Consider the following 71860-nt stretch of genomic DNA (forward strand, 5'->3'; position numbering starts at 1 on the left):
CACACACTGAACCTCACACAATAATATTAAGAGATTTCAACACCCTGTTCTCACCAATGGGCAAATCATGGAAATAGAAACTAAACAGAGACACAGTGAAACTAACAGAAGTTATGAACCAAATGGATTTAACAGATATCTGTAGAACATTTCATACTACAACAACAACAACAAAAAAACCTTCTTCTCAGCACCTCATGGTACCTTCTCCAAGACTGACCATATAATTAGTCACAAAACAGGCCTCAACAGATACAAGAAGATTGAAATAATCCCATGCATCCTATCAGATTACCATAGACTAAGGTTGGTCTTCAATAACAGCAAAAACAACAGAAAGCCCACATACACATGAAAACTGAACAACTATCTACTCAATGATAACTTGGCCAGGGAAGAAATAAAGAAAGAAATTGAAGACTTTTTAGAATTTAAGGAAAATGAAGGCACAACATGCCAAAACTAATGGGACACAATGAAAGCTAAGAGGAAAATTCATAGCTCTGGGTGCCTCCAAAAAGAAACTGGAGAGAGCATACACTAGCAGCTTGACAGCACATCTGGAAGCTCTAGAACAAGAAGAATCAAATACACCCAAGAGGAGTAGATGGCAGAAAATAATCAACCAAGTAGAAACAAAAAGGACTATACAAAGAATCAACAAAACCAGGAGCTGGTTCTTTGAGAAAATCAACCTGATAGATAAACCCTTAGCCAGAATAAGCAAAAGGCACAGAGACAGTATCCAAATCAACAAAATCAGAAATGAAAAGGGAGATAACAACAAAAACTGAAGAAATACAAAAAATTCATCAGATCCTGCTACAAAAGCCTATACTCAAAAAACTGGAAAATCTGGATGAAACAGATAATTTTCTAGACAGATACCAGGTACCAAAGTTAAATCAGAATCAGATAACAATCTAAACAGACCCATAACCTCTAAGGAAATAAAAATAGTCATGAAAAGTCTCCCAACCAAAAAATCCCCAGGACCAGAGGTTTTAGTGCAGAATTCTATCAGATCTTCAAAGAAGACCTGATATCAATACCCTTCAAATTATTCCACAAAATGGAAACAGAAACAACAATACTTAATTTGTTCTATGAAGCCACAGTTATGCTGATACATAGACCACACAATGACACAACAAAGAAAGAGAACTTCAGACCAAATTCTCTTATGAATATCGATTCAAAAAATACTCAATAAAATTCTTGCAAACCAAATCCAAGAAAACATGAAAATGATCATTTACCATGATCAAGGAGGTTTCATCCCAGGGATGCAGGGATGATTCAATACACAGAATTCTGTCAATGTAATCCACTATATAAACAAACTCAAAGAAAAAAAAACACATGATCATCTCATTAGATGCTAAGAAAGCATTTGACAAAATTCAATATCCCTTCATGTTAAAAGTCTTGGAAAGATCAGCAATTCAAGGCCCACACCTAAACATGGTAAAAGCAATATACCAGTAATCAACATCAAACTAAATGGAAAGAACTCAAAGCAATACCACTAAAATTAGGGACTAGACAATACTGCCTACTATCTCCCTACCTATTCAATACAGTACTCAAAGTCCTACCCAGAACAATTAGACAACAAAAGGAAGTCAACAGGATACAAATTGGAAAGAAAGAAGTCAAGCTATCACTATTTGAAGATGATATATTAGCATACTTAAGTGACCCCAAAAGTTTCACCAGAGAACTCCTTCAGCTGATAAACAACTTCCTCAAAGTAGCTGGATATAAAATTAACTCAAACAAATCAGTAGCCTTCCTCTACTCAAAGGATAAATGGTCTGAGAAAGAAATTAGGGAAATGACACTCTTCACAATAGTCACATATATTGTATAACATAATGGTGTGACTCTAACCAAGCAAGTGAAAGTGAAGTTCTGAATGACAAGAACTTCAAGCCTCTGAAAAAAGAAATACCATCCAGTGGGAAAAAAGACAGCATTTTCAACATATGGTGCTGATTCAACTGGCAGTCAGCATGTAGAAGAATGCAAATTGATCCATTCTTTTTTTTTTTTACTGGTTATTTTATTTATTTACATTTCAAATGTTATCCCCTTTCCCAGTTTCCCCTCTATCCCCTCTCCCTCCCCCTGCCTCTATGAGGGTGCTCCCCCACCAGCCCTCCCACTCCTGCCTCAGCACTCTAGCACTCCCCTACCCTTGGTCATTGAGTCTCCACAGGGCAAAGGGGTCCCCTCCCAGTGATGCCCAATAAGGCAATCCTGTACGACATATCAAGGTGGAACCATAGGTGGCCCCCATGTGTACTCTTTGGTTGGTGGCTTAGTTCCTCGTAGCTTTGGGGAGAGGTGTTTAGTGGGTTTATAATGTTGTTTCTTCCCATGAGGTTGCAAACCCCTTCAGTGCTTACAATCCTTACCCTAACTTCTCCATTGTGGTCTCTGCTCTCAGTCCAATATTTGGCTTCGTACATCCACATCTGTATTGGTCAGGCTCTGGCAGAGCCTCTCAGGGGACAGCTATACCCAGATCCTGTCAATAAGTGCTTCTTGGCATTAGCAAAAATCTCTGGGTTTAGTGTTTGTAGATGGGAAGGATCCCTAGGTGAGGCAGTCTCTGGATGGCCTTCCCTTCAGTCTCTGTTCCATTCTTTGTCCCTACATTTCTTTGGTGTGATCTTTTTTCTTGAGTTTAATATGGTCTGTGAGTTATGTCGTGGGTATTCCAAGCTTCTGTTTGACTAATATTCACTTATGAGTGAGTACATACCATTTGTGACTGGGTTACCTCACTCAGGATAATATTTTCAATTTCTATCCATTAGCCTGCAAATTTCATGAAGTCATTGTTTTTAATAGCTGAGTAGCATTCCATTGTGTAAATGAGCCACATTTTCTGTGTCTATTCTTCTATTAAGGGACATCTGGGTTGTTTCCAGCTTCTGACTATTATAAATAAGGCTTCTATGAACATAGTGGAGTATGTGTCCTTATTACATCTTGGAGCATCTTCTGGATATATGCCCAGGAGTGGTATAGCTGAGTATTCAGGTAGATCTATGTCCAATTTTCTGAGGAACCACCAGATTGATTTCCAGAGAGGTTGTACCAGCTTGCAATCCCACTAGCAATGGAGGAGTGTTCCTCTTTCTCCACATCCTCACCAGTATCAGCTGTCACCTGCATTTTTTATCTTAGCCATTTTGATTGGTGTGAGGTGGAATCTCAGGGTTGTTTTGATTTGCATTTCCCTGATGACTAAGGATGTTGAACATTTCTTTAAGTGCTTCTCAGCCATTAGAGATTCTCCTCAGTTGAGAATTCTCTGTTTAACTCTGTACCCCATTTTTTAAATAGAGTTATTTGGTTCTCTGGAGTCTAACTTCTTGAGTTCTTTGATTACTTTGAATGTTAGCCCTCTATTGTATATAGGGTTGGTAAAGATCTTTTTCCAGTTGGTAAGTTGCCATTTTGTTCTATTGACAGTGTCCTTCACTGTACAGAAGCTTTGCAATTTTATGAGGCCTATTTGTCAATTCTTGATCTTAGATCATAACCCATTGGTGTTCTGTTCAGGAAATTTTTCCCTGTGCCAATGTGTCCAAGCTTCTTTCCCACTTTCTCTATTAGATTCATTTTATCTTGTTTTATGTGGTGTTCCTTGATCAACTTGGACTTGAGCTTTGTACAAGGAGACAAGAATGGGTCAATTTGCAGACTCATGGAGAGCTAGAAATGATAACTAAATAGTCCTTGAAGTTTTGTATAGATAAACCCAGTCAATATTTGTGCCCTTCCCTCAGCCTTGAGCAGGCTAAATAGACCTGAAGTGTTTGTCACAGTTGGTCTTCTACCAACCTAAGTGGAGTCTTCCACCTTGCCACACCTGCAATTTCCTACAGGAGCAGACAGGCTGCTGAGCTTGCTTTGCAACATAATCCAGCTGAAACAAAGGATGGTGTTGTGGGCTCTCCCTATATAAACTTTGAGCCTTGATCAGAAACTTTGTCTTGGCTTCATCCTTCTCTGGATTCCTGCCCGTCCTCCCATCCCCATCCTTTTTCATTTCCAGCCCTCCTTTCAGGTGCCCATTTCAATCATGGCTGCTGGACAGCTACAAATATTTTATCTCCTGTCTTTGCACCTGTGGTGTATAGCCTTAGCTCCTTCTCTATGACCTTCTGTTAAACCCCTTGGGATGTGCTTTAGATTTGAGATGTCTGTTATCTCAGAAGCAATTAGATTTAATATGCCAATTCTGTTATAAAAGGGGAGTGAACATCTTTATCTGTCATCACCATTCCGAAGCGGTGGTGACTGGCATTGCTGGTTGTTTCTGCAGAATAAACGTGCTTTGTTCTTGTGTACTATCTGAATCTGGGGTCTGCCTTCAGCAATTCTAGAATCTAGCTTCACACTTCTTCCCTGGATATGCCACTGTTATATTAAGACTTCAAGTGTTCTGCCATTCATCAATAGAGTTCTGATAAATTAGCCTAACTCAAAGAAAACACTCCACTATATGATCACAAGTTCAAGATTTTACGTTTCCTTTGGTTGTCTTTTAACCATACACATAAGGTGTTTCCCATGCTAAAGCTGTATGATCAACTATCATATTCACAAGCTCAAATTTTTATGTTTCTTTTTATTGTCCTTTAAATATAAACTTAAAAATGTTTCTCATTCTGCTAAATTTATGTACACTCATTCTTCTGGATAGAGGGGAAAGCCCCTCTTGCCCCTTCTGCTCCACAAAAGGTTTTTGTCTTCCCTAAGCTCAACTTAAAGACTGTTCATGCTGTTAACAAATTTATCTCTTCTGTAAACTTACAAAGATTCTTCTAAGCCTCAGGAAACTCACTCAGATCCACCTCTTGTGGACCAAATCTGGGTAAGTACCCCTGTCAATTACTACCCTAAACCCCTCAACCTGTTGCATAATCCAGAGAGTGGGATTTCTCCCCACACACACACAACCGTTCCCTCCCTGCAACCACTAAGACCTAAGAGTTTCAAATGTACATCCAAGAAAACTCTTTTCTTCCTAAATGTATTTAACTTTATTTTTCTGCCTCTAATATGTATATGTATTTCAGCATCTTGCCAAGTCCAAGTATTTACCTAAAATCTACATCCAGGACAGCTCCAGAGAAGCAGCCCACAGATGATCTGGTCTGCTCGCACCAACACTTCTATTGGGCCTGTACCTTCCTACCCACAGATGGTTCCACAGACCCTAAACAGCAATGAAACAGCCAGCCCTCTCAGGACTTAACCTCGATCCCAATTTTCTTAGGCCCCCCAAGGACAAAACCATCACCCCAAAGTCAGCAGGAAGAAGCTAAAGATCACAACAACCCTATTCCTGCTTCATTATTACCTCTTCCTAGTTTCTCATTTTTTTAATTAAACCAAAATGGAGGAATGTTAGCATTTCCTCGAGGCTCTGCCCAACAGTTACCTAGCAACAGCCAGATAAAACAGCCAAGCTCTTGCTATAAAAGGAATGCTCTCGCATGCTCTCGCTCTCTCTCTCTCTCCATCCCTCCCTCCCTCCCTCTCTCTCCCTCTCTTCCTCCTCCTCCTCCTCCTCCTCCTTCTTCTTCTTCTTCTTCTTCTTCTTCTTTCTCTCTCTCTCTCTCTCTCTCTCTCTCTCTCTCTCTCTCTCTCTCTCTCTCTCTCTCTCTCTCCATCCCTCTTCCCTCTTCTCCCCCCTTTCTATCTTTCCTGTCTCTACCTACTCTCTCCCTCTCTCTCTCTTTTCCTATGTGTCCCTGGCCAGCCTCTCTCCCCTCTTCTTCTCTCTCTCTTTCTGTCCTTCTCTGTCCCCTCTCTTTCTCTGCCTCTACTCCCTTCCCCACACCCCTTCCCAGGTGCCAAATTAACTTCCTTTTATGCCTGTGGTATGGCTGATAACCTTGGGTGGATGCATCAGCACGGGCCCACTAAGGCACCCCTCCCCCTGCATCATAGCACATTTTATAAAGTGCAGCACCAGTGAAAGTTAACAGTTTCTTTCCAGCATGGGGAGATCCTGTCCTGTCCAGTCTCCCCACCCCACCCCATCTCTCCCCCACCACATCTCTCTCTCACACACACATTGGTGTCCTGTCCTGACTTCTCTATAGTTTCTCTATAGTTTGGATGCTGGACTCCAAACTATAATCTGAAATGAACCCTTTCCTCCCCAAGTTGCTTGTGGTTGTAGTGTTTTATTACAGCAATAGGAATCTAATTAAGACACACTATTGTTTTCTTTTAAATAGTTTATTTTTATTTTTATATAAATAAAATTATGTATGCTGTGTGTGCTGGGGTGAGGGGTGCCAGATTTACTGGAGCTGGAGCTACAGATGGTTACAAGCTTCCATGTGGGTGCTGGGAATTGAACTCAGGACCTCTGGAAGAACAGCCAGAGCTCTTAACTGCTGAGCCATATTTCCATTATGCAGCCTACCATTGCTTTTTTTAAAAAGGAAGATTTTTTTATGTGTACCCAGGCACTATTTATGTGTGTGCACATAAGCACATGAGGCTCAGGAGCTGGAGTTAACAGGAAGTTGTGAGGCACTGACCTAAGCCCTGGGAGCTGACCTTGGGTCCTCTTGAAGAACAGTGTGCATCTTAAGCACTAGAAACCTCTCCAGACCCTTTGTTGCATTTTGTATGTGTGCTGCTAGGGACTGGACCCAGATTCAATGCCCGTCAGGCAAAGCACTTGACCACTGAGCTTCTCATCACACTGAGCTGGGTATGATGGCATATGCCTTTAACCCCAGCAAAGACAGGGGGATCTCTATGAGTTCAGGGCCATCCTGATCTACATAGCAAGTTCCAGGCCAGCTAGAGCTGCATAGTGAAACATTGTCTGAAAAAAAGAAAAGGAAAGAAAAGAGAGAGAGAGATTTGCTTTCTTTTTTTAATCTGTATGTCTTCATGTCTCTGCAGAGGCCAGAGGAGGATATTGGATCCCTGGAAGCTGGACTTCGAATAGGTAAGTCTCCATACAAGGGTTCTGGGAACTGAACCTGTGGTATTTGGAAGAGCTGCAAGTGATCTTAATGATTGAGCCATCTCCCCAGACCAGCTCTATTGCTATAAATGAAGTGTGAGCCAGAAGCTAAGATTTGATGGAACCTGTTTGTCCAGAGTCTGATCCAGCTAGGTCATCATGAAGTCCACAACGGTGGCAGGGAATGGCTGGATTCTAAAGTGCAGGTATCAAGGTCACAGAGTATGTGGCCCAGGATGGCATGTCTAACTGGGAAAAGAAGCTTGGCATGCATCAGGCTGATGGGTTGATCTTGCAGTAAAGACTATGGTTTGAATTCAGCAGTTTCTGTTAAACAAAGGGAGAAAGTAAGTTCTATTAAGTGTGCACTCTGGTCTAAGGGATTTGTCATCTGCAGCCCAGATAGCCTGAGGCATTTTACCCCTCCCCTCAGATATCCCTCCTTTTTCATTGCATTACAGTCATACTAGTATCTCTAGGCATAGCCTATGACCCTGCCCACTGCAACAGACAGATTTCAAGGTGGGCCCACAATGCCTCACCTCCTGATCTTAGCACCATTATATAGTTCCCAGGCCTGGTGAAAAGACCTGGATTTTGCATCTAATGAACAGGGCAAAGACCCCAGATGTAGGTGATTGCAAAGATACTGCAATCTATCCCATAAGATTTTTGCTTGTATTTGGCTTTGAATGAAACAAGAAAGGTGGGTGGTGGTGGTGCACACCTTTAATTCCAGCATTCAAGAGGCAGAGGCAGGTGGATCTCTGAGTTTGAGACCAGCCTCACCTACAGAGGGAGTTCCAGGCCAGCCAAGGCTACACAGAGAGACCCTGTCTCAAAAAAAAAAAAAAAAAAAAAAAACAAAACACAACAACAACAATAATAACAACAACAAGGGGGCAGAGAGAGAGAGAGAGAAAGAGAGAGAGAGAATGAGTGTTGCAGAAAGGGACACATAGAAAAAGGTTAAAGGCCATTTGACAATCAGTAAGAAACCAGGATCACACAGGCTTGAAAATGGATCCTCCACAGGCTGGAGAGATAGCTCAGTGGTTGAGAGCACTGACTATTCTTCCAAAGGTCCTGAGTTCAATTCCCAGCAACCACATGGTGGCTCACAACCACCTGTAATGAGATCTGACGCCCTCTTCTGGTGTGTCTGAAGACAGCTACAGTGTACTCACATACATAAAATAATAAGTAAATTTAAAAATCCAGCCTTAAACTTTATATGCCTCAGTACAGGGGAACGACAGGGCCAAGAAGTGGGAGTGGGTGGGTGGGGGAGTAGGTGGGGGGCTTTTGGGATAGCATTGGAAATGTAAATGAAATAAATACCCAATTAAAAATAATAATAATAATAATAATAATAATAATAATAATAAATCCAGCCTTGCAGGAGGCTTATGTGGATGAGGTTGGGCAAGAGAGAGATTCAACAGGATCACGGTGGGGTAAATGGGGTGAACACACAGGTTTGGAAATAAACTAGATAACAAAGGAAATTAAACAGAATTGAAAAGTCTTGTGAGAGCGGTGCATGTGAGTACATGTGAATGCATGTGTGTACATGAGAATGCATGTGTGTACATGTGAATGCATGTGTGTACATGAGAATGCATGTGTGTACATGAGAATGCATGTGTGTACATGAGAATGCATGTGTGTACATGAGAACGCATGTGAGTACATGTGAATGCATGTGTGTACATGTGAATGCATGTGAGTTCATGAGAATGCATGTGTGTACTTGCACACATTTGTACCTGTGTAGGTGTATGTACATGTTTGTGCATGTGTGGGTGCATATGTGTGGAAGCTAACATTCACCTCAGATGTTCCTCAGGAATCGTCCATCTTGAGTGTGTTGATCTGCTTTGGTGTTATTGCTGTTACTTTGTTTTATTTTTGAGACAGTCTCCCTGGCCTAGAACCTGTGATTCTGCAAGGCTGTCTGGCCAGCAAGCCTCAGGGCTCCACCGGTCTTTGCCACCCCAGCAATGGGAGTACAGCACATGCCATCATGCTCAGCTCTTATGTGGGCATTAGGACTGAGCTATCTTCTCAGTCCTTACAGTTGAGAAGGTTCTTAAAGAAAAACTCTGTTGGGCATTTGTCCTACAGACTCCTCCACAGAGGACAAAAGGTACAGGTCTCTATCTACCAGAGACTGCGTGACATCAGAATACAAGCATCAGAATACCTCATAATTTGACTCTTCATTTCTGCCTGGTCCTGGGGGCATCAGTGGCTGCTTTGGGATTTGGGGCAATGGCTTCCTGGGACCCTCAGGAGCTGCGGAAGGTGGTTTCTTCTGCAAGTAAGTAAAGAAGTCAAGTGAGACCCATAGTCAAGATGAACCAGAAGATGACAACCTATACTCAAGGACACAGAGAAGCCAGGCAGTAGTGGCACTCAGGAGGCCAGGGCACGTGGATCTCTGTGAATTTGAGGCCAGGCTGGTCTACATAGTGAGTTCCAGGACAGCCAAAGCTACATGAGAGACAGAACCTGTGTGAAAAGAAAAGGGGGAGAGAGTTACAGAGACAAAGTTTGAAGCTGAGATGAAAGGATGGACCATCCAGAGACTGCCTCACCAGGGGATCCATCCCATAATCAGCCACCAAATGCAGACACTATTGCATACGCCAGCAAGATTTTGCTGAAGGGACCCTGATAGAGCTGTCTCTCATGAGGCTATGCCAGTGCCTGGCAAACACAGAAGTGGATGCTCACAATCATCTATTGAATGGATACAGGGCCCCCAATGGAGGAGCTAGAGAAAGTACAGAAGGAGCTGAAGAGGTCTGCAACCCTATAGGAGGAACAACAATATGAACTAACCAGTACCCCCAGAGCTTGTGTCTCTAGCTGCAAATGTAGCAGAAGATGGCCTAGTCAACCATCATTGTGAAGAGAGGCCCTTGCAAACTTGCAAACTTTATATGCTCCAGTACAGGGGAACGCCAGGGCCAAGAAGTGGGTGGGGGAGGGTATAGGGGACTTTGGGGATAGCATTTGAAATATAAATGAAGAAAATACCTAATAAAAAATTGGAAAAAGTTAGAAAGAAAGGAAGAGAGAGAGAGAGAGAAGAAAGAAAGGAAAAGAAAAGAAAGGAAAGGAAAAGAAAAGAAAGGAAAAGAAAAGGGGGAGAGTACACCCAGTTCAGGGTTCTACAAAGAACCCAAGTGGAGGAACAACTACAACTCCCAACTCACTGCTCCTCTGTAACATTCTCTCTCTCTCTCTCTCTCTCTCTCTCTCTCTCTCTCTCTCTCTCTCTCTCTCTCTCTCCCATCCCTCCCTCATTTTTTCTTTCTCTCTTCCCCTCCTCCTCCCTCCTCCCTTCTCCCTCTCCCAACCACCGCTCCCCCCCCAGTCATTATCTTCTCCTAGGTCAGCACCTTCCCCTCTTAACTTCCTCCCGCCATCATTTTCCTGGCCAGTGCCACTTCACTGCAATCCAGCCCCAAGGCCTGCTGGAAGGAGCAACACAGCAGCCAAGATCCTTGAATGAGATATGGATCCCTGTGTGGCCTTAGGCCATGATCTCCCCATCCCTGGAACTGCTTGCAGTGGCAAAGGTTTAGACTGAATCAACTCTCAGCCTTGATAATCATAAAATCCCCTGCTCATATTTCCTACACAGTTTCTTTAACTAGATGCAGCAGGTCCAACCTACCTCATAGAACTGCTCTGGGGAGTCACGTGGCGGTGACCACATCTGAGGAAAAAAACGGATGGGGAATAAGTCATAGAGGCTGTGGGCATGGCTCAGTGAGAGAGTCCCTGCCCAGAATCCCCCAGTGAGGAGCTGGGGGTGTGGCTCAATGGTAAAAGCTAGTCTAGCATGCTTAAGGCTGGGTTCAATCAATAGGAACACATACACACATTTATACATATAGATGTATAGAAAGGGTGTGAGAAAAGACAGAAAAGGGAGGGGGAACGTGGCTATGGTACCCTCTCATCCTAAGAGGTAGAAACATCCTGCTGGACTGTGGAAGGATCAGACAGAAAGTATGGGAGCAGTGAGAGTATCCGAGGAGCTCACCCACCTTTTTGCCTCCGGCCTCTCCTTCGGGTTTTGGGGCATTGTCATAGACAGTCTTTGGTATATCTAGAGAAAGCAAACCACATCTCAGAGCAAAAGTTAGGATGAAATATAAGGACAGGGTGCTGTGTTTCAGAACGTTCCCTCGTCCTCAGGACTTTCTTCCCATCATGTCTCAGGTGAGACAGACCATTTAGTGATATAGAGGAGGAGCTAAGTTGTGGTCATGAGCTGTGGGTGGCCTGCCACAGCCTCACTTCTTATCCTTCATGAAACTTTTTCTCTTCTGTAAAATGGAACCCAGGCATGTAGCTACTGGCCTGTAGTCCTAGCTACTCTGGAGACTGAGGCGGGAAGGTTACAGTTTAAATCTTTTCTGGGCTATCACACCAAGTTATAGGCTACATGGACATCTTGAAAGACCCTGTTTCGAGATGAAAAGTGAAATTTTTTTTTAATTTATTTATTTTGGGTTTTTTTGAGACAGGGTTTCTCTGTATATCCCTGGCTGTCCTGTAACTTGCTCTGTAGCTCAGGCTAGCCGCAAGCTCACATAGATCCACCTGCCTCTGCCTCCTGAGTACTAGGATTAAAAGTGTATGCCACCACCATCCTGCCAAAAAATATAATTTTTTAAAATGAAAAAAGTAGCCAGGCACAGTGGTACACATCTTTAATCTCATCACTGGGGAAGCAGAGTCAGGTGGATCTCTCTGTGTCAGAGGCAAGCCTGGTCTACAGAGTGAGTTCCAGGACAGCCAAGACTACAGAGAAAAACATTGTCTTGAAAAAAAAAAAATGTTAAAAACATCAGAGATTAAAAGCACTTGTTACTGCTCTTTTAGAGGACCAGAATTTGGTACCCAACACTCATGTCAGTTGGTTCTAGCTCCAAGGGAGTTGATGCCCTCTTTTAGGCTCTTCTAGAACCTTCTTCACTCTTGTGTGCACATACTCACACAAGACACACACATATATGCATAACATAAAAGTAATAAAAACAATCTTTTGGTTAATAGGGCTGGGGTATAGCTCAGTTGTAGATAGCTTGCCTAGCATGTTTGGGGATCCAGAATGCTATGGATTGACCTACTATTGTTTTTATTTTGATGCTAATTTCACTTCCCCAAGAGGGGTTGTCTTGGAAGAGGAGTGACTGGTGTACTCAGGTGAACCTCCCCGTTTTAACTTTAAAATAAAGGCTAGAGGGGTGGAAGGAAAAGGTGGAGCTAAAAGTTTGAGGGGGGAGGGGGAGGAGGGGAGATGAGAGGAGGAGAAAGAGGAAGATAGAAGAGGAGGTGGGAGGAAGATGGAGCAGAAGCACGTGGCCTAGAGAAACTGCAAGTAGCAAGGGATTTTATAGACAGAGGAATACAGTAGTGTAGTGGTATATTGGCCCAATCTAGGCGTGCAGCTTGTATTCATATTAATTGAGTTGTGTTTTACTTGCACGGGCTAATTGGGGATGAAGATTTACTGGAACACCAGGTTCCTTCAATCCTAGCACCATAAAAGAAAAAAAGAGGAGTGCTCTGACCCCCAGGGTTCAGGTATGATTGCCATTTTCTATCCAGGATTGCTCTGAGTTAGGTCTGTGCAGTAGAGCAAGTGGGATGCAGAAGCAACAAAGACTCTTGGACAGGGTCCCTTCGGACCTTCATCTTCAGCCAGGAGGTGGAGCTGATCTTCAGTGTTCTGTGCACCTTCCAGGCCAGAGGAGAGCATGCCTACTGGCAATGCTCTGACCCCTAGACTCACGTGAGAGGTGGTCTTTCAGGAGTGCTGACAGAGGCTAACAGACTCATAGGAAGAACAAGCTCCAGCCAGAGACAGCTAGAACATCTAACACCAGAGATTACGAGACAGCGAAAGTCAAATGTAAGAATCTTAGCAACAGAAACCAAGACCACTCAGCATCATCAGAGCCCAGTACTCCCACCACAGCAAACACTGGATACCCCAACACACCAGAAAAGCAAGATTTAGATCTAAAATCATATCTCATGATGCTGGTAGAGGATTTTAAGAAGGACAGTAATAACTCCCTTAAAGAAATTCCGGAGAACACAGCTAAACAGGTAGAAGCCCTTAAAGAGGAAACACAAAAATCCCTTAAAGAATTACAGGAAAACACAACCAAACAGGTGAAAGAATTGAACAAAACCATCCAATACCTAAAAAATGGAAGTAGAAACAATAAAGAAAACCCAAAGAGAGAGAACTCTGGAGATAGAAATGCTGGAAAGAAATCAGGAGCCATAGATATGAACATCACCAACAGAATACATTAGATGGAAGAGAGAATCTCAGGTGCAGAAGATTCAATAGAAAACATGGACACAACAATCAAAGAAAATGCAAAATGCCGAAAGATCCTAACTCAAAACATCCAGGAAATCCAGGACACAATGAGAAGACCAAACCTAAGGATAATAGGTATAGATGAGAATGAAGACTTTCAACTTAAAGGGACAGTAAATATCTTCAACAAAATTATAGAAGAAAACTTCCCAAACCTAAAGAAAGTGATGCCCATGAACATACAAGAAGCCTAAAGAACTCCAAATAGACTGGACCAGAAAAGAAATTCCTCCTGTAAGATTGAGAATTGACAAGTGGGACCTCATGAAACTGCAAAGCTTCTGCAAGGCAAAAGACACCATCAATAAGACAAAAAAAACCACCAACAGATTGGGAAAGGATCTTTACCTATCCTAAATCAGATAGGGGACTAATATCCAATATATATAAAGAACTCAAGAACGTGGACTCCAGAAAGTCAAATAACCCCATGAAAAAATGGGGCTCAGAACTGAACAAAGAATTCTCACCTGAGGAATACAGAATGGCAGAGAAGCACCTGAAAAAATGTTCAACATCCTTAATCATCAGGGAAATGCAAATCAAAACAACCCTGAGATTCCACCTCACACCAGTCAGAATGGCTAAGATCAAAAATTCAGGTGACAGCAGATGCTGGCGAGGATGTGGAGAAAGAGGAACACTCCTCCATTGTTGGTGGGATTGCAAGCTTGTACAACCACTATGGAAATCAGTCTGGCAGTTCCTCAGAAAATTGGACATAGTACTACCGGAGGATCCAGCAATACCTCTCCTCGGCATATATCCAGAAGATGTCCCAACCGGTAAGAAGGACACATGCTCCACTATGTTCATAGCAGCCCTATTTATAATAGCTAGAAGCTGGAAAGAACCCAGATGCCCCTCAACAGAGGAATGGATACAGAAATTATGGTACATTTACACAATGGAGTACTACTCAGCTATTAAAAAGAATGAATTTATGAAATTCCTAGCCAAATGGATGGACCTGGAGGGCATCATCTTGAGTGAGGTAACACAATCACAAAGGAACTCACACAATATGTATTCACTGATAAGTGGATATTAGCCCAAAACTTAGGATACCCAAGATATAAGATACAATTTGCTAAACGCATGAAACTCAAGAAGAATGAAGACCAAAATGTGGACAATATGCCCCTTCTTAGAATTGGGAACAAAACACCCATGGAAGGAGTTATAGAGACAAAGTTTCGAGCTGTGATGAAAGGATGGACCATCTAGAGACTGCCGTATCCAGGGATCCATCCCATAATCAGCTTCCAAACGCTGACACCATTGCATACACTAGCAAGATTTTGCTGAAAGGACCCAAATATAGCTGTCTCTTGTGAGACTATGCCGGGGCCTAGCAAACACAGGAGTGGATGCTCACAGTCAGCTATTGGATGTATCACAGGGCTCCCAATGGAGAAGCTAGAGAAAGTACCCAAGGAGCTAAAGGGATCTGCAACCCTATAGTTGGAACAACATGATGAACTAACCAGTACCCCGGAGCTCTTGTCTCTAGCTGCATATGTATCGAAAGATGGCCTATTCGGCCATCACTGGAAAGAGAGGCCCATTGGACTTGCAAACTTTATATGCCCCAATATAGGGGAATGCCAGGGCCAAAAGAATGGGAATGGGTGGGTAGGGAAGTGGGGGGCGCTATGGGGGACTTTTGGGATAGCATTGGAAATGTAATTGCGGAAAATATGTAATAAAAAATATTAAAAATTAAAAAAAAAGAAATTCCTCCTGACACATAAAAATCAGAATAACAAATGCACTAAATAAAGATAGAATATTAAAAACAGTAAGGGAAAAAGGCCAAGTAACATAAAAAGCCAGGCCTATTAGAATTACACCAGACTTCTCACCAGAGACTATGAAAGCTAGAAGATCATGGACAGATGTTATACAGATCCTAAGAGAACACAAATGCCAGCCTAGGCTACTATACTCAGCAAAACTCTCAGTTACCATAGATGGAGAAACCAAAGTATTCCATGACAAAACCAAATTCACACAATATCTCTCCACGAATCCAGCCCTACAAAGGATAATAAAGGGGAAAAACTTCAACACAAGGACAGAAACTACACCCTAGAAAAAGCAAGAAAGTAATCCTTCAACAAACCTAAAAGAAGACAGCCACAAGAACAGAATCCCAACTCTAACAACAAAAATGACAGGAAGCAACAATTATCTTTCCTTAATATCTCTTAATATCACCATTGACTCAATTCCCCATTAAAAAGACATAGACTAACAGAATGGTTACATAAACAGGACCCAACATGCATGCAGAAAACCCACCTCGGGACAAAGACAAACACAATCTCAGAGTAAAGGTCTGGAAAAAATTTTCCAAGCAAATGGTTCCAAGAAACAAGCTGGAGTAGCCATTCTAATACCAAATAAAATCGATTTTCAACTCAAAGTTATCAAAAGAAGACAAGGAGAGGCACTTCATACTCATCAAAGGTAAAATCTACCAAGATGAACTCTCAATTCTGAACATCTATGCTCCAAATGCAAGGGCAGCAACATTCATTAAAGAAACTTTAGTGAAGCTCAAAGCACACATTGCATTGCACACAATAATAGTGGGAGACTTCAACACCCCACTCTCATCAATGGACAGACAGATCCTGGAAACAGAAACTAAACAGAGACAGAGTGAAACTAACAGAACTTATGAAACAAATGGATTTAACAGATATTTTATCCTAAAACAAAGGATATGCCTTCTTCTCAGCACCTCAAGGTGCCTTCTCCAAAACTGGCCATATAATTGGTCACAGAACAGGCCTCAAAAGATACAAAAATACTGAAATAATCCCATGCATCCTATCAAATCACCACAGACTAAGGCTGATCTTGAATAACAACATAAATAATAGAAAGCCAACATATACCTGGAAGCTGAACAACACTCTACTCAACGATAACTTGGTCAAGGAAGAAATAAAGAAAAAAATTTAAAACTTTTTAGAGTTTAATGAAAATGAAGCCAGCCGGGCGGTGGTGGCGACACTTTTAATCCCAGCACTTGGGAGGCAGAGGCAGGCGGATTTCTGAGTTCGAGGCCAGCCTGGTCTACAAAGTGAGTTCCAGGACAGCCAGGGCTATACAGAAAAACCCTGTCTCGAAAAACCAAAAAAAAAAAAAAAAAAAAGAAAATGAAGCCACAACATACCCAAAATTATGGGACACAATGAAAGGAGTTCTAAGAGGGAAACTCATAGCTCTGAGTGCCACCAAAAAGAAACTAGAGAGAGCATACACTAGCAGCTTGACAGCACACCTAAAAACTCTAGAACGAAAGGAAGCAAATTCACCCAAGAGGAGTAGATGGCAGGAAATAATCAAACTCAGGGCTGAAATCAACCAAGTGGAAACAAAAAGAACTATTGAAAGAATCAATCAAACCATGAGCTGGTTTTTTGAGAAAATCAACAAGATAGATAAACCCTTAGCCAGACTAACTATAGGGCACAGGGACAGTATCCTAATTAACAAAATCAGAAATGAAAAGGGAGACATAACAACAGTATCTGACGAAATCCTAAACATCATCAGATCTTACTACAAAAGCCTATATTCAACAAAACTGGAAAACCTTCATGAAATGGGCAATGTGCTTGACAGATACCAGGTTCCAAAGTTAAATCAGGATCGGATTAACGATCTAAACAGTCTCATATCCCCTAAAGAAATAGAACAGGCATTAGTAGTCTCCTAACCAGAAAAAAACTTAGGACCAAATATGTTTAATTCAGAGTTCTATCAGACCTTCAAAAAAGACCTAATTCCAATTTTCCTGAGGCTACTCTTCAAAATAGAAACATAAGGTACTCTACCCAATTCAATCTATGAGGCCGCAGTTACTCTGATACCTAAACAACATAAAGACCCAACAAAGATAGAGAACTTCAGACCAATTTCCCTTATGAATATCGATGTAAAAATACTCAATAAAATTCTCGCTAACCGAACCCAAGAACATCAAAACAAAACAATCATCCATCATGATCAAGTAGGCTTCATCCCAGGGATGCAGGGATGGTTCAATATACGGAAATCCATCACCGTGATCCACTATGCAAACAAACTCAAAGACAGAAACCACATGATCATCTCATTAGATGCTGAGAAAGCATTTGGCAAAATTCAACACCCATTCATGTTAAAAGTCTTGGAAAGATCAGCAATTCAAGGCCCATATCTAAACATAGGAAAAGCAATATACAGCAAATCAATAGCCAACATCAAACTAAATGGAGAGAAGCTGGAAGCAATCCCACTAAAACCAGGGACTAGACAAGGCTGCCCACTTTCTTCCTACCTATTAAATATAGTATTTGAAGTCCTAGCCAGATCACTTAGACAACAAAAGGAGATCAAGGGGATACAAATTGGAAAGGAAGAAGTCAAAATATCACTACTTGCACATGATATGATAGTATATATAAGTGACCCCAAAAATTCCACCAGAGAACTCCTAAACTTGGTAAACAGCTTCAGTACAGTAGCTGGATATAAAATTAACTCAAACAAATCAGTGGCCTTTCTCTACACAAAGGATAAACAGGCTGGAAAAGAAATTAGGGAAACAACACACTTCACAATAGTCACAAATGATATAATATATCTTGGTGTGACTCTAACTAAGGAAGTGAAAGATCTGTATGAGAAGAACTTCAAGTCTCTGAAGAAAGAAATGGAAGAAGGCCTCAGAAGATGGAAAGATCTCCTATGCTCATGGATTGCCAGGATTAATATAGTAAAAATGGCTGTCTAACCTAAAGCAATCTACAGATTCAATGCAATCCCCATCAAAATTCCAACTCAATTCTTCACAGAGTTAGAAAGGGCTATTTGCAAACTCATCTGGAATAACAAAAAACCTAGGATAGCAAAAACTATTCTCAACAATGAAAGAACCTTTCATGGAATCACCATCCCTGACCTCAAGGTGTACTACAGAGCAATTGTGATTAAAAAAAAAAAAAAAACTGCATGATACTAGTACAGAGACAGACAGATAGATCAATGGAATAGAATTGAATGCCCAGAAATGAACCCACACACCTATGGACACTTGATCTTTGACAAGGGAGCTAAAACCATCCAGTGGAAAAAAGACAGCATTTTCAACAAATGGTGCTGGCTCAACTGGCGGTTATCATGTAGAAGAATGCGAATTGATCCATTCTCATCTCCTTGTACAAAGCTCAAGTCTAAGTGGATCAAGAAACTCCACATCAAACCAGAGACACTGAAACTTATAGAGGAGAAAGTGAGGAAGAGCCTTGAAGATATGGGTACAGGGGGAAAATTCCTGAACAGAACAGCAATGGCTGGTGCTGTAAGATCAAGAATTCACAAATGGGACTTCATAAAATTGCAAAGCTTCTGTAAGGCAAAGGACATTATCAATAAAACAAAAAGGCCACCAACAGTTGGGAAAATATCTTTATCAATTCTAAATCAGATAGGGAACTATTATCCAATATAGAGAGAGAACTCAAGAAGTTGGACTCCAGAAAACCAAATAACCCCATTAAAGAATGGGGTACAGAGCTAAACAAAGAATTCTCAACTGAGGACTACTGAATGGCTGAGAAGCACCTGAAAAAATGTTCAACATCCTTAACCATCAGGGAAATGCAAATCAAAACAACCTTGAGATTCTATCTCACACCAGTCAGAATGGCTAACATCAAGAATTCAGGTGACCAGGTACCAAAGTTAAATCAAGATCAGGTTAATGATCTAAACAGTCCCATATCCCCCAAAGAAATAGAAGCAGTCATTAATAGTCTCCCAACCAAGAAAAGCCCAGGACCAGATGGGTTTAGTGCAGAGTTCTATCAAACCTTCAAAGAAGATCTAATCCCAGTTCTTCACAAACTATTCCACAAAATAGAATCAGAAGGTACTCTACCCAACTCATTCTATGAAGCCACAATTACTCTGATACCTAAACCACATAAAGACCCAACAAAAATAGAGAACTTCAGACCAATTTCCCTTATGAATATTGATGCAAAAATCCTCAATAAAGTTCTCGCTAACCAAATTCAAGAACACATCAAAACAATCATCCATCCTGACCGAGTAGGTTTCATCCCAGGGATGCAAGGATGGTTCAATATACGAAAATCCATCAACGTAATCCAGTATATAAACAAACTCAAAGACAAAAACCACATGATCATCTCGTTAGATGCTGAAAAAGCATTTGACAAAATCCAACACCCATTCATGATAAAAGTCTTGGAAAGATCAGGAATTCAAGGCCCATACCTAACCATGATAAAAGCAATATACAGCAAACCAGTAGCCAACATCAAAGTAAATGGTGAGAAGCAGGAAGCAATCCCACTAAAATCAGGGACTAGACAAGGCTGCCCACTCTCTCCCTACCTATTCAACATTGTACTTGAAGTCCTAGCCAGAGCAATTCGACAACAAAAGGAGATCAAGGGGATACAAATCGGAAAAGAAGACGTCAAAATATCGCTTTTTGCAGATGACATGATAGTATACATAAGTGACCCTAAAAATTCCACCAGAGAACTCCTAAGCCTGATAAATAGCTTCGGTGAAGTAGCTGGATATAAAATTAACTCAAGCAAGTCAAAGGCCTTTCTGTACACAAAGGATAAACAGGCAGAGAAGGAAATTAGGGAAACAACACCCTTCTCAATAGTCACAAATGATATAAAATACCTTGGCGTGACTCTAACTAAGGAAGTGAAAGATTTGTATGACAAGAACTTCAAGTCCCTGAAGAAAAAAATTAAAGAAGATCTCAGAAGATGGAAAGACCTCCCATGCTCATGGATTGGCAGGATCAACATTGTAAAAATGGCTATCTTACCAAAAGCAATCTACAGATTCAATGCAATCCCCATCAAAATTCCAACTCATTTCTTCAACGAATTAGAAAGGGCAATCTGCAAATTCATCTGGAACAACAAAAAACCTAGGATAGCAAAAACTCTTCTCAAGGATAAAAGAACCTCTGGTGGAATCACCATGCCTGACCTAAAGCTGTACTACAGAGCAATTGTGATAAAAACTGCATGGTACTGGTATAACGACAGACAAGTAGACCAATGGAACAGAATTGAAGACCCTGAGATCAACCCACATACCTATGGTCACTTGATCTTTGACAAGGGAGCAAAAACCATCCAGTGGAAAAAAGACAGCATTTTCAACAAATGGTGCTGGCACAACTGGCGGTTATCATGTAGAAGAATGCGAATTGATCCATTCCTATCTCCTTGTACCAAGGTCAAATCTAAGTGGATTAAGGAACTCCACATAAAACCAGAGACACTGAAACTTATAGAGGAGAAAGTAGGGAAAAGCCTCGAAGATATGGGTACAGGGGAAAAATTCCTGAATAGAACAGCAAAGGCTTGTGCTGTAAGATTGAGAATCGATAAATGGGACCTCATAAAGTTGCAAAGCTTCTGCAAGGCAAAAGACACCGTCAATAAGACAAAAAGACCACCAACAGATTGGGAAAGGACCTTTACCTATCCTAAATCAGATAGGGGACTAATATCCAATATATATAAGGAACTCAAGAAGGTGGACTCCAGAAAATCAAATAACCCCATTAAAAAATGGGGCTCAGAACTGAACAAAGAATTCTCACCTGAGGAATACCGAATGGCAGAGAAGCACCTGAAAAATGTTCAACATCCTTAATCATCAGGGAAATGCAACTCAAAACAACCCTGAGATTCCACCTCACACCAGTCAGAATGACTAAGATCAAAAATTCAGGTGACAGCAGATGCTGGCGAGGATGTGGAGAAAGAGGAACACTCCTTCATTGTTGGTGGGATTGCAAGCTGGTACAACCACTCTGGAAATCAGTTTGGCGGTTCCTCAGAAAATTGGACATAATACTACCAGAGGATCCAGCAATACCTCTCCTGGGCATATATCCAGAAGATGTTCCAACCGGTAAGAAGGACACATGCTCCACTATGTTCATAGCAGCCTTATTTATAATAGCCAGAAGCTGGAAAGAACCCAGATGCCCCTCAACAGAGGAATGGATACAGAAAATGTGGTACATTTACACAATGGAGTACTACTCAGCTATTAAAAGGAATGAATTTATGAAATTCCTAGGCAAATGGATGGATCTGGAGGGCATCATCCTGAGTGAGGTAACATATTCACAAAGGAACTCACACAATATGTACTCACTGATAAGTGGATATTAGTCCAAAAACTTAGGATACCCAAGATATAAGATACAATTTGTTAAACGCATGAAACTCAAGAAGAATGAAGACCAAAGTGTGGACACTGTGCCCCTTCTTGGAATTGGGAACAAAACACCCATGGAAAGAGTTACAGAAATAAAGTTTGGAGCTGTGAAGAAAGGATGGACCATCTAAAGACTGCCATATCCAGGGATCCATCCCATAATCAGCTTCCAAACGCTGACACCATTGCATACACTAGCAAGATTTTGCTGAAAGGACCCAGATATAGCTGTTTCTTGTGAGACAATGCTGGGGCCTAGCAAACACAGAAGTGGATGCTACCGTCAGCTATTGGATGGATCACAGGGCCCCCAATGGAGGAGCTAGAGAAAGTACCCAAGGAGCTAAAGGGAACTGCAACCCCATAGGTGGATCATTATTATGAACTAACCAGTACCCCAGAGCTCTTGACTCTAGCTGCATTTGTATCAAAAGATGGCCTAGTCGACCATCACTGGAAAGAGAGGCCCATTGGACTTGCCAACTTTATATGCCCCAGTACAGGGGAATGCCAGGGCCAAGGGGTGGGGGTGGGTGGGTGGGGGACTGGGGGGGGGAGTGTATTGGGGACTTTTTGGATAGCATTGGAAATGTAATTGAGGAAAATACATAATAAAAAAATTTTAAAAAAAAGAATTCAGGTGACAGCAGATGCTGGCGAGGATGTGGAGAAAGAGGAACACTCCTCCATTGTTGGTGGGATTGCAAGCTGGCACAACCACTCTGGAAATCAGTCTGGCAGTTCCTCAGAAAATTGAACATAGTACTACTGGAAAATCCAGAATATACCCAGAAGATGTTCCAACTTGTAATAAGGACACATGCTCCACTATGTTCATAGCAGCCTTATTTATAATAGCCAGAAGCTGGAAAGAACCCAGATGTCCCTCAACAGAGGAATGGACACAGAAAGTGTGGTACATTTACACAATGGAGTACTACTCAGCTATTAAAAACAATGAATTTATGAAATTCTTAGGCAAATGGATGGATCTGGAGGATATCATCCTGAGTGAGGTAACCCAATCACAAAAGAACACACATGATATGCACTCACTGATAGGTGATATTAGCCCAGAAACTCAGAATACCCAAGATACAATTTGCAAAACACATGAAGCTCAAGAAGAAGGAAGAACAAAGTGTGGATACTTCATTCCTTCTTTGAATGGGGAACAAAATATCCATGAAAGGATTTACAGAGACAAAGTTTAGAGCTGAGACAGAAGGAAGGACCATCCAGAGACTGCCCCACCTGGGGACCCATCCCATAAACAACCACCAAACCCAGACAGTATTGCAGATGCCAACAAGATTTTGCTGACAGGACCCTGATATAGCTGTCTCCTGTAAGGCTATGCCAGTGCTTGGCAAATACAGAAGTGGATGCTCACAGTCATCTATTGGATAGAGCACAGAGTCCCCAATAAAGGAGCTAGAGAAAGGACCCAAGGAGCTGAAGGGGTCTGCAGCCCTATAGGAGGAACAACAAAATGAACTAACCAGTACCCCCAGAGCTCCCTGGGACTAAACCACCAATCAAAGAAAACACATAGTGGAACTCATGTTTCTAGCCGCATATGTAACAGAGGATGGCCTATCAATGGGAGGAGAGGCCCTTGGTCTTTTGAAGATTCTATGCCTCAGTATAGGGGAATGCCAGGGCCAGGAAGCGGGAATAGGTAGGTTGGGGAGTGGGGGGGGTGGGCAGTGAGGGGATAGGGAATTTTCAGAGAGGAAACTAGGAAAGGCATTTGAAATGTAAATGAAGAAAATATCTAAGAAAGAGAGAGAGAGAGAGAGAAGAGAGAGAGAGAGGGGAAGGAAGGAAGGAAGGAAGGAAGGAAGGAAGGAAGGAAGGAAGGAAGGAAGGAAGGAAGGAAGGAAGGAAAGGGAAAAGAGTTGAGTCTCGTCTAGACACTAATTTCTAAAGAGCCTTCTGAGTTCTGTGGATCCTCCTTTCAGAATCCTAGATTCACAGACAGCAGACATCCCAAGTTGTTTTTCATTGACTATATCCATCAATAGAGGGCACCAAGGCACCGTGTTGAAGTGGAGAAAGAATGGAGCTGGCCAGGGTGTCAAATGCCTGTAATCCCAGCACCCAGGAGACAGAGGCAAGTGGGTCTCTGTGAGTTCAAGGCCAGCTTCATCTACCATGGTAACTTCCAGGATAGCCAGGGTACACAGTGATATCTTGTCTCAAAGAGAGGGGGAGGAGAGAAGAAATGCACACACACACACACACACACACACACACACACACACACACACACAATTGAAAAAAAGAACAGGCTCAGAGCATGTCTAGAGTTCACCAGGCTGGGTATGGGAGGGAGGGGAGAGAGAAGAGAAAGAAAAGGAGAGGGAATGGGAAGGAAAAGAGAAGGGAGGGAGGGAGGGAGGGAGAGGGAGAGGGAGAGGGAGAGAGAGGGAGAGGGAGAGGGAGAGGGAGAGAGAGAGAGAGAGAGAGAGAGAGAGAGAGAGAGAGAGAGAGAGCACAAGGTTAATGGGAACAGTGGTGCATCTCAGGGCGGACAAAGCTTCCCTGGAACCTGCCAGTGACCTGGGCCTAAACCAGAAGGAGAGTCCTAGGCTTCCCATAGCAGCTCCCACTCACCCCTCACCACTGCAAGAACACAGACTGTGGAGTCACTTACTGTGTCTGGACTCCGGGGTTCTCTGCATCACAGAGGTGGGTGGTATGGTATTAGAGCTCGTTGTATCACTGGCTGATCTCCTGCGGGTCCTGAAACACATATCCCTCATAATCTCATGGGTCGGGTTCTGGCCAATTTCCATAGACGCTGTCATGTTCCTTACCCCCATCTTGTCTGCTCTTGGGCAATGACCCAAAATATCCTGAATTCCCAGGGTGCACAGATAGAGTTCAACGCCATGCCTCCTTGCCCCTGAAAGTCTTTCCAGATCCCTCACTCATTACCATCTGTCCTTTGTGCTGTAGAGGAAGTAGCCCAGACCTATCACCAATGCAATGGCAACCAGGGTCCCGATAACGATGCCAGCGATGGCTCCAGGAGACATAGAGGATGACTGGAGACCTCGGCCAAGAGATAAAATCAAGAATAAGCAGGGAACACTCTTCCTATCCCCAGCCCCATTCCAGAGTGTCTGGCTTCTTTATCTTCACTGACTGAGGAATTTGTTCTCCAGCCATTAACTCAGCAATTAACAGTGTGTGGAATCCTCCCCAGAGCACATTGGCTTGTGTTCAAATCCCCCAACTGTGTGACACTGGGCATGCTAATCAACCTCTCTGTGCATCAAGCATGTCTTCAGTTGATGGAGCAAGAATTGATCAGTATATATATGGCAGAACTGGTTATTTGGGTAGGTCAAGGCATGGAGTGAGGAAAGGGATTTTGGTAACAGAAACTTGGATGTCCCTCAGATAAAGCCGGTTGACTCTAGGGCAGTGTGATTCTAAGTAGATAAATTCACTCCAGAACTGAATTTTCTTATTGACAATGAGGAAAGTGGTACCCACTGTAGATGATGTTGCAGGGATGAGAAGACACTGCACCTAGTCATGCCTGATGTGGGGCAGCTGGCTCCACAATGGCCTGATGTTTGCCCATCCATTTCTGTCTAAGCCTTTTGCAGAGGGATGATGGCTCAGGGTTTGAGGAAGTGGCCTTGGTTTGTTGAGTATTAAGATAGATCTTTCTGGGATCTCTGTCTGCCAGTCTATCTTTCTGTCATTCTCCGTGTGTATGTGTGTGTGTGTGAGAGAGAGAGAGAGAGCAAAAGAGAGACAGAGAGAGGCAGAGAGACAGAGACAGAGAGCTCTATTCGTGAATCAGCAATGATGTGTTTGAAATAGAGCTCACTCGCTCTCTCTCCCCTCTCTCCCTTATTATAAGACTTCACTGTAATTAGTATATTAACTGTGGGCTCTCTCCCTTTTTCTCAGGTTATATCCAAGATCCATTGTCTCTCTAAGCAATTCTAGAATGCAGCCATCATAGACAGGGCTAGTGGTGCATGACTGTTTTCTTAGTGCTCAGGAGGCTGACACAGGAAGACCAAAAGTTGGGAGCCACATGCCAAGGGTGGTGGCATATGCCTTCAATCAGCCCTGCCTCGAAAAAAGAAAGGAAGGAAGGAAGGAAGGAAGGAAGGAAGGAAGGAAGGAAGGAAGGGGAGGAGAGAGAGAGAGAGAGAGAGAGAGAGAGAGAGAGAGAGAGAGAGAGAAGAAGAAGAAGAAGAAGAAGAAGAAGAAGAAGAAGAAGAAGAGGAGGAGGAGGAGGAAGGAAGGGGGAGGGGGAGGGGAGGGGAGAGGGGGAAGAGAGGGGGAGGGGGAGGGAAGGGGGAGGGGGAGAGGGAAAGGGAGAGGGAAAAGGAAAGGTAAGGTCTAGGACCAGCCTAGGCTACACAGAGAGAACCTGTCACAGAAAAAGTAGTATCGTAAGACTGCAGGAATGGCTCAGCGGTTAAGGGCACGTACAGCTTTTGAAGAGGACCCAACCTCAATTTCCCAGTACACAGGTCTGGCAACTCACAGCTGCCTATATCTCCAGCATCAGACAGTCTGCCACCTTCTTCTGGCCGCTGAGGGCACATGCATTCATGTGCACATACCCACACATCTAGACACACATCCATATAATTAAAGAACATTTTAAGTAACAGCAAAAAACCATTTACTGGTAAGAAAATTAAGATTCAAACAACTCAAAGAAGTTTCTGGAACACACAGTAGAAAGTACAGGCTGTCCGAGCATGAGGTGTTGGGATTCTGTGACTCTGGACTGGAAATCTAGCAAGTCACTGTCACACTCCAGGCCATGATAGAAGAGAGGCAGGTGGCTAGAGCCACATGGGGAAAAACCAGATGGATTCCAGATCCAGAAAGGAACATTAAGCAACTCACCTACCACCATGACCAGGACAGAGGCAGATCGGGCCAGGCCGGTGACATCATTGGAGCTTGTACAGCTGTAAATGCCCTGATGCTCCTGCCTCAGTGCCTTGATGCTCAGCTGCTCCCCATCAAGCACCTTAGAGGAGTGTTCATGGGTCCAGTGATACCTGGCACCTGGTATGGATTCAGCCCGGCAATGCAGGGTCAGGCTGGAGTTGAGCATTGCCTCAATGGTGCTGACCACTCCAGACGCTGGCCCCTGGGTGATTTCCACTCGGTCGGGGCCATCTGCAAAGTCACACATCGTGAGCCTCCAATGCCACAGGCAAAATTACCAGATTTTTTTTTTCTTTTCTGCTTTTCCTGTTTCTTTTGCTTGTGTTTTGCTTTGGAGGTTTATGCTGTTGTTATCGTCATCGTTGTTATTTTGGTACTTATGGATTTCATTTGTTTGTTTGCTTGTTTGTTTTTCGAGACAGGGTTTCTCTGTGTAGCCCTGGTTGTCCTGGAACTCACTCTGTAGACCAGGCTGGCCTCAAACTCAGAGAGATCCTCCTGCCTCTGTCTGCTGAGTGCTGGGATTAAGGGTTGCACCACCACTGCCTGGCAGTCTTTTGGTTTCTGGTTGGTTTTAATTTGTTTTGCGGCAGACTCAAAGAGCAAAGGCTATTCTCAAACTCACTCTTTAGCCAAGAATGACCTTGAACTCCTGACTCCCCAGCCTCCATGTCTTGAATACTAGGATTGTAGCCAAGTACAACCACAGGTGGCTTAGCTTTCCTCCTTGGTTTAAACTAAAGGAATTCCAGCTTTCACCTGGAAAACACAGGCTCTCCTGGGTTCTGTTATTTTGTTTTGTCTTCAATGATTGATTGGTTGGTTGGTTGATTGATTGATTGATTGATTGATTGATTGATTTACAAGGTCTCTCTGTGTAGCCCTGGCTGTCCTGGAACCCACTATGTAGACTATGACGGTCTTGAACTCACAGAGATCCACCTGTCTCAGCTTCCAGAGTGCTAGGTAGGTCTGTGCCACCACACCCAGCTTTGACTTTTGTTTGAAATTGTGGGTACGCATGTGTTCACATATGGGGGGGGGGCTGGTGCAGTTGTCTCCCTTATCTAGTTTCTCAGACTCTCATCTCTGTGGTGAGGAACATGCATGTGGCATGACATGCATGTGGCATGCATGCAGGGGATGACTTGCAGGAGCTGGTTTTCTCCTTTCACTCTGTGACTCCTAAGGAATGAACTCAAGTGGTCAGGCTTTGGGGCAAGCACCTCAACACCCTGAGCCATCGTGCTGGCCCTTGTTTATCTCTTTAGGGTCTATCTGCTACACTACACATTGCATAATGCCTGAGACAGACCTGCCCAACCTGCAGATCCATGCCTCGCACGCAAACAGCTTGAAGTTCAGTGGTTCCCAACCTTCCTTCCCAATGCTGCAACTCTTACAGTTCCTCATGCTGTGGTGACCCCACCACCACCACCACCACCATAAAATTATTCCATTGCTACTTCATAACAGTAATTTTGCTACTGTTACGAATCATGATGTAAATTTTTGAAGAGAGAAGGTTGCCAAAGGGCTGAAGCCCTCTAGGTGATGGGTTGACCACTTAAAAGGTTAGGTTTCTCTTTTCCCTCTCTATCCTTTCTTCTCTTTTTTTTTTTTTTTTTGTTGTTGTTGTTGTTGCTTTTATGTGTTTGCCTTTTCAGATCATTGCTGATCTCAAATTTGTAATCCTCCTGTCTCAACCTCCTGTGTGCTGGGATTATAAGTGTGTAGCACGCATCCAGAAAGAATTGACTCCTTAAAAAGGTGGGCATAGGGAAAAGACAAAGGGAGGGAGGGAGGGAGGGAGGAGGCAGAGACCCCAGACCCCACCACTCACAGTTGATGGTGAGCTTCAGGGGGACGCTGCGTGCCTGGCTACCCGAGTTCCACACCTCACACTCATAAGGCCCAATATCATCTCTCTGAAGGCCATGGATGGTCAAGGTTCTGTTTTGGGATGACAGTGTCAGGCGCTCACTAGGCCTGAGTGGCTGACCCTTTAGAAACCAATGGACACCAACCCTCTGGTGGCTGGTTTTGCAGGTCAGCGTCACAGAGGTGGCGTTCTCCACAAGGGCCAAGGTTGGGAACTCGATATTCGGTGCAGTCACTTTTTCTGGAAACACACAGAGATACAGGTTTAGATCAAGGAAGGATTCCTAAGACTCCTACACTGCCAGAGGTGGCACAGGCCTTCAATCCCAGGACTTGGGAGGCAGGTGCATCCCTGTGAGTTCAGGGCCAGCTTGATCTACATAGCAAGTTACAGGTCAGCTAGGCTATATAGTGAAATCATGTATCAAACCAACCAAAATAAAAACAACCCTGAGTTTTCCAGGGGTGTGTGTGTGTGAGAGAGCATGTGTGTGTTAAGGACTGGACCACAGAGCTTATATGTAGAACACGGGTGGCTTTTGTGGATGAGTAGGTATGCATGACAGTAGTAAAAGAATGTTACGTGTTGCCAGGCGGTGGTGGCGCACACCTTTAATCCCAGCACTTGGGAGGCAGAGACAGGCAGATTTCTGAGTTCGAGGCCAGCCTGGTCTACAGAGTGAGTTCCAGGACAGCCAGGGCTACACAGAGAAACCCTGTTTCGAAAAACCAAAACCAAAAAAAAAAAAAAAATTAAAAAAAGAATGTTACGTGTTTTGTGTGGGAGAAGATTTTGTGGAATTGGGGTGTGTTTATGGGGACTGTTAATTTTGTGCCTGGTTTATATGTTGTGTTATGTGTGTGTTATGATTGTGAATTGTATGAACAGAATGCACACGCACTCTGTGTTTACACACACACACACACACACATCTTGTATCTGAGTGTGTTTTCTATATCTGTGATATTGCATATGTTATGGTACATATTGCGTGTTCTTTACATGTTTTATTGGAGACGGCTATATGTATGGTATGTATATGTATGTTGCCTGGGTCTATATATTTTATGTTGTTTGTTTTGTAGTATCAGGGACTCGACCTAGAGACTCCTAAATTCTAAACAAGTGCTTTTCCACTGAGCCACACCCCCAGCCCCTCACTGAGAGATTATAGACAGGGGCTCTACCACTGAGCCACGCCCCCAGCCTCTCACTGGAAGATTCTAGGCAGGGGCTTTACCACTGAGCCACGCCTCCAGCCCCCTCCCTGGGGGATTCTAGGCAGGGGCTCTACCACTGAGCCATGCCCCCAGCCCCCTCCCTGGGGGATTCTAGGCAGGGGCTCTACCACTGAGCCACGCCCCCAGCCCCTCACTGGGGGATTCTAGGCAGGGGCTCTACCACTGAGCCATGCCCCCAGCCCCCTCCCTGGGGGATTCTAGGCAGGGGCTCTACCACTGAGCCATGCCCCCAGCCCCCTCCCTGGGGGATTCTAGGCAGGGGCTCTACCACTGAGCCATGCCCCCAGCCCCCTCCCTGGGGGATTCTAGGCAGGGGCTCTACCACTGAGCCACATCCCCAGCCCCTCACTGGGGGATTCTAGGCAGGGGCTCTACCACTGAGCCACGCCCCCAGCCCCTCACTGGGGGATTGTAAACAGACAATCTACCAAGGACTCAATCTACAAGAACTCAGTGGTATTCTGGAACAGGGCCTCACACTGTTACACACAGTAACACAGGTTACACACACTGGCCTTGAACTCACTATGTAGCCTTGAAGTTATTTGGGTTTGTTTGTTTTTTTGTTTGTTCTGTTTGTTTTAATTTAGGTGGTGAAATGGCTCAGTGGGTATGGCTCAGTGTATGCCTCTGATATGCTTGCTCTGTGTTTTGTATTGAGTATGTGTGTGTTATATGTATTTGTGTCTTCTATGACTGTCATATGCCTGACGTATGTGTATGTGTTGTGTTGCTATGTGTATGTGTTGTATATAAGTTGTATGTGCCTGTTATATGTGTGAGGGTGGCCTGTGCTTATAATCAGTCTCCTAGTGTATATACCTATATAGACACACAACTCCTTCTTACTCAAAGAATCAAACCATGGGTACCCACAGAGAGCTAAGAAGGTCTTGAATATGTGCCAAGCTGGAGTTGCGTCCTTTCCTGCACTAAGAACCACGCCCTGACACCTTTCACATGGAAAATCATCCGACCTCTGGTTCTTCCTCAAAAACTGAGGTGGGACTGGAGTTCCAGCTTTTACTTAAGAGTGTACCAATTACCACTGCCTGTTTCTTAAAAACACCATCAAGACTCCATACCCACCCAGGTAATCAAAGAGTTCCCCTAAAATCCCAGACTATGTCAATCCTCAGCTTCTGATTTCTTAAAGAAGCAAAAGAGAAACCAGGAAATAACACTCACCAAGCACTTGGACTTTGACCACACCTAGGCGGGACAAGTTGGTGACAGGGTTGGACACCAGGCACCTGTACATGCCCTCATGTTCCCTGGACACAGCATAGATTGTGAATGTTCCTGTGATAGGGGGCTGGATGAAGTCGCTCGGGAGATACCAGGCATAGACAGGGTTAGGGGAGGACTGTGCTTCCACCCTGAAGTTCACAGTGTTGCCTTCCATCACCTCCACCACATCCCCAGCAGCTACTCCTGAGTCCAGCTTGATTGATACAGGGTCAGGACCATCTGAGAGGGTGGGAACAAGCATGGAAGAGGCCTTAGAATCATCGTCAGATCACTTATGGGGGCATACTATAGGTAATGCTTTCTTCTCCATTTAATTACAAGGGTGGTATGGATCTGATGGAGGTGGGATCCTGATGAAGGTGGGAATCTGATGGAAATGGGATCCTGAGGAGATGGGGATCTGATGGTGGTGCTATCTGATGGAGGTAGAGATTCGATGGAGGTAAAATCTGATGGTAGTGGGATCCTGAGGAGGTGAGAATCAAATGGAGGTGGGATCTGATGGAGGTGGTGTCTGATGGAGGTGGGATCTGATGGAGGTAGGATCAGATGGAGGTGGGATCAAATGGAGGTGAGATCTGATGGAGGTGGTGTCTGATGGAGGTGGGATCTGATGGAGGTAGGATCAGATGGAGGTAGGATCTGATGGAGGTGGGATCAGATGGAGGTGGGATCTGATGGAGGTGGGATCCTGATGAAGGTGGGAATCTGATGGAAATGGGATCCTGAGGAGATGGGGATCTGATGGTGGTGCTATCTGATGGAGGTAGAGATTCGATGGAGGTAAAATCTGATGGTAGTGGGATCCTGAGGAGGTGAGGATCAAATGGAGGTGGGATCTGATGGAGGTGGTGTCTGATGGAGGTGGGATCTGATGGAGGTAGGATCAGATGGAGGTGGGATCAAATGGAGGTGAGATCTGATGGAGGTGGTGTCTGATGGAGGTGGGATCTGATGGAGGTAGGATCAGATGGAGGTAGGATCTGATGGAGGTGGGATCTGATGGAGGTGGGATCTGATGGAGGTGGGATCAGATGGAGGTGGGATCTGATGGAGGTGGGATCTGATGGAGGTGGGATCAGATGGAGGTGGGATCTGATGGAGGTGGGAATCTGATGGAGGTGAGATCTGATGGAGGTGGGATCTGATGGAGGTGGGAATCTGATGGAGGTGAGATCTGATGGAGGTGGGATCTGATGAAGGTGGGGATCTGATGAATGTGGGATCAAATGGAGGTGGGGATCAGATGGAAGTGGGATCAGATGGGGGTGGGATCTGATGGGGGTGGGATCTGATGGGGGTGGGATCTGATGGGGGTGGGATCTGATGGGGGTGGGGTCTGATGGGGGTGGGGTCTGATGGAGGTGGGTTTATTATAAATGTATTGGTTTTAATTCACTACAGTTGCTATTTCAGATGGAATCCTAATGTGAGTATCAGTTTCCCGTTTGAAACTCACATTTGGTTTATTTTTTTCCTATGGGGTTTGCTTGGGATCAAATCCAGTGCTCATTTGTGCCCTGGATTAGACAAGGACCCTCATCTCGACTTCACTTTCATTCTGTAACTCCTCTCTGGGACGGCATTTTACAGCCTGAGACAATGAAGTGCCAGGGAAGCGGGTGTCCGCAACAGGTAAAGGAACCTGGGAGACTCACAGTTCACTGTCAGAGAGGCAATGTCACTTCTCTGAACCTCAAAGCCATGCTGCACTTCACACAGGTAAGACCCTGAGTCCTCCCGCTGGACAATGAGGATGGTGAGGGTCTTGTTATCTGCAGACAGCTTCATGCGCTCATTCAACACAAGCAGAGAGTTGTTGGAGACCCAGTGGATGGTGATGTTATCATCATTAGTGTTACAGTAGAAAACTGCCATTTCCCTCTGCTCTGTGACAATGTTCTGATTGACTGTGAGGGTGGGCGTGGCCAGTGGAGCTGCAGAGAGCGAGAGCAAAAGTCATGGCGGCATGCACAGACACAGAAGAACAAGACAGTTACAAAAGGATCTGATGAGACTGGAAAGGACCAGAATGGCCAAAAAGACATTCTGGAGATGGTCTGAGCTCAATACTACATAGCCAAAGTAAACCCAGTGTGCTTGAAGGATATGTAAACTTTTATTAAAAACTTATTTTTCATGTGTAGTTTTCTGTGTGCGTATAAGCACATATGTGTGCAATACCTATGGAGGCCAGGAGAGGGCACTGGATTACCTTGGAGCAGAAGATAACAGCAGCTGTGCAGGACTTCTGCAAGAGTAGCAAGTGCTGCTAACCTGACCCATCTCCCCCACCCCTGGGTGTGAACCTTTGCATCCTCCTTCTGATCTCCATGCACCATCACATGGGGCTGTGTAAGTGGTACAGCGGGTGTGGGACATGAACAGCGTCATCAGGATATCTCCCGTAGATCCTGGCCCTCAGCTCTTGGTGCTAGCTGAGAGGTGGTGGGGTTGGGTGGGTGGAGGTGAATCCCCGGGAGAGTAATTTTAAGGGTTATAGCTTGGCTTCCCTCCCAGAATTGTCTCTGCTCTACTAAGGTGTGAGAAGCAGCTGCCTCCTGACACTCCTGCCTTATCCCGCCCTACCCCACGAGCTAAAATAAACCCTTCCTCCCTTCGGTTGTTATGGTGACAATCCTTGTGTAACTGAGGCTGATGAGATGGCTCAGTGGTTAGGAGCACCTGCTGCCCTCGCAGAGGACCTGAGTTCAATTCCTAGCACCCACATTGGGCAGTTCACAACCACCTGGAACTCCAGCACTAGGGGCTCTGATGCCCTCTTCTGGGCACCACAGGTGGGCACACACACATAAGCAAGCTCCAAGTAAATGCTTAATTTAGCCAGCTGTGGTGATGCATGCCTTTGACCCCAGCAATCAGAGGCAGGCAGATCTCTGTGAGTTTGATGCTAGCCTGGTCTACAAAACAAGTCTAAGATAGCCAGAGCTACACAGAGAAACCCTCTCTAAATAAATAAATAAATAAATAAATAAATAAATAAATAAATAAATAAATAAATAAATCTTTTTTAATATAAGAGTTAGTCATGGTGTCTCTTCACAGCAATAGCATAGTGACCAAGACACACTCCCTAGGGCTCTTTGGACATGGTGTCCTATCACAGCAATAAAAACCCTACGAGTTTTAGGAATTAGTGCCAGGTCTTGGGATATTTTTTTTAAGATTTATTTATGTATTTACTTATTTATTTATATGAGTACACTGCAGCTGTCATTGAACACACCAGAGGAGGGCATCGGATCCCATTACAGGTGGTTGTGAGCCACCATGTGGTTGCTGGGGATTGAACTCAGGGAACTTCTGGCAGAGCAGTCAGAGCTCTTAACCTCTGAGCCACCTCTCCAGCCCCAGGTCTTAGGATATTGCTGTGACAAAGCTGACCATGTTTTTTTTTTTTTTTTTTTTTTGGTTTTTTTTTTTTTTTGGTTTTTCGAGACAAGGTTTCTCTGTGTAGTCCTGGCTGTCCTGGAACTCACTCTGTAGACCAGGCTGGCCTCGAACTCAGAAATCCGCCTGCCTCTGCCTCCCAAGTGCTGGGATTAAAGGCGTGCGCCACCACGCCCAGCGCTGACCATGTTTTGATGGAGAGTTGTAGAAAGACTCTGGAACTTTGGGGTAGAATGCCATTGAGTGCTCAGAACTTAATAACCACTTGAGGAACTGAGATGATTCTGAGAGCAGTGAAGACTATAGGTTTGAATGGGGAACGGTGAAGTCTCACAGGGAAGACTCTATCGGGGTTACTCCGTGTTTTGAATCAAGAACCACAAACAAGAAACTTCGCTTTGCTGGGGCAATGGATGCCAGTCAGCTGGGGCTGAAGAATCTGCTGTGATTAAGAGAGCAGCATTGTTGAGGTAAAAGTGTTCTGGGAAGTGTTTTCTTAGGGTCAGAACACTGGATCTGTTGTCTGGAAGGGTCTGAGGCTGCATCTCATGCTGACAGCTGAACTTGGTCAGAGTCACTCAGGTAGTGCTGGTTTCAAATGACATTGTAGAGAGCACTTGAGGCAACCATGCAGCAGGGCTGGAGTCCCCTGATGTCAGTACCACGGGATGACTGCCATGTACAGTAACAACCGAGGGTGGAGCTGGCCTGAGCCCAGGAGATGTGCTACGTGTTCTGTGCCGAGTCTTCTGGAGCCTAGGAGCTCATGAGGCCCAGAAGCCTTACACTGTCGGACTTGCTATTTATATGCTATCTTGGGGACAAATGAAAAAGGAAAGGTTCTAGTCGAATAGCGATGTGTTCATGTGTCAAGTTAACAAGGGGTTAATTGTGCTAGCTAGCTTTATCAAGGCAATAGAAACCCTCACTACTGCCCTCTGTGAAGACAGACACATGGATAATGATCTTAACCTCTGTGCTCACAAATCACTCAATCTGTCATGAATCAGGAGCGTCTGGGCAAATGCCCAAAGATACCATACCTCTCTCCATCTGGGTGTTGCTAAGCAGGTCGGCACGGTGGATGAAGTGGGCAGCAGCTGGGGGGCTCCATGTGGTCGGAAGTAAGGCTGGAAAGGAAAGAGAGGAGAGACAATGAGGGAAAGAGAAATGAAATGATGTGGCTAATTATAGTCTTCACAAGGGGAGAACATCACACACAGGAGTGTTGGCCTGTGATCCTAGGACTGAGGTGTCAGATGCAGGAGGATCGCATGTTTGAAGCCAGCCTGACTCCCATAGTAAGCCTCTGTCTAGAAACAAAAATAAAACAAACAGCAACAAAAGTGAAGCCTAGCATGATGGCACGTCTTTAATCCCAGCTCTCAGGGAACAAAGACAAGTGGATCTCTGTGAATTCAAGACCAGCCTGGTCTACAGAGTGCATTCCAGGACAGCTATGGACATGCAGTTAAACCCTGTGTTTCCAAAAACATATATATAAACACACTCAGTGAGGGGCTGGGGGCGTGGCTCAGTGGTAGAGCCCCTGCCTAGAATCCCCCAGTGAGGGGCTGGGGCCATGACTACATAGTGGAACATTTTCTTAGCACACACACACCCTAGGTTTGATTCTTAAAGACACAAACACAGTAAGCCCTCATTAGCATTAGCATAGTGATGCACTGACCCTTGTCATGTCTCTACCACTCTCTCCAATGCACTTATAGGCCACAGGTCCAGAGAGTTCCCATCTCAGCTTTGTTACCTAGTTGGCCTAGTGACGCGCTCTCTCTGAGTCTCAGTTGCCCCTCTTGTCAAGGGGAATAAGGGCAGATCCCATCTCACCTAAGTCTCCTAAGGATTGAAGGAAGTCACAGGGATAAATAAACCAAAAGTGGACCTTGTCACCAACCTGCCTGGATGAGAAAGAACCTCCTCTAGAGAAAGTCCCCAGCCTGTCTTCCTGCTTCCTTCTCCTGTCCTGACTTTGATCCCCACTAGAAGGAAGCAAGCTTCACAGTGACATTTGTACACACAACCAGTAACAGCCTCTCAGGAGGACCTGGAGCCTGTCCAGCCTTCACATCAGCCATGAAGCTCTGACCCAGAGAGGGGCACATCAGACTCGGAGTCACACAGCAAGACTGAGCTGAGCCCTTATCTCTGTGGAGAACCCATCGCAAAAGTCACAAAAATAGCCCTTCACCTTGAAGTGCTTTGCTTTATTAAAATACTCTAGTAACCCCAACATGCATGTGCAAGTGAATGCATGTGCATGTGTGGTGTGTGTGCACACATATGTGAGGGTGTTCATGTCTGTGCATGCATAGAGGCCAAAGGTCACTACCTACTCCCCCACACACACCCTTGACCTTATTTCTTCGAAACAAGGTCTCTTCCTTAATCTGGAGGTCACATTTTTTTGGCAGCCAAAGAACTACAGAGATCCTTCTGTGTTTACCCCCACACTGCTGAGGTTCCAGGCTTGCAGAAGCCCTTGTCTGGCTTGTTACACCATGCTGGAACCAGAACTCAGGTCTTCAAAGCTGCACAAGGGCTCTTAACTCCAGTGCCATCTCTGCAGCCCCTTTTATCTCAGATGCTCATTGGATTTCACATCCACCCCACAGTGCAGACCACTGGGACGGCACAGTCCCACCTACTCACACCCATTCATCTGTCTATCAGAGTCCTTTCTTCCCCCCACCCTGCCTCATCTTCTTCTCTTTCCCCTCTGTTTTTCTTCAGTTTTCTTGCTGTCTCTTTGTCCTTTGTCTCCCCTGCTCCCTCATCTATCTCAGTCTCTCCCTGGTTTTGTCTCTGGTACAGACTCCACTATCTCTGTCTCTGTCTCCTTCCCTCCCCTGCCCTCTGTTTCTCCGTCTCTTCTCCTCCTCTCTCTCCTTCCTCTTCTTTTTCTCCCTCTTCTCTCTCCCATTTCTCTCTCTCCCTCCTCTCCTACTCCCTCCCTTTCCTTCTCTCTCCCTCCCCTTCTCTTCTCTCCCCTCCTCCATCCTTCCCCTTCTCTTTCTCTCCCTGCTCCTCTCTCCCCTTTTACTCTCCCTCCCTATTCTCTCTCTCTCTGTATCTCTCTCTCTCTTCTTCCCATCCTTTTTCCTTCTTCATTATCTTTCTCTCTCTCCCTTATCATTTCTTCAAGAGAGAAAGACAATTTCTCTCAGGTCTTTTTTTCCCCATTTTTTGTTTCTTTTCCTTAATGTCTGGTTTATTTCTACCTCGTCTCTCTTTCTTTGTGTCTCTTTTACACACAGACACACACACAGACACACAATCACACAACCTCCAGCCACCCAACCACCCAGCAAAGTCTGTCTGCAGGACAGATTCACCTGAGAGAAGGATCACTGTCCACGAGCAGCCATGGAAGCCAGCAGGCCCCATGAGTCCTGGTGTCTGGCCTCAGTGTGCCAGGTAGTCCCTCTCCTGGCTGGCACACACAGCCAGTCCCACAGTGCACAGTATGGATAGCTGCCAGAGCATGAGGACAGCTGTGCTGGGAACAGGGAAGGAACTTTGTCCTCACCTCTGCCCTCCCCCATCCTGTCCCCACCCCCAGCTACTGTCATCCTTCTCTATCCCTGGAACCTCAAGGACCAGGAACTAAGACTGTTAGGGCCCACAGCAACACTAATAAAGACAATGAAAGCCAGTTACTCTGAACTTAGGAAAGCTAGGCCGGTTGCCAGGCTGGCCATGAGCAGCCATGAAATATCAATTAAATGAGTGAGTATGCATGTGGGGGTGGATCCTGGTCAGGTGACCAAGAGGGCAAGTAGCCTTCTTGAAAGCAGAGCCCTCTGAGGATGTGGGAAAGAGCATAAGAGAATCTTTGGTATAAAAGAAAAGACGATATGAATCAGATGGTACACACCTGTTGTCCCAGCACTTGCAAGGCAAGAGGGTCAGCAGTTCGAGACCAGCATGGGTTACATAGTGGGACTTTTTATTTTTTTTATCTCAGAAATAAAAACTAAGAGCTGGAGAGATGGCTCAGTGGTCAAGAGCACTGACTGCTTTTTCAGAGGACCTGAGTTCAACTCTCAGCTCACAATCATCTGTAACTTCTATCCCTGGAAATCTGTCTCTGGCTTCTGCGGATACTGCATACACTGCATAGACATACATGCAGGGAGAGTACCCATACACGCAAAATAAGATAAGCCAATCTAAGCACCCAGAGCTGGGGAGATGGCTTGGTTGGTGAAGGGTTTGCAGGATGAAGACCTGAACTGAGATCTCCTGAGCGTGTGTAAATCCAGACACGAGAACTCGCTTCTTCAACCCCAGCCATCCTAGGTGAGAAAAGAGCCTGGGCCAAGAGACTTCCTGGAACTCAAGGGCAAGCTAGCCTGGTGTGCACAGCAGCAAAGAAGGAGCAACCTCGCTTCCAATGACATGCAAAGAATAGACACTTGAGGCTGTCCCAGGACTGTTACACACACTGTGACACCCACACTCACACATGTCTGTACAAACACACTGTATATACTCACGTAAATATGCACACACCCAACTAAAATAATAATTGTTATTATTAATAATTATTATTACTAATTACTATGGTTGAGAGGTTGGGGATTTAACTCTGTGGTAGAATTCTTACCAGGTATTACCATCTGTGAAATGTTCCCTACAGCCTTGTATGTTTGGACACTCAGTTCCTAAATGATAGCACTGTTTTGGAAGGTCCTGGGACTTTCCAACCATCATGCATGCATAGCTAGTTGACACAGGACCACAGAGGTAAGGCTTCTCCAAGCTCTGCTCCTTCCTTGGCCCACAGAAATGCCACTAAAAGCAGTTCAGCAAGCTCCCACTGTTGTGGGAAATATTAAAATGAACTCCAAGCTCCTGCACTTCTCCCAGCTACTCTCAGCCCCAGCGGTCTCGCTGGCCAGTTCCTATCACATGGAGACTCTCTGACTTGGATCTCCAAAATCTCTACACCCAGCTCACTAAGTTCATACTGGCGGGTCGTTACCACGCCAGCCCCGTGCTTCAGAACCCACACGGCCTTTGTGGTGCACATCTGGCAAACCCACACATTGCCATTGTACCTTTCTCTCTGGAACCCAGTCTAACCGCCACGTGAAGGAAAACGCCACACAAACTTAGTTCAGAAACGACGATAACTCAATCGCTGGGTGCAACAACTAGAATCCTAATCTTGTAAACCATATTAAATCTAAATGCTTCAGTGGCAAATCCTGGCCAATTCGCCATATAAGCCAGGAGACACTAGTAGCTACATCTTGCCCTCTCACTGTCCCCCATCCACAAAGCCCCTAACTCTCTCCTCTTTCTCTCTTCCTCCGTCCAACCCGGAAGTCCTGCCTACTCGACCAATGATTGATCCATCTACTCATTCGAGGGAAGGTTCACAAGAAGTCATCTGAGTATGAAGTACTGACTCATTCCTTGTTCCAAACAACCCCTCCTGGGAAAGTGGAATTAACATCAAAATAGAAGCATCACCAGGGCCATCCACAATGTCTTGCTGCCTTGAAGGACTGCATCTCTAGGGCCTTAACCAGATATAAACTTCTCTCCCATCAAGTTGCCTTAAAAAGAAAGGAAGGGGATCACAGGGCTACCAATGGAGAAGCTAGAGAAAGTATCCAAGGAGCTAAAGGGATCTGCAACCCTATAGGTGGAACAACATGATGTACTAACCAGAACCCCGGAGCTCTTGTCTCTAGCTGCATATGTATCGAAAGATGGCCTAGTCGGCCATCACTGGAAAGAGAGTCCCATTGGACTTGCAAACTTTATATGCCCCAATACAGGGGAATGCCAGGGCCAAAAGAATGGGAATGGGTGGGTAGGAAAGTGGGGGGTATGGGGGACTTTTGGGATAGCATTGGAAATGTAATTGAGGAAAATACGTAATAAAAATAAATAAATAAATAAATAAATAAATAAATAAAAGAAAGGAAGGAAGGGAGAGAAGGAGGGAGGGAGGGAGGGAGGGAGGGAGGGAGGGAGGAGACAAGCTGTTGTGTAGCCCATTCTGATCTCTGACCTCATATTCACTTCGTGGCAGAGGATGGCTTAGGAGGAATCTTCATCCTTCTGTAACCATCTCACAGGTGCTGAGATTGCAGGCATGCACTGCCCACCTATAGCTGATGCAGGTGGGGATGGAAGCAGAGCCACCAACTGAGCTGTATCCCTAGCCCAAATTGCTTCTTTTGTTGGGTTGGGTTGGGTTGGGTTGGGTTGGGTTGGGTTGGGTTGGGTTGGGTTGGGTTGTCAAAACAAGGTCTCTGTGTGTTGCCCTGGATGTCCTGGAATTTGTTCCCTAGACCAGGCTGGCCTTGAACTCAGAGCCTTGCCTGCCCCATAAGTATGAGGATTAAACCATGAGTATGAGGGCTACCACAGCACTTCACAAAGTTGCTTTTTATTTAGAATTTGGTCACAGTGAGAAGAAAGAGTTAATATAGTGTCATAGTTTCCTTTTGCTACTGTGACAAGCACCATGACAAAATAAATAAATAACTTAGGAGAGAAAAAGATTTGCTTAGCTTATACTTTCAGGTCATAGTTCATTCACTGGGAGAACTCAAGGCAGGCACTATGGAGGAATATTTTTTGGTGGCTCACTCTCTGACCTTCCCATAGGGTCATGCTTAGCTAGTTTCCTTATTCAGCCCAGGACCATCTGCCTGAAAGGGAGAGGGCTGGGCCCTCCTGTATCAATTAATACTGAAGATAATCACTCACTGTCCTAGTCAGGATTCTATGGCTGTCATAAAGATCAGGATCAAAGGCAACTTGGGATTCTTTGGCTCTTATATTCTGGGTCATAGTCCATTGAGGGAAGGAAGCCAGGGGAAGCAGACACTGAAGCGAAGGCTATGGAGGAGCAGTGCTTACTGGCTTCTTCCTCATGAGTTTCTGTGGTGGTTTGAATAGGAATGGCTCCCATGGACTCATGTGTTTGAATGCTTGGCCCATTGGTACCAGTAGGAAGTAGGTATGGCCTTACTGGAGGACACGTGTGTCACCATGGGGGCAGGCTTTAAGGTTTTAGATGCTCAAGCTATGCCTAGTGTGTCTCTGTCTCTTCCTGCTGCCTTCGGATACAGATGTAGAACTCACAGCCACCTCATCAGCACCACCTCTGCTTGCATGCTACTATGCTTCCTGCTGTGACAATAATGAACTAAACCTCTTGTTGTGCCTGCTCAGTATCATGAACCCCAAAAGACCACCAAGGAGCTGGTTCCTTCCAATCACACTAGGATCTTTTTTATTCAATGTTGAGCTTGGGCTCACAGCCCACCCTGACGCAGCAATGAAGCCCTGAGCCCAGCTTCAAGCAAGCATTTGTAGAGGCAAGCAAACAAGCAAGGAGGTGGGTTGTCAGCTCAGCACACATCTGATTGGGGGGCTATTGTTGCCCTTTAAAACAATTGGCTGTTGCTGGGAGCTGTTGGGAGCTATTAAGACAACACAATTGTCCTGATCTCTGAATTGGGCCTCTCCCCCCGAGAAGAAAAGGGGGTCAAAAGCGGGCCACCGACGCACCGCTCCAAGAACAACCACAGATTGTTCCAGCCCTAAGTCAGCGCCAGATGTCCTGACCACAAGATGTACCCTGATACCACCAAGTTCCTGCTTCCCTGTGTAGTCACCAAAAGAAAAATTTCTGCTGCCCCATCCTTCCTGCTGAGAAGTACTTCCTCCTTTGCTTGTGCATTTCCATTCCTCCTGCTGAGAAGTACTTCCCCTTTTGCTTGTGCATTTAAGTCTTGAGCCTTGCTGAATACATTGAGACCTTGATGCTACTCAGACTGCTTCCGTGTGTCATTCATTGCACAAGGTTCTTGTCTCTCCCTCCCCCCATTTGGTTCTTAGGAGAAGGTCCCCTCGAGACCCTCGAATAACTGTACCTGCTGGACGAGTCAAGTGGCACCAGACGTGGGGCACGAGGTACGACCACCCCCCGGACAATGGATTCAAGAGGTACCGCGCGTAGACAGTGAGACAGTTCCCCACCACTTCGCTCGAGTGTCGCAGACATCGAGAGGTAAGCCTGGGCATTCAATTGTTGTCCCATTCACCATGGGGAATGTTCTGTCCAAAGAGACAGTTTTCATTCAAGAGATGAAGGGGTCTCTTTAGGAGAGAGGGATAAGAGTTAAGAAAAAGGATTTAATAAAAAAATTTTTGTTGTTGTTGTTTTGTGGATGAGAGATGTCCATGGCTGGTTTTGAATGGTCCTGAAATACACCCTTTAACTTAGAATAAAGTAGGCAAAGATATCAATGCTTTGATAAAACAAGAAGATGTGCCTGAGTCCTTTTTTAGCTATTGGGGAATCGTCAGAGACCTCCTTAAACAGGCAGAAGAGGGTGGAGAAGAAGCCCGCCTCTTAGCCCTTACTGAAGATTTTTTAGAAAACTCCCATTCGCTGTCCTTCCTGTAAAAGTGAAACCAAACCGCCGATGCCTCCAGCATCCTTTGCCGGCCTGCCAGCCGTTGTTGATAATTGACGACGACCCTATTCCTAAAGATTCCCTCCCTAATCCCCTCACTCCCCAGGCTAGGTCTGCCTCAGGAGAAAAGAGTACTCTTCAGCCCTCAACAAACCCCAAGAGAATTTATCCGATTTTATATAAAGAATTGTCAAATGACTCCCTTGATCCCTCCTCCGAGGCAGAACTTGATGAAGAGGCTTTCAATTATGAACGAGACCGCTATGGTCCGGGACCCGGTGCCTACGTTGCCATGGAGACCTTTAAACACCACCCCGCTTCTTGCTTGCCCCCCATTTCCCCTACTGCTCATCCCATATCGCTGGCTTCTCCGTCTGTTCAGCGATTACTTCAAACTAAGAGAGAGCTTCAGACTCAGATTACCAATCTTAAAGATGTTCTAAGACTTCAAAAGGAGCTACAAGATCTCAGTCTAGAGACTCAGAGTCTACAAAGAGCCCTCATGGGAAACCTTCAAAAAATCTCAAACTGGCCGCAAAGGTCCCTCTCAGAAACAAGGGAATAAAAAATTGGCTTTTCCTGTCCTCACTCGAGCTCAAGCCCATCAGGCTGCTCCAGGTCATGAGGATCCCCCCACTGGCTCCCCCGAAAAAGATCAGGGGGAACCAGAAAGTGATGAGGAGAGGGATCAAGCAAACTGTGATTCCAATGAGGGTGGCATGTCCCCCGATGAAGGGTTGGACACCAACAGCCAACCAGTCTACAAAAAGCTAAATCTGAGACATGTAAAAGATCTTCATTCAACAGTCAAAAATTATGGGGTTAATGACCCGTTCATTTAGCAGGAGAAGGCTACTTGATACCCAATGAATGGAATAAAGTTGTTCAGTCTGTCCTCACTAGAGGTCAATATTTAACTTGGAAGTCAGAGTTTGTGGACAGAGGAGAAAATTTGGCTGCAAATAATAGAAAGAATCCTACTAGTAAGACAGCCTCCTGGACTGCTGATAAAATCTGCGGTAAAGGCAATTTCGCTGAAGACATAAAACAATTAGAGCTCTCCCATGGTGTCCTTGCCCAGACAGCACAGGCGGCCCTGGGAGCTTGGCGCCCTGTCCCTGCTGCAGGGGCGCTAACTACACCCCTAACCAAGATTATACAAGGGCCCCAAGAGTCCTATGTGCAGTTTGTTGCCAGATTGCAGGAAGCAGCTGAGAGAATTTTGGGACCTGAGGAATGTGAGGGTCTGTTAGTCCAACAACTTGCTCTTGAAAACGCCAATTCGGCATGTAGGGCTGCCCTGAGAGGTAAAACCAAGAGTTTAGATATAAATGGTATGATCAAGCTTTGTAATGAGGTAGATGTGTTTTCTCAACAAGTTTCTAAGTCTATTAACCTGGCCATTGGGGCTGCTCTAACTCCAGCTCCAAGATTGGTGCCAAGCCCCATTGGCCCGAGTTAGAAGTAGACATCTGTGTCCTCGCATTGGGGGCAGACGCTGCCTGGGGCACCCCTGATTATTATATGCCTCAATTAACAGCAGTTAACACAGGTGATAAAAAGATTGATCCAGGTTGCAGCAGTGATATACGTCGTGCTGCCCTGGCCTTACACACTGGAGGTATATATGTCTGTCCGGGAACTCATCGAGATAGATCTCTAAATTATAAATGTGGCTATGAAAATGATTTTTACTGCGCCTCTTGGGGCTGTGAAACCACTGGGGATACCTATTGGACCCCATCCTCCTCTTGGGATTATGTCACAGTTAAACGACTTTACCCCAATTCCAAAGTCACCTCCCCTAGAAAACAACCCCTTAATAGCTATTGTTCCCCCAATTCTTCTAGACAAGGGTGGTGCAACCCATTACAAATTGGCTTTACAACAGCTGCAAGGACTGCTGACTGGACCAAGAGAGGATTCTCTTGGGGGTTGCGCATATATAAAGAGGGCACAGATTGGGGATTGACATTCAAGATTAAACTACAAAAGGAAATCCCCATCAAATATAAAGCATCTATAGGGCCTAATCCCCAGTTACACCACCCTATATCCCCAAGCAATCCTTGACTTCCCGGTACCCTCCCCCCTGTTCCTGCCCCAGGGCATCTCCCTGCGGGGGGGGGGGGGGGGGGGGGAGGGGCTCTTCCACTGATTTACTGTGGTCTATATTGAATGCTTCTGCTTTAGCCTTGCTGGATAAGACACAAAGAGATAATGCGTCAGAATTTGAAGATTGTTGGATGTGCTTTTCTGCTTCCCCACCCTTTTATGAGGGCATAGCCTTATTTGGAAATTTTACCCTGCTTTCAGATGCTAGTCAGCTTCCCTTCGAGTCAGTTCAGCTTACCTTGGCAAAACTCTCTGGGATAGGAAGTTGTGTGTTGGGCCCAAGTATGCTTCCACTGCGGCCCTTGCTAGAGATTTGCAATAACACGTTTAGAGTGAATAACAATAGATATTCTTATCTTCTTGCCCCAGATGATACCTTTTTGGCATATTCCACGGGCCTTACACGGTACATTATTATACAAGATTTTATAAATAATAGAGATTATTGTGTCTTGGTTCAGCTTTTTCCAAATTTTAGTATTCATGAGTCAGATGACTTACTGAAGTTTTGGGATCGAGGCGCCTCCTTGCCATCCCGCCACAAAAGAGAGCCTATCTCGGCGGTGACCTTTGCGGTCCTTCTTGGCCTGGGTGCTGCTGGGACCGGGACCGGAATCACAGCCCTTGTGTCGTCTCAACAGAATGCGTGCAATTACTATCTCCTCAATGAGGCTGCTAGCCAAGATATTGAGAATATAAAAAGGGGCCTAGATGATCTTACTGATTCCTTGGTTTCCCTTTCAGAAGTTGCCCTTCAAAATAGAAGGGGATTAAATTTGCTCTTTCTACAACAAAGAGGCTTATGCGCTACACTTAAGGAAGAATGCTGCGTATATGTTGATAAAACTGGATTAGTTAAAGATAGCATTGCCAAGGTTACTGCCAGTTTAGAAAAAAGAAAAAGAGAGAGAGAACAACAAGAGTCATGGTACCAAAATTGGTTTTCAACCTCCCCCTGGCTCTCGACCTTGTTGCCCTCCCTTTTGGGGCCCCTATTGGGACTCCTATTATTGATTTCCTTTGGTCCTTGGGCATTTCAGAAATTGACCCGATTTGTTAAATCTCAAATTGATGCATCTCTTTCAATCGCATCTGTTTCAGTTCATTACCATCGGCTGGACGTTGGTGATAACAAGCAGGTTACTGGAGAAGAGTCAGATGTGGATACTGCTTCATCACCCTCGTCTCGGGGAGAGAGACTCAATTTCCATAAAATGCTTAAGTAAGATCATTCCCCTCCCCCTAAATTTGGCCATCAGTCTCATGCCACGAATCATTTATAGATTGCCATAGTCTGTGCTTCCAACATGGCAGTATACATTCTCGCCACATTGGAAACTAAACAGTCATCCCAGGCTAGACACATCAAAAAATTGGAACTTGAAGCCGTCACCCATGAGAGTTGTGAGACTAAGTACTACACAGAGATTAATCTGGAAGCTGTTAGACAGTCTCTGAGAGGCATGTCTGATTGCATGAAGGTTGAGTGCCCTAGGGTCTTTCCCCCAGGAAAAACGGCACGGGAGCAGGTCAGGGTTACTCTGGGTAGAAGTCTGTGGGCCTGAGAGTCAACCCTGTACATGGCCCCTAACATTGTACACTGGGGATCAGACCTCTACCTCTACCCACGGAGCTTGCTTCGTTCCTAAATCCCTTGGCTAGCCCAGGTTATACCCAACAGACTGGAACCGTTAATTCAAGCCTCATAGATGACTTGTTCTTGTGTCCTTCGTGGTCTTAGAGAATCACCCTGTGAGCAAACAGACGTTTAGGCGGTCATTAAAAACGTGGCTACAAATTTATTATACAATATGCCTGTATAAAAATATTAAAACGGGGAAGATGTTGGGAGCTATTAAGACAACACAATTGTCCTGATCTCTGAATTGGGCCTCTCCCCCCGAGAAGAAAAGGGGGTCAAAAGCGGGCCACCGACGCACCACTCCAAGAACAACCACAGATTGTTCCAGCCCTAAGTCAGCGCCAGATGTCCTGACCACAAGATGTACCCTGATACCACCAAGTTCCTGTTTCCCCGTGTAGTCGCCAAAAGAAAAATTTCCGCTGCCCCATTCCTCCTGCTGAGAAGTACTTCCCCTTTTGCTTGTGCATTTAAGCCTTGAGCCTTGCTGAATACATTGAGACCTTGATGCTACTCAGACTGCTTCCGTGTGTTGTTCATTGCACAAGGCTCTCGTCTCTCCCTCCCCCCATTTGGTTCCTAGGAGAAGGTCCCCTTGAGACCCTCGAATAACTGGACCTGCTGGATGTGTCAGGGAGCTAAACCATAAACTTAACTTGTATTTTCCTCCTGATTGGTGGTTGTTAGAGAGTGACTTGGAAACCAGCGCTAGGTGCAGGCTTGTTGGTTAACTTGAGTTCAATCCTTGGTTGGGTTCTCTAAGATGGAGCAGGAACCCAAGATGGAGTTGGTCTTGTTTCTCAGTCTGAAACCATAAGACACCCCAAATTAAATGTTTTCTGTTATAAGGTGTCTCTCCACAGCAACAAGAACCCTAAGGCAGTTGCTCCACCTGTTGGATCTAAGCAGCAGGATCCATAAATTCACACCATGCCACAGGTCTCACATGGAAGGTTTATTCAGTGAGAAGGGCAGGGGATACAGAGGCTGCTTATGAGGTGGGGAGGAAAAAAGCAGGGGAGAGAAGGAGTAACATTCCTTTTATCAGGAATGTGGCACATGTGCCCGAGTCGGACAGGCAACACGAGGCAGCAGGGGAATGTGTTGCCTCTTGGCAACTAGTGACGATGTGTCCTGCTGTCACTGGGCTCCTCGGGCTAGCTGTGGAGGTGCCTAACTGCTGACACCATCTGCTCTCTTATAGAACTTCCTAAGGGTTGACACTGCCCATAGTTGGCTGGGTCCTCCCACATCCATCATTGGCCAGTCTGATGGAGGTGTTGTGCTGCTTTCTGTTGGGTTGACATGAGTTAGAGTCATCTGAGAAGTGGGAACCTCAATTGAGAGAATGCCCACACCAGATTGGCCTATGGTGCATTTTCTTGGTTGATGAGTGATGGGGGAGGGCCTAGCTCATTGAGGACAGTGCCACTCCCGTGCTGGTGGTCTTGGGTTCTATAAGAAGGCAGTCTGAACATGCCATGGGGAGCAAGCCAGTAAGAAGCACCCCCCGCCATGGCCTCTGCATCAGCTCCCGCCTCCAGGTTCCTTCCCTGTTTGAGGTCCTTTCCTGACTTCCTTTGGTGATGAACAGCAATGTGGAAGTGTAAGCTGAATAAGCTGAATAAACACAGAAGTAGAAACTTTGGGTTTCTTTGGAAAGTCAGTTATGTCAAAGGATGTTTTGCTAAAGCAGACACATGAAGAAGGGTTTCACTGAAACAGACACAGGTGAGAGGATATTTTGCTAAAGCAAGCATGTGAAAGGACGTGATGAAGGATTCTTAACTAAGGATATGCCTTACCTTGTAGTCACCTTACACCGTGTTGCAAGCTCCACTCGTGGTGATGCCATTGAGAGAAACTCACCAAAGAACTTCTCATGAGGTACCGGGGCAGCTTCTTGCTGATTGGCAGAGTGATGTCAGCTGATACAGACTCACATAGAGTTTGGCTAAGACAGACCCACATGCTGAGGCAAGACACATGGAGGACACGTGATGTTTGGAGGGAGGATAAATAGGACCCAAGGGACAGTGATGAGGGCTAGCTTGCATAGATAGCTTTGTAACGCTTCTTGGTCTCGAGTTTGCGGCCTCCTTGCTGATCTTCCCTTCACTGAGAGAGGCACCGCAGAGAGCTTCTCCTGGAGTCTCAGGTGGTCATGGTCACCTCTGCTGACTCGTGCCAATTTGCCTGAGGCCTGGCTGTCTCTGCTGGGTCATGCCACCACTTTCGTGTTTGATATCCTGACAGTACTGAACTGGGTTACTTATATATTCATGAAGTGTTTGCGAGTGGATCAAGCTGCCACTTCTGACTCCTATGAACTGTTTTCTCAACAAAGGAGACTGGGCCGGGCATGGTGGCGCACGCCTTTAATCCCAGCACTCAGGAGGCAGAGGTAGGCGGATTTCTGAGTTCATGGCCAGCCTGGTCTACAAAGTGAGTTCCAGGACAGCCAGAGCTATACAGAGAAACCCTGTCTCGAAAAACCAAAAAACAAAAAACAAAAAAACAAAAAACAAAAACAAAAAAAAAAACAAAGGAGACTGGATTTGCTCCAAAGAACAACTTTTTTAAAAGATTTGTTTGTTTGTTTGTTTGATTATTATATGTAAGTACACTGTAGCTGTCTTCATACACACCAGAAGAGGGTATCCGATCACATTACAGATGGTTGTGAGCCACCATGTGGTTGCTGGGATTTGAACTCAGGACCTCCAGAAGAGTAGTCAGTGCTCTTAACCGCTGAGCCATCTCTCCAGTTCCAAATAACAATTTATAACATGTCTACTTCCCCAATCCTAATAACCTTTTTTCCCCACTACCTCTGATGGGTAAGTAAGGTTAAAAGTAAGGTTTGAAAATTTTTAGTTACAAAACACTTTTCTCCCCAACTTGGGTTTTGGTCATGGTGTTTCGTCACAGCAATAGAAACTCTAAGACAGAGGCTTCCCTGTCAGGTGGCTGCAGGCTAGCATGTGTAAGGCTGTCTAGAGTGCCAGGGAGGCTGGAAGTATAAGAGAGAAGGAGATTGGAATACCCAAGATACAATTCACAACCACATGAAACTCAAGAAGAAGGAAGACCAAAGTGTGGATAATTCGATCCTTCCTAGAAGGGGGAACAAAATACCCATGGAAGGAGTTACAGAGTCAAAGTGTGGAGCAGAGACTGAAGACATGACCACCCAGAGACTACCCCACCTGGGGATCCATCCCATATACAGTCACCAAACCCAGACGCTACTGTGGATGCCAAAAAGTGCTTGCTGACAGGAGCCTGATATAGCCGTCCCTTGAGAGTCCCTGCCAGTGCTTGACAAATACAGAAGTGGATGCCCACAGCCATTCATTGTACTGAGCACAGGGTCCCCAATGTAGGAGCTAGAGAAAGGACCCAAGAAGTTGAAGGGATTTGCAGCCACACAGGAGGAAAAACAATATGAACCAACCAGTACCCCCAGAGCTCCCAGGGACTAAACCACCAACCAAAGAGTACACATGGTAGGACTCATGGCTCCAGCTGCTTATGTAGCAGAGGATGGCCTAGTCGGTCATCAATGGGAGGAGAGGCCCTTGGTCCTGTGAAGGCTCTATGCCCCTTCCACTGACTCAAGTGAAGGCTACAAAGTCCCTCAGAGAAAGAAGTCTGTACATCACTGAAGACAACCTCTGAATTCTACAATGTTTCCTTCAACTGTTTCATTCTGAAGTTTACCCTAGATACAATGTCTCCACTAGATTTCCTACTAAAGTTCCCCCTTTTGTTTGAGCTATTTTAATTATGTTGACGGTCATGCAGACACACAGTGAAGACAGCTTCTTCTCTATTGCGCTGTATTACAGTCGGATGTAGAAGAGCCAAAATACAATCTAAAGCCAGTAAGATGAGTACAGCAAAAACAAGAATAACAAAGGCTAGAACAAGGGATCTGTTGAATTTCTGTTAACATTTTTGCTGGGAGACAAATACATATAATATAGCCTATTCTGTATAAGCCTTTATAAGCAATCCTTAGCATGACAAAGTAATATCATATTGTCTCCTATCAGAGGGGCATCCTTTGCCCCCTTCGGCAAAAGACATTTGGATTCTGCAGCAGTGAGGGTGAGCATGCAGTGCAGTCAGCAAGCATAAAACTGTCAGTTTTGAGTGACCCTTGTTTTCCTCAAAGTCTCAGCTTGATGAGTCTAAGCCCTGATATCTCCCCAAGTTACCAGATGTCTCCTTTTGGGACACCTCCTTTTGATGGGTGTGTCATCTGCCTTTGGAGTTATCTGGTGGTCTCTGAGTGTCCTGGTCGCATGCATAGTTCAGGGACCCTCTGGGATGGTGTCATTTTAGGATAGCTTGACCCTGAATAGTAAGGGATTTTTTTTTCATGGCAACTGTTTTTAACTATTTATTTATTTATCTTATGTATATGAGTACACTGTAGCTGTCTTCAGACACACCAGAAGAAGGCATCAGATCCCTTTACAGATGGTTGTGAGCAACCAAATCCAAGTCTCAGAAGGCAGAGACAGGGGCTCTCCAGAACAAGCTGGCTAGCTACTACCTGATTGGCAACTGGGTTTAATGGAGAGACTATGGCTCAGTGAATGAGGTGGAGAGCCTCCAAGAACAATTCATGCTGCCAGTCAGCCTCAGGCCTCCACACACACTCACAAACACACATATGCCTGCACTCTCCTGAGGTGCCTCACACCCGTGGGCACATGCATGCACGCATGCACGCATGCTCTACACATGCATTCACGTGAAAAAGAAAGAAAGGAATTCTGGGTCTGACAAAAATATTCTTCACAGCCTGTGATGGTGGTGCTCACCTTTAATCCCAGGACTCGGGAGGCAGAGGCAGGCGGACCTCTGTGAGTTCGAGACCAGCCTGGTCTACAGAGCTAGTTTATTTATCCATTATTTATACAATAGATGGGAAAATTTTTAAAATAGGTTTTTAAAGCGAGGAGGTGTTAGATGGAGAAATGGTAAAGGATATATGATGTAATATATTCTTTTTTTTCCTTTTATTTATTTATTTACTTACTTATTATTAGATATTTCTTTATATACATTTCAAATGCTATCCCCAAAGTTCCCTATACCCTCCCTCCGCCCTGCTCCCCTACCCACCCACTCCCACTTCTTGGCCCTGGCATTCCCCTGTACTGGGGCATGTAAAGTTTGCAATACCAAGGGGCCTCTCTTCCCAGTGATGGCTGACTAGGCCATCTTCTGCTACATATGCAGCTAGAGATACGAGCTCTGGGGGTACTGGTTAGTTCATATTGTTGTTCCACCTATAAGGTTGCAGACCCCTTCAGCTCCTTGGGTACTTTCTCTAGTTTCTCCATTGGGGGCCCTGTGTTCCATCTTATAGATGACTGTGAGCATCCACTTCTGTATTTGCCAGGCTCTGGCAGAGCCTCATACGAGACTGGACTCCAGAAATTCAAATAACCCCATAAAAATGGGGTTCAGAGCTAAACAAAGAATTCTCAAATGAGGAATGCCGAATGGCTGAGAAGCACCTGAAAAAATGTCCAACATCCTTAATCATCAGGGAAATGCAAATCAAAACAACCCTGAGATTCCACCTTACACCAGTCAGAATGGCTAAGACCAAAAATTCAGGTGACAGCCTATGCTGGCGAGGATGTGGAGAAAGAGGAACACTCCTCCACTGCTGGTGGGATTGCAAGCTTGTACAACCACTTTGGAAGTCAGTCTGGAGGTTCCTCAGAAAATTGAACATAATACTACCAGAAGATCCAGCAATACCTCTCCTGGGCATATACCCAGAAGAAGTTCCAACTGGTAATATTCTTTTTTTTTTTTTTCATTTAAAGGCCATTTATTTATGCATTTATTTCTACTTACACAGATAGAGGCAGCCCAGAGCTAGTCTCTCTCAGCCGCTGATTCTCACAGCCTCCTAGAAAGAAGAGGGTGAGGAAAGTCAGAAGCAGATAGCTCCAGGCACCGGGGACAGAAGGCAAAAGCCAGGGGGAGGGCAGAATCTAGTGGCGACCAGAGGCCCTCAGCCAGCTGCCACATCCTGATGAACCAGACTTGGCAGATGCCAGTGACGGTGACAGCGGCCGTTCCCCACCCACGTGAAAGTGTGTGTGGCTCACCCTTCCTGCACTCCCCCAACTTGCCTTGGGTTGTTTTAATTATATTTTACAAGTCAGCCTTTTCTTTGCTTCAGAATTATTCTACACAGCCCCTGTTTCCTTCCAAGAGGCAACAGAGCATCCAAAATACAGACTATAGAGTCAGCCAGCCCAGTCCTCTGGTTGCGGTGGACAGTGTGCCAACCTGGGGTAGGCCTCATTTCTCTCATCTGCAAAATGGGTGTGGTGACACAGTCTGCGATGGCACGCACAGAGAAGAGTGGCTGAGTTGACACTTTCTGTGTGGTAAGATGCATCTGTGTGGTTGTCCAACTTGGAAGAGGCTTTACAGAAGCACCCGTTGTGATTTACTAGGGTCCACTTGATGTTCTCTGCTTAGTGTTATGGGCCGAGTCAGCTTTTCTGCACCCAGGTCCTCGTGCATGCACAGCATGGGGTGAAAGCAGCAAGTTCTCATAGGACTGGGTCACACTGAACAGAGGAAAGCTCCTCGCCAGGCGTGGTGCACACGCCTCTGATCCCAGCACTGGGAAGGCAGAGGCCAGCAGGGTCTCTGAATTCAAGGACAATCGGTCTCCACAGTGACCTCCAGGACAGCCAAGCTGCATAGAGAGACTATTTCCAGGGAGGAAAAACAAACAAAACAACAAACAAACAAACCAGATAAGGGGAAGGAGGGGTGAGAGGGCAAGCAGGTGAGCACCTGAGACAGTAAATTGAGAAGTCCACCAATACTCAATATTCGCCAATTTTGTATTGGGTGCTGAGGCGCTGGCCTAGGCATGATAAATGCCTGATCTTTTAGATTCTGCTAACTGGGTTCTGGGTTTGTTTGTTTTTTTAAGATTTATTTATTTACTTATTTATTTATTATATATAAGCACACTGTAGCTGTCTTCAGACACACCAGAAGAGGGTGTCAGATCTCATTACAGATGGTTGTGAGCCACCATGTAGTTGCTGGGATTTGAACTCAGGACCTCTGGAAGAAGAGTCAGTGCTCTCAACCGCTGAGCCATCTCTTCAGCCCCTGGGTTCTGTTTCATGTCACATTTTTTTTTTTTTGAGAGGAGGAAGCTGAGGCCCTGGGGAACACGTAGAGCTCACTCAGAGCACTCAGCAGTGGGGTTCATTTAAACTGAGCCTATGAACGACCAGTCTTGCTGGGCCCTCCTGGGAATACAAAGACACAACCACTTTTTCCAAAGCAGGGACTGATAAAACATTGTCCTACAATACCTCATGACTCTGTAATATGGCTCTGACTTTAAATTTTTCAGATCCAACATCAGATTCTAGGATCTGTAGCATGTACTGCGACAAAGGGGCCTGCCCTGACACACTGGGTCTCCAGCCTGCGTCTGTTCCTCTTCTCAGATCAGGGGCCGCCACTTATCCAGGCTGCTGTTTGGAACTGGGTGCCACATCCTTCAAAGGTGAATTTCCGGTCCTTGAAGCAAACACCGTGCTTGCTCATGGTGTTTATATAACCATCCCAGCCCCCAAAGAATGCTGATTTATAGCTGCTGTCTTGTAGGCTGGATAGGAAAATGTGGACAACAGCCCCATCTGCTTCACTGATCCCACATCATCTCAGAATCTTTCAGTCCCATCTGCAAAGTCAGCCTTGCTGGTTACAGTGACATACATGTTCACGTGCCAGAGTGATTGGGACCTGGTAATATTCTTAAATAGACAAAATGCTCCTTGGACAAGGAACACAAACACCAGATGCAATTCCAATCTTGAACAGTAGGTGGCGCCGCTGCAATTTACAGCTCTCCCTTCACACCACCTCCGCTGCCCGGTGTGTTCGAGCAACTGAACAAAAAAGGTTGAGAATGTTGTCTATCCGGTTTGGGAGTCACTCACGTGTGGTGTTTTCCTCTGCGAAAGAGGATAATTGACAGTACCCTCTGGAAGAGTCGATTTCCCAACCTAGTTGCAATGTCTGCCAACCCTGATGGTTGTAGGCTTAAATAATAATCCAGGGCTAGGAATGAAGTCACAGACCGGCACCCTCAGGCAAGTGCTCTGGAAGCCTAAGTGTTTGTTTTCATTAGGCAAGACCTTGTTATGTAGCTCTGGGTGGCATTGAACTCTCCATTTGAGCCAGATTACCCTTGGGCTTATAGGGTTCTCCTGCCCTCAGAAGTGCTAGGATTACTGGTGTATGTCACTAACTACCTCTGATCTGCCCTTTTATTTATTTTTGCATTTCAGACAGGATCTCATTAAACTGACCTTAGAATTGAGGCCCTCTAGCCTTACCGGTAGCTAGATTCCTACACTTCACGACTTTCTTTCTTTGTCTGGAGCCTAGTTTGGCCTGGAATTCACTACGTAGCCCAGGTTGCTCTTGCTGCACAGGGAGTTGAAGACCTGATATCAGATCTCCAGCAGCCACAAAAGTGTCAACATACTGTGTGGGGGGGCCTCCCAAGTGCTAGGATCATCTCATCGGTGTGAACACAAGCACTCCCTGCTAAAACAAATGGGTTTTTTTCTCCCCATTACCTCCTTTTGTGCATGTTCCAGATGAGAGCATGAATGCGCACGCGCGCGCGCGTGTGTGTGTGTGTGTGTGTGTGTGTGTGTGTGTGTGTGATGCAGACTTTGGGCATGAGAGCCACAGTAGCGATCAGAGGACGACTTTGAAGAGTAAGTTCTTTGCTTCCTCTTATGTGGGTCCCAAGACTTGCTCGGCAGCATTTTACCTGTGGAGCCTGTGCCACACACACACTCCAGTGAAGTCCACTTGACAGGCTGAGAAGCCTAAAAGCCACTCACTCACCTCCTGGAGTTTTGGCATTATCTTTTACCCATATACTCATACCCTATTCCCGAGTTAGTCTGGTGTATGGAAAAACTCTGTTATAGTAATTTCTCCCCAGTGTTCCAAGGTCCCAGAAGCCTGTGAGCTAAGAATCCTGTTAGAATGCAGTAAGGAAGTTAACCTATTCAGTAACTAATTTAGCATTACAAAAGACGGAGCCAGTAGCTCAGAGCAGGTCTAAGTACAGTAGCAAATCGCACCCAATCAAGGGAATACCAATAGAGCCAGGGAATCCCACTGAGATAGAAATCTTCAGTACAGGCTACATTGCTTATTAGAAGCAAATTGGTGAGTTCTCCTGACAAATGGAGATTCTTCAGATACTTAAAAAGTTACACTCGCCGGGCGTGGTGGCGCACGCCTTTAATCCCAGCACTCGGGAGGCAGAGGCAGGCGGATTTCTGAGTTCGAGGCCAGCCTGGTCTACAAAGTGAGTTCCAGGACAGCCAGGGCTACACAGAGAAACCCTGTCTCGAAAAAAAAAAAAAGTTACACTCATATAAGAATTTAGCAAGACCTAGGAAATTAGGGGGGTTGTGATATTGCGTTATTCTTGAGGCCTGCCAAGAGCAGAACCCCCTGGTGCTAGCCTTCACAAGGTTCAAAGGTATAGCACTAGAGTGTGAAATCCTTGCCTGTCACTAAGCTGACCCTAGGCAGGACTGCTTTATCTTCACTGTAAACATTTACCTGGTTCCTGTAAATCCTTTTGAAGTCATTCCTTTGTTTTGTACCTGGTAACTTCAATGTACCTTGCCTGCTGTGACTTCCGACCCCTTGTACTATATAAGATTGGTGTTCACTTTGTGACAATACATTCAGATTCTACACAATCTCGCGTGTTGATCTGTCTGTCACCGGCCAACGCTTTGCCCACCTGCCCCAGAGACCTGCCCCAGACAAAGGGACCCAAGAGGGTTTGCGGCAAGCCTGCTCTCTGGCCCAAGAGCAAATGTTTTTTTATACAATTCAGATTGTCTTACCTGTGAGGAAACCAAGTTCGCTGAAAGGGCCCCATGTGTCTCTGTGGTGACTTTTCATAGTTCCATGTTAATCCTGAGATTCACAAGAGAAAAACCAATTCCACACATTTGAGCCAAATTTGAAGCAAGTTTTAATTAATACTAACCAGTGTGGATTTTGGCCAGGACCACCCCTGGCTTCCTAGTGGGAAGTAATGAGATACCTATTTTAGGTATTTTCAAGAACAAAACCATATGGCCACTGTATTTTCCCATGTGGTTTTGTTATTTTCCATGAACAACAACTCCCAGGATTCCAGGAAGTGACCTGATCCTTGGGCAGGTAGGATCTACAGGTTAACTTTAGGTCTTACACATTTTCCAAAGTTCAGCGTGCAGAGCTCCACTTGCCTCTGCCTCCCCCTTTGCTGGGATTAAAGGAATTTCTTTGTACCACCACATAAAACTCTTTTTTTTTAATTGCACACCTTTAATCCCAGTACTTGGGAGGCAGATCTTTGTGAGTTTGAGGCCAGCCTGGTCTACATAGTGAGTTCCAGAACAGCCAAGGTGACATAGTGAGACTCTGTCTCAAAACCAAAAACCAAGACCTAAAGAACACAGGACTAGCCAGGTATGGTGGCGCACGCCTTTGATCCCAGCACTTGGGAGGCAGAGGCAGGTGGATTTCTGAGTTCGAGGCCAGCCTGGTCTACAAAGTGAGTTCCAGGACAGCCAGGGCTACACAGAGAAACCCTATCTCAGAAAAAAAAAAAAAAAAGCACAGGACTACTTGCCCAGAGGTGGTCACAGCCTACACCCTGTCAATCACCAATCAAAAAAACAAACAAACAAACAAAACAAAACAAAACCAAAAAAACAAAACAAAACAAAAAAACTCAGAGGCTAATCTGATGAAGGCAGTTTTTTTTTTCCCTCTGCTGAACTTCCCTCTTCCTAGATGACCCTGTTGGGGTTCAAGAGTCGCCCTACAAACCACACAAACACCCATCTCACTCAGACAGAGATGGTTTATTGAATGCACACCAAAAGACTGATCGACCAGGGCAACAGCTTCAGGCTCAGGGGGCTGAAAGCTGTGCACTGGACATATCTCAGGGCCAGTTTGTTTGTTTGTGTTTGTTTGTTTGTTTGTTTGTTTTATGTAATTATATTTATGTACAGAAAACTTAGTGTACATTTAACCCAATTTAGTGGCAAGTTCTTTAGCCTTTGCCTTTTCCAACTTGGCCATTAGAGCCACAGACTTAGGGCCCAGGACGTTGCCTCTCCAGTGGCGACGGATCTCGCCATATCTGTCATTATAATTGGTCCTAATAGCTTCCACCAGCTTAGCCAGAGCACCCTTGTCTTCTGAGTTAACCTGTGTGAAGGCAACAGTGGTGCAAGTCTTCCTGTGGACCAGGAGCCCCAGCCTGGCCTTTCCCTTGATGATGCAGTAGGGAAGCCCCATCTTTCAACACAGGGCAGGCAGGAAAACCACCAGCTCAGTAGGGTCTATGTCATGGGCAATCACCACCAGCTGAGCCTTCTTGTTCTCCACCAAGGTGGTGACTGTATTGACTCCTGCTCGGAGGACAGGTGGTCTCTTAGTTGGGACATTGCCTTTGCCAGCAGCTTTCTTCTCAGCACGGGCCAGTAGCCTTTGCTTCTTCTCTTGCTTTGTCTCTGGCCTGTACTTGTGGGCAAGCTTAAGCAGCTGAGTAGCTGTCTGCCTGTCCAGGGCCTGGGTGAACTGGTTAGTGGCAGGAGGTACTTTGAGCCGCTTATAGAAGATGGCTCTTTGCCTCTGCAGCCTGATGTAGCGGTGCCATTTGATGAAGCGTGTTACTTCTCTTTTGGGCTGGATGTCCTTTCCAATGCCAAAGTTCTTGGGCCTTTTCTCAAACAAAGGATTGACTACCTTTTTGGCGTCCTGGTTCTTAACAACGGCAGGGGCCAGAGCCACCTTCTTCCCCTTGGCCTTCTTTCCTTTGGGCATCCTGCTCCTCTGGTGGAGAGAGCTCAGGGCCAGCTCATAAAGGCTAAAACCACAATTACCTCACAAGCAGGTGATGGTATAAAGATTCTAGCGAGCCTTAGCTTACCAGGACCCCCTGAGTGAACCACGCAGAGCCAGGAGTTGATGCAAAAGCAAGAGGAATTTATTGTTCCAGTACATTGGGGCCATCCTACACCGAAGGAGAAGTGGCGACCCTGCGCAATCATTCAGCCAGTATTTATACAGTACTTCATATGACTTATACAGTCACTCAGCAAGTATTTATCAGAGCAGCAGCCATTAGGCACAATGTGTTGGCAGAACAGTGTGACTTTTAAACTGCTTGGTCTTTAGGGAATGAGGTGGCAACGACTTTCTTTGTCTCTAGGTGGCCAATGGTCACTGAATGTGTTGATGTGCTTGGGCCTCCCCCACCCGCAGGTGGCCAATGGTCGCCTCCCCACCCCCCCCCATGGTCTAAGGAATGTAATTAAACCTCTCCCTTCCAGAGGGGAGGGGTGCCTAAGTGCTTCGTGACCTTTTTTCTTCCAGGAGGGGAGGGGTCTGGTGGAATTATCCAAATGCCTTGAGCTGACCTCTTCCGTGGAAGTCCTGCCGGATGGTTGGCCCTGGCTCAAGCCATTTTAGGCAAAAAACAGTTCATATTTAATTTGATGGATCCTAAGCGAAGCTTATGGTTGTGGAATTTCTTAAGATTAACAAGCCTCATAACACAGAACATAACAGGGTATGTGGTCAACATGACCCTGTTCTGAGTCAAGTTATTTTTCTGTGTCAGTGACAGGCAGGCATATCACAGGGACAGTATGGAATAGCTGGCAGGCATGGAACAAAATGGCTGTAGCTATGCTGAAGGGGGCAGACCTCAACAGTCCTAGCTTGTGTCAAGTTGATTAAACAAAACCAATCAGCTCAAACAACTACAGAGAAATCACTGAGCCTGCCGCGTAGTAAATGACAATAAATAACCGAGTCATCCAATAATGGTTATTATTAGAATCCTGAGTGACCTTTGCCCCCGGGGTGGACCTGTGTCTGGGAGAGAAAGCATGAGCTTGTGAGTCACGGGGATTTGAGTTAAAATCCTGGCACTCCTGACGCAATCAATTCTTCATTCTCTTATTCACTGACAAACAGTCCAGATTCCATAATTCCAGACATGGAGGCAGATGGCCAGGCATTCAAGGCCAGCCTTGGCTGTATGTGAGACGTTGAGGCCAGCTTAGGCCACATGAGAGCCTGTTCAAAAACAATAACATAGGCCCATTGTGGTGGCGAAGGCCTTTAATCCCAGCACTGGGGAAGAAGAAGCAGGTGGGTCTCTGTGAGTTTGAGGCCAGCTTGGTCTACATAGCAAATTCCAGACAAGCCAGGGCTACATGGTGATACCCTATGTCTTAGTTAGGATTTCTACAGCTGTGACAAAACACTGTGACCAAAAGCCATTTGAGTGGGCAAGGCTTTGTTTTGGCTTACAACTCTCAGGTCCTTCACTGAGGCAAGTCAGGGCAAGAACTCAAGGCAGGACCCTGGAGGAAGAAACTGAAGCAGGAGCCATGGAGGAAAACTACTCCCTAGCTTGCTCCTCACAGCTGGCCCCTCACAGCTGGCCCCTCACAGCTGGCCCCTCACAGCTGGCCCCTCACAGCTGGCCCCCTCACAGCTGGCCCCTCACAGCTGGCCCCTCATAGCTGGCCCCTCACAGCTGGCCCCTCACAGCTGGCCCCTCATAGCTGGCCCCTCACAGCTGGCCCCTCACAGCTGGCCCCTCACAGCTGGCCCCTCACAGCTGGCCTCTCACAGCTGGCCCCCTCACAGCTTGCTCAGCGTGGTTTCTTTCTTTTTTTTTTTTTTTCCCCGAGACAGGGTTTCTCTGTATAGCCCTGGCTGTCCTGGAACTCACTTTGTAGACCAGGCTGGCCTCGAACTCAGAAATCTGCCTGTCTCTGCCCCCCCCCCCGAGTGCTGGGATTAAAGGCGTGCGCCACCACGCCCGGCTCAGCCTAGTTTCTTATATACTCCAGGACCACCTGCCTTGGGGTGGCACCTGCCAGGTGGGCTGGGTCCTCCTCTACCAGCCATTAATCAAGAAAATTCCAGGCCAGGTGTGCTTACAGCAAGGGTTCCATGATAGCCAGGGCTACACAGAGAAACAGAGAAACCCTGTCTCAAAGAAAAAGAAGAAGGAAGGAAGAGAGAGAGAGAGAGAAAGAGAGAGCACAAATGCCCTATAGATATTCTCACAGGCCAATCTAATGGAGGCAAGTCCCCAACTGAGATGTTTTGGTTTGTTTTGTTTTGGAGACAGGGTTTCTCTGTGTAACCCTGGTTGTCCTGGAACTTACTCTGTAGACCAGGCTGGCCTCGAACTCAGAAATTCACCTGCCTCTGCCTCCCAAGTGCTGGGATTAAAGGCATGTTCCATCACGCCCGGCTAAAGATTTTATTTTATTTATATGAGTACACTGTAGCTGTCTTCAGAAACACCAGAAGAGGGCATCGAATCCCATTACAGATGGTTGTGAGCCACCATGTGGTTGCTGGGATTTGAACTCAAGACCTCTGGAAGAGCAGTCAGTGCTCTTAACCGCTGAGCCATCTCACCAGCCCACCCAACTGAGATTCTTTATTCCCAAATATGTCTAGGTTTACGTCAAGTTGACAAATAATAAGCACACTCTGACTTGAACACACACCACTAACGACAATACCAAACAAAACAGCTCAATTTTAGCAGCCACTGCCATTCACCACTCACCTAACCAAGTGCCTGGAATGTTCTGGCCCTTGGGCCATGTCTCTCCGATTGTGGCACACTGTCATTTTCCAGAGAGGGGCTGGGCTCAGAGCTGGCTGATAGAGAACCTGGCAGTGTAGCCAAGGGGAGGGCTCCAGCTGCCTCCTATCGAGTTGACCTTTGACCCCAGTCCCCTCTGACGCCAGCGAGGGGGAAGGCTATGTATAGTGCCACACCCTTCTTCCTCAGCATTCAGTCTGCACCGGTTATAGAAGACCGGGGACCCTAGAATTCTCTATGCTAAAGCGTAGGTTAGCCCACTCCCCTCCCACCACTACTAATAGGGGTGCTGGAGGAAGAGGCTGAGGCGGGACTCCTAGCAGGAGGTGGAACAAGGGCAGAGACCCTGTCAGCGGAGGAGTGGGGCTGGGACCCCATAAAAGACCCTGCGGGTCCTCAAGGTTCTTCTACCCAGAATTCCCTGAGAGATCCAGGGGCAGAGGACGACATGAACTGTCTTCGGGACTCAGGCCGTGCCCTCATTCCTGCCTGGGAGACGCTTCTACTAACAGGTGCGTGAGAGAGAGAACATGGCTTCACCTCGGGCTGGGGACAAAGAAGGGACACCCTCAGAGAGCCCACATAGATCGCAGCACAGAACTCCTGGTTATGAAACCGGAGTGCCCCAAATTCGCCAGCAATCTTTTTGTTGTGGAGCGGGATCCTTTTTAGTCTTGCTAGGTAGGCCCACTCCACTTCATGGCTCAGAAGTTCCTGTGATCCTCCTGCTTCAGCTCCGCCCCTCCCCCCACCGCTGAGGTCACAGGTGTGTGCCTACACTGCCTGGCTCTTTACCTGCGGTCCTCAGTCACATCCTGCCTGCCTCAGGGGAGGTGCTAGTTCTTTTTACAAAGAAGAATTGGAAGATCAGAGAGGGGCCTTCCTTCCCCTGCTAATCACCCAGGACTGGCCAAGATCAGAGTTAGAATTCCAGAGCCCTGTCCCTTTCTGTCAGAGCAACATGGTGCTTCGGCTGGCCAGGCCCTAATAAAATTATCACAGCCCAGCATTACCTCAGAGCCTGGAAGACTAAGACGGGAGGATTGCTGTGAATTCGAGGCCAACCTATGCTACTCAGTGAAGGCCATACTAGTCAGGGCTACATAGCAAGACCTTGTCTCAAACTAACAATACGAACATTCATATACCAGGGTCCTGAGGCCGGTCTCAGTCGGTCCATTGCTCACCTAGCTTAGGAGGCCCTGGGTTCCAGATAAACCATGTGTGGTGATATACACAGGAATCCCAGCATTAGGGAGGAAGCAGGAGGATCAGGAGTTCAAGTCAAACCTGGTTACATTGTGAGCTTAAGGCTAGCCTGGGTTACATGAGAGCTTGTCTCAAAAAGAAAAAACATGGGGCTGGTGAGATGGCTCAGTGGGTAAGAGCACCCGACTGCTCTTCCGAAGGTCATGAGTTCAAACCCCAGCAACCACATGGTGGCTCACAACCATCCGTAATGAGATCTGACGCCCTCTTCTGGTGCATCTGGAGACAGCTACAGTGTATTTAGATATAATAATAAATAAATCTTAAAAAAAAAAGAAAAAAAGAAAAAACATGGGAATTTAGGGGTAGGCAGTGAGATAGCTCAACAGCCATGAAAGACGAACTCGTGAGTTTGATCCCCAAAACATCTCTCTCTCTCCCTCTCTCTCTCTCTGTCTGTCTCTCTCTCTCTCTCTCACACACACACACACACACACACATACACACAAACACAAACATAGAAACATCACACTAGGAGAACTTCAGCTATCACAGTGCATGGTCACTGGGACTAAACACATCTACCTGCCAGTCGGATCTGCATGCTTACAGATAGTGACATTTCACGGGGTGCGGTTACTGCAGCTCAGAGAGGTTGCCCAGCTTCCCTAGGTCACACAGCTTGGAGGAGAGAATGGAGCTTTGCAGTACAGTAGTCTGCATGTCAGAGAGGGCCTCTCATAACAAACTGCCCCTCCTGGTCCAAAGTTCTGAGCCAGGGCTTGTGGTCCAGGCTGTGATGACAGCTCTTAGAAGGTTGAAGCAGGAGGATGACAAGTTTGGATCCAGTCTGGGCTCCATAATGAGACCTGATCTCAAAAAGGAAGAACAATAAGGACTGGGAGAACTTTCTTTTGGAAGGTTTCATCTAATCTCAAGATGGAGACTGCTGGAAGCAAGAAGCAGAGCACAGAGGAACCGAGGAAGGAGGTGGAACGGCAGATGCCTAGCCAACCGAGCATGTCTTCTGCGAAGACTAAAGCAAGGAGGATAAAACAAAAGAAGTCGGAGAAAGATAACAGCTGTAAACCAAAGGAGGAAAAAACACAAGACACTGAGACGCCAGGACACACTCGTAGGAAGGTACCAGTCCCTCCTATTCCAGAGTATCTGCCCCAGTGAACCTGATTTCCCCAAGATGTTTTGCAGACATGGTGCCAGAAGAAATGAGTGATCAGCAAAGGCCAGAAATTAGATGCTTATAAACGACTCCTTGCAAGGGCTTTCCCAGAACAAATGCTTGAGTTGAAGAATGTTTCTGACTCGGCCAAAGAGGCCAGGCTCCAAGACAAGTCACAAAAAAATGAAGTCAGAAGGAGGAGTCAGGGAGGAGTCTCAGGTGACAGTTCCCCTGGAAATGGTCCCTGTACCAGAGGAGCAGATCCTGCCCTCACTCGTCCTTCGTCCTTCTACGCTCCATGAGGAAGTCAGCACCACCGTTGTGACTGCACCCGCCACCGAGGCAGTGTTAGCATCTTGGGCCAGAATTGCATCCAGTGCTTGCTAAGAAGTTCGAGGCAGTGCTGGCCAATGCATCATCGAAAGTCAAGGGAGAAAAGTGGTGTGGGTTCATGGGACAAGCCTTCCTGGAACTCGAGTGGTTGGGTTCGGCTGCAGTTCCACGCTGGACAAGCCTGGGTACCCGCTAAGAAAGGGAAAGCCATTGCCCTCTTCCTGCTTCCTGCCTGCACATCTCCACCCCCATACCTGGAGGACAACATGCTGTGCCCTGAGTGTGTTCTTAAGAACAAGGTCTTAACTGAGAGCCTTGGTGGATAAAGGGCAGATCTCTTAAGTTTGAGCTAGCTGCTGGCGTCACTCATTCTTGTGGTGTGATCAGCAGAGCTGCCTGTGGCTGACGCTGAGACTGATGGAAATGCACAATATCTGCCTTTGAAGGTGCCTTTCTCACCCGGAACTTAAGGGACAGTGTAAGTTAGTTGATGCTTAAGTCTAAGCAGTTTGGAAAAAGCCAGCGAGGCCACCTCTGCTTGTTGGGATGCCTGAACACTGAGAGTGACCTCTTACTCTCCGTGTGAAGATAAAAACACATCCTATGTGTTTGCTGCAAGTAGGCCCTGGGGCAGGAGGATGACATCTCCAGATAACAATGGTTGCTAGTCCTGTCACCAGCACAACAGGGGTCATAGCCAGTTCAGCAGTCAACTGTAAAGACTTAGCTTATACCTGTAGCCTCTGCATGCACGTCCTCTTCCCTGGGTTGTAGTGTGTTGTTAGTGTTTAGTACTTGGGTTTGGTTTCTGCTGTTGTAAAATATTACACACACACACACACACACACACACACACACACACACACACACACAAAGAACACAAAGGTCCAGTTCTATCCACCCTAAAGCCACCTGAGGTGGGTGTGGAGGTGCCCACCTGTAATCCCAGCATAGGGCAGGCAAAGGCAGGGGGCCCACGAAAATCTGGAGGTCAGCCTGTCTAGATGGCAAGTTCTAGGCCAGCCAGGGCTACACAGTAAGACTTTGTCTCCAAAACCAGCAAAACATAAATAAAGCCCCAAACATGGGCTGGTGAGATGGCTCAGTGGGTAAGAGCACCCGACTGCTCTTCCAAAGGTTCGGAGTTCAAATCCCAGCAACCACATGGTGGCTCACAACCATCCGTAACGAGATCTGACTCCCTCTTCTGGAGTGTCTGAAGACAGCTACAGTGTACTTACATATAATCAATAAATAAATCTTTAAAAAAATAAATAAAAAATAAAGCCCCAAACTCCATCGGGCTTAACGCTTTCCTGGTCCCCAGGTCGGGGCTTGCAGTGCAAAGGGGATGGAGACCCTCTAACATCTCTCCTATTCTCTCTGGGTATGCTTCATCCCCCTGAAGAGATGCTCTCTGGGCATGAACAGAGAAAGGGGAGGAGAGAGAAACAGGCCCAGAGCGCTTGCACCTGACTGCTGTAGTTATGGGGGAGAGAGAGAGCAGACGTGCTAGTGGATCTTTCTGGCTGGGGCCTAATTAGAACCCTTCTGGATGTGCAGCCTCACCTCCCACCATCCCTAAGTCTCTCTGCCAAGATCAAAAGGAGCCCTTTCTCCCACTGGGCCTGACCCAAGAGAGCCTCTGCCTCCCTCCACAGTCCTTGGCTGTTCATGTCCTTCCGAATGCTGGCAGTGTGGGTCATTTCCCAAGGCCCCTCCTCCATAGGCATACCTGTTCCCCACCGCTGTAATCCAGTGGCCCTCATACAAGTCTAAGACGCCTCATCCCCCAAACTCTGGACACTTCCAAAGGTCTTCCACCAGGCCAACACCCCAGCCCCATTTCAAGTCCTGATCAAAAAAGCCTCAGCCACCTCCCAGACAGCTCCAGGACTCCTTCTCTGAGCCCCAAGGAGCTGGAAGAATCAGTGGGGTGGAGGTGGGGAGTATCTCTTTTGTGTTAGGCCTTGGTAGGGAATATGGTTTCTTGACATCCATTTTGTTCCTAGCCTTTTAAAAGGTCAGGGGTTGGGACTGAAGAGATGGCTCAGAAGTTAGGATCACTAGCTGCCCTTGTAAAGGACCTAGGTTCAGTTCCCAGCACCCACACCAAGGCTCACAACCTTTATCATTAGCATGCGTGAGTTGTGTGCTGTGGTGTGCGTGCAGAGGTCGGCAGAACAACTATGCGGGCTCAGTTCTCTTCTTCCACTTTTCTGTGGGTTCCAAGTCATCTGGTGGCTCACAGCATGGCTGCTCTTCCTGGGGACCTCAGTTCAGTGTGACTTATAGGATAAAGCAGCAGTGTGTCTTAGCTAGGGTTTTACTGCTGTGAACCAACACCATGACCAAGGCAACTCTTATAAGGACATTTAATTGAAGCTGGCTTACAGGTTCAGAGGTTCAGTCCATTATCATCAAGGCAGGAGTATGGCAGCATCCAGGCAGGCATGGTGCAAGAGGAGCTGAGAGTTCTACATCTTCATCAGAAGGCTGCTGGCAGAACACTGACTTCCAGGTAGCTTAGCTGGGATTGAGGGTCTTAAAGCCCACACCCACAGTGGCATTCCTACTCCAACAAGGCCACACCTTCTGATAGTGACACTCCCTGGGGCAAGCATATACAAACCATCACAAGTGGTGTCTTAGCAGGTCGTGGACAAGGTGTTGTAATTATAAAATGATAAAAGATATAAGATATGTTCTACTGGGGGTGTGATAAAGTATGGGGAAGGGGGTGTCTCGGTGGGTCCATGCCAAGGCATCCCTTCCCCCTGAGGGACCAGCCACACGATGGTATAGTATAGAATAGGGTTTATTCAGGGCATGGAGAGGGGAGTTAAAAGGGTAGTAGAGGCAGAGAAAGGCAGAAAGAGAGAGAGAGAGAGTAGAGAAATAGAGGCCGGCCATGACCATGTGGAGAGAGGGGTAGGAAGGGAATGGAGGGAGAGGGGGAGCAAGGGGGCAAGAGAGGCATGAGAGAGAGGGAAAAGTAAGAGAGAGAGAAGGGGGCAAGTAGCCCCTTTTATAGTGGGCCAGGCCTACCTGGCTGTTGCCAGGTAACTGTGGGGGTGGAGTCCAGACAGAGTACCAACAGAAGGTGTGCAGCTAAGAGACTGCACCATGCAACAGAGCAACAGAGATAGCGCAAGAGTTCTATTGTGGGGAAGGGGAATGAACTGAAAGACCATTTCAGAGAATGGACATGAAAGAGAGATGCAGACAGACAGACAGACAGACAGACAGACCAGAAGACAGAGAGAATGAACAAGACAGAACGACCTGAAGTGACCAGAGCCTTTTAAAGGGGTTGTGTGTCATTGCTCAACTCATAGCAGCCGCAGTGGGTGATGATGTAAGCTGCAGCCATTGAGTCCCTGAAAGGCCAACTTTACAGCAGTGATGGAGCAGAGGGTGGGGGGACACGGAGAGTAGGAGCAGAGCCATGAGAGGGAACAGTGGAAGTAGAGAATAATTGCGGAAGAGTAGGAAATGATGGTGAGAAGGATCATGAATGCTTAGGGGAGGGAAGCACAGAGGCAGGACTGAGGCTTTGAAATGTGTAGTAAGACATCTGTGGTACTGAGAAAGCCCGGAGGCCAGCATGCACTCTGATATCTTTGACATGCTGACAGACGCCCCAGGTGCCCACACAAGGTAAAGGAAATGACTCCCTTAAGGCAGGTGGAAACTGGTTTCACAAGTTTCAGAGATCATTTCTGGAGATTTGAACTGCCTGCGTGAGACCTAACAGCTGTAAATCCAGATCTAGAGTATCTGAAACTCTCTTCCGGTCTTGGTGAGCTGAGCCAGTGCACACATGTACACACACACACACACACACACACATGGCTGTCAGGAGGATTGCCACAAGTGGGGTCCAGATCAGCCTGGATAGCCTGGACTACACAGTATAGTCCTATCTATAAAACAACAATAACAACAAAAAGAATCAATGCACTTTTGGTTGAGACAGAGCCTCTTGTAGCCCAGGCTTGCCCTCAGTCTGACATGTGGTTACCCTGGGCCTCCTGATCCTACTGTCTCTAACCACCAAGGGATGGGATCCCAGCTGTAACCACCACACCCAGAATTATCACTTCTATTAATACTTTTCTGTTGCTGTGGTAAAATATCCCAACAAGCAAGTTAAGAACAAAAAAGGGTTTATGAGGGATACAGTCTAACATAGTAGGGAAAGCTGGCCACCAGTCAGGGAAGTCATGGCCATAGGATCAGGAAGCTGAATGGCCACATTTTCTATCACACACAAGAAGGGAAGGCGTAGAGGAAGTAAGGCCATGCTATAAACACTGAAGGCCCGCCCCCAGTGATGCACTTCCTCCTGCAAGACTCTCTATCACAGATCACTTGTTCTCAACCTTCCTAATACTGCGACCCTTTAATATACTTCCTCATGTTGTGGTGACCCCCAACCATAAAATTATTTTCGTTGTTACTTCATGACTGTAATTTTGCTACTGTTATGAATCGTAATAAAAATATCTGATATGCAGGGTGTCTGTGATCCCTGTGAACGGGTCGTTTGACCCAGAGTGTCATGACCCACGGGTTGAGAATCACTCTCATAGAGGTTTTATAACCCCTCCTAAACAGCGCCTCCTCATGGGGACCAGGTCTTCAAACACAGCTCCTTCATGCTAACACTTTCTCCAGATCTATAACGTTGGTTCACTTGCGGGTAGTATGTCACCTGTGGTCTCACTTGTCCCTCCTCCTTCCCGCCTCCTCCAAGGTGCCCTGCTCGCCTCCTGCACCTGCTCGGCCACCTCCAAGCTGCCCCAAATGAAAGGAGCCGACACCCAGCTGCCTGTCCCTGAGGCTCTTGCAAGAGACGTCAGCACTTCTTGGTTCCCAGAGCTTGAAGCCCAGCCGCCAGCCTCATCCTCTCCCAAGGGCCTCCCGGGACGTCCTCGCACTAGCCAAGAGGTGCCACACGCTGAAGGTAGCTTGGTCATCAGGGATGTGTCAGCTCAAAACTCAGAGAGCCATGCCAAGGTTCTGGACGCTGTCGAGTCCGAAAGGAATCTGGCAGAACACATTGTGTTTGAAGTGTGAGTGGGGCCCATTCTCAGAAATCAGACTCACCACGCCCCTCGGGGCCCAACTGGGCATCTCTCAGGTGTTGTTAGTCACCCCTGTGATAGACTGCTTTCTCTTGCTGTCACAGACTAGCCGAAACTGAATAATTTATAAGGAATGGAGGTCTTGGAGTTAGGGTTTCTATTGCTGTGATGAAACCCAACCACCTGATGCAACCCAGGGAAGAGAAGGTTTATCCAGGTAACAAACGGAAGTCAGGGCAGGAACCTGGAGGCAGGACCTGAAGCAGAGACCATGGAGGGACAGTGTTTACTGGCTTGTTCTCCATGCTCACCTGCTGCCTGTTTAACTCAGGACCACCCTCTCAGAGGCAGCACTGCTCCTGTGAGCTGGGCTCTCCCATTTCAATCATTAATCAAGAAAAGGACTCCAGGCGATGGTAGCTCACACTGTTAATCCCTGTACTTGGGAGGCAGAGTTAGGTGTTTCTGAGTTCAAGGCCAGCCTGGTCTACAGAGAGAGTTCCAGGACAGCCAGGGATACACTGAGAAACCGTGTCTCGAGAAACCAAAAAAAAAAAAAAAAAAAAAAAAAAAGTAATCAGAATCGTGGGAATGGTAATATAGGCCTGTGGTCTCAGCACTTAGGAAACCAAAGCAGGAATAGCAAAGTCCAGGGCTATAGCATGTGCTTGAGGCCAACCTGGGACACATGGGATTCTGTCTCAAACACACACCCTATATTTTAAAAATGACATTTGTGTGGAAGAAAGTTTTAGAGGTTAAGAGCTAGCTAGCATTTGGTGAGGGGCTTGTATTTGCTGTTACCTGGTAGATAGTTTCACTTAGCAATATAGAACAAGAGGGAGAGGTGGGAGGGTCACCCACCTGAGCAGCTCAGGGAGTGACACTCTGTCTTAAAGAGCAGAAGAAAGCTACAATAGAACTCAGTGCTAGAGCCCCTGCCTAGAATCCCCCAGTGAGGGGCTGGGGGCGTGGCTCAGTGGTAGAGCCCCTGCCTAGAATCCCCCAGTGAGGGGCTGGGGGCGTGGCTCAGTGGTAGAGCCCCTGCCTAGAATCCCCCAGTGAGGGGCTGGGGGTGTGGCTCAGTGGTAGAGCCCCTGCCTAGAATCCCCCAGTGAAGGGCTGGGGGCGTGGCTCAGTGGTAGAGCCCCTTCAAGGATCCCCTGTGATTCAGTGGGTAAAAAGCATCTGTCACCAAATCTAATGAGCTGAGTTTAAGCCTCAGAACCCACATGGTAGGAGGGAACCAGCTCTAACAAATTGTCCTCTGACATCTTCATACATCCTCCACACCCCACAAACCCACATAAAGTAAAAATAAGTTTTAAAGAAATATACTATTTTGGGATAGCATTGGAAATGTAATTGAGGAAAATATGTAATAAAAAAAAAGAAATATACTAAAGAAATCTTAAAACAAAATGCTCAGTTATGTTTGATGAATGAGGCACTCAGGAGGCAGAGGCAGGTAAATCTCTGTGCATTTGAAGGCAGTCTGGTCTACATAGCAAGTTCCAGGACAGCCAGAGCTATATAGGGAGACTCAGTATAAAAATAAAACAAATCAAGCAATAATAATAATACTCAGTTATAATAGAACTAGTTTAAATGTCCCTAGCTTTACTGAATACTTAGTAGCCTAGTATTATTATTACTAGTATAATTAATTCTGTGACTACTGACACTGTGATGGCCACATGCAATGGAACATAGGAGCTTGTGAGCCCCAGTAGGGCTGTACTAATGAATGCATGAATGACAGAGGGCAAATGAATGCATGAGTGAATGAATTTATGAATGAATGAATGAATGTGAGTGAATGAATGAATGAGAGTGAATGAATGAATTAGAGTGAATGAATGAACGAATGAGAGTAAGTGTGTGTGTGTGTGTGTGTGTGTGTGTGTGTATGTATATGTATGCATGTAACTGTATGGGGCAGAAGAGATGCCAGTGTCTCTGGGAGGTCACCTGGAGGTCTTGCTCTCTGTTCCCACAGACAATCCCAGCCTGATCCAACTGGTGACCTTCCCAGAGTCTTCCAAGGGCATAATCTACAGTGACCTTAACTACTCTGTGATCCTGCAGTGGATGGTGACCATGGACCCAGAGCCTGTGCTGAGCTGGACCTTTGATGGAAAGCCATGTGGAACTGGGGAGAAGCTATTTATCCGGCGACTGTCCCCAAATCAGCTGGGCACTTACCTGTGCATAGCCAGGAACACAGACAAAGAGCTGGTCTCTGAGCCGGTGACTGTCTCATTGAGCCGTAAGTGTCCCCGCGATCTCTGTACCCACATGGGTCTGCAGCTGGCTTCCTGTAGCCACCCCAGATCTTTATAGCCAAAATGTCACTCCATATTTTCTTCTACTTGGTAGGCTGTGGCTTAGTAGCCTTTTTTTTTTTAATTTTCTCTCATGTATATCTGCGTGAATGTCTGCATGTGTATCTCTGTACATATGAAGGCCAGAGACTGATAGGTCTTCCTTAATGGCTCCCCATCTTGTTCGCTGAGGCAGGGTTTCTCAGCTGAACTCAAAGCCCACCGATACTAGCCTAGATGCCCAGGTGTTCTGGGATTCATCTCCAACTCCCCATCACCTCTCA

The 71860-nt window shown here is 46.0% G+C and overlaps 2 protein-coding genes and 3 pseudogenes across 2 annotated transcripts in view; 2 read left to right on the plus strand and 3 right to left on the minus strand.

The window, feature by feature from the left end:
* Nucleotides 1-7288: 7288 nt before the first annotated feature.
* Ceacam20 (CEA cell adhesion molecule 20) lies at nt 7289-37859 on the minus strand. Its single transcript, XM_085841021.1, has 12 exons — nt 37808-37859; nt 35498-35584; nt 32702-32980; nt 30981-31262; nt 28513-28791; nt 26622-26900; nt 24672-24789; nt 24388-24476; nt 11080-11141; nt 10704-10745; nt 9222-9332; nt 7289-7342 (listed from the first exon to the last, which is right to left on the minus strand). Exons 1-12 carry the CDS (start codon nt 37857-37859, stop codon nt 7289-7291), a joined length of 1734 nt encoding a protein of 577 aa, XP_085697147.1.
* Nucleotides 37860-57754: 19895 nt separating this feature from the next.
* On the minus strand, nt 57755-58107 carry LOC147003457 (large ribosomal subunit protein eL8 pseudogene; annotated as a pseudogene).
* Nucleotides 58092-58622, minus strand: LOC110298855 (large ribosomal subunit protein eL8 pseudogene; annotated as a pseudogene).
* A 3266-nt stretch (nt 58623-61888) lies between these two features.
* Igsf23 (immunoglobulin superfamily member 23) overlaps nt 61889-71860 on the plus strand; it is a 13090-nt gene continuing 3118 nt past the window's right edge. Inside the window, exons 1-3 of the mRNA XM_021168816.2 lie at nt 61889-61952; nt 68922-69131; nt 71252-71521. Of these exons, the coding sequence (XP_021024475.1) occupies nt 61889-61952; nt 68922-69131; nt 71252-71521 (544 nt within the window). The remainder of the gene's footprint in view (nt 61953-68921; nt 69132-71251; nt 71522-71860) is intronic.
* LOC110299182 (developmental pluripotency-associated protein 4-like) lies at nt 63589-64488 on the plus strand (annotated as a pseudogene).

The sequence above is a fragment of the Mus caroli genome, unplaced genomic scaffold (assembly GCF_978045245.1).
Source record: "Mus caroli unplaced genomic scaffold, Mus_caroli_1 scaffold_8, whole genome shotgun sequence".
NCBI lineage: Eukaryota > Metazoa > Chordata > Mammalia > Rodentia > Muridae > Mus > Mus caroli.

Excerpts from the sequence above, each read along its gene's own strand:
- Ceacam20 (XM_085841021.1), bottom strand. The coding sequence starts at position 37,859 with ATGGGGCCTGCTGGCTTCCATGGCTGCTCGTGGACAGTGATCCTTCTC. Across the intron at positions 11,142-24,387 it reads AACCCCGGAGTCCAGACACA|ATATACCAAAGACTGTCTAT; the intron begins GTAAGTGACTCC and ends TGCTTTCTCTAG. Across the intron at positions 7,343-9,221 it reads ATGAAGAGTCAAATTATGAG|AAACTGCTGAATTCAAACCA; the intron begins GTATTCTGATGC and ends TTTGTTTAACAG.